The 71,697-nt window shown below is 36.2% G+C and overlaps 8 protein-coding genes across 12 annotated transcripts; 5 read left to right on the top strand and 3 right to left on the bottom strand.

Moving 5' to 3' along the window:
• Positions 1-7,710: 7,710 nt before the first annotated feature.
• Positions 7,711-9,237, top strand: LOC121770668 (protein CRABS CLAW-like). The gene is made up of 7 exons (XM_042167433.1): positions 7,711-7,831; positions 7,979-8,113; positions 8,251-8,347; positions 8,494-8,542; positions 8,633-8,708; positions 8,848-8,904; positions 8,999-9,237. The coding sequence occupies exons 1-7, from the start codon at positions 7,760-7,762 to the stop codon at positions 9,002-9,004; spliced, it is 492 nt and encodes a 163-aa protein (XP_042023367.1). The 5' UTR covers positions 7,711-7,759; the 3' UTR covers positions 9,005-9,237.
• Positions 9,238-11,466: 2,229 nt separating this feature from the next.
• LOC121772176 (squamosa promoter-binding-like protein 6) lies at positions 11,467-14,042 on the bottom strand. The gene is made up of 4 exons (XM_042169176.1): positions 13,886-14,042; positions 12,930-13,472; positions 12,364-12,467; positions 11,467-12,287 (listed from the first exon to the last, which is right to left on the bottom strand). The coding sequence occupies exons 2-4, from the start codon at positions 13,424-13,426 to the stop codon at positions 11,719-11,721; spliced, it is 1,170 nt and encodes a 389-aa protein (XP_042025110.1). The 5' UTR covers positions 13,427-13,472; positions 13,886-14,042; the 3' UTR covers positions 11,467-11,718.
• A 13,245-nt stretch (positions 14,043-27,287) lies between these two features.
• Positions 27,288-28,632, bottom strand: LOC121770708 (protein BIG GRAIN 1-like E). The gene has a single exon (XM_042167475.1). It carries the CDS (start codon positions 28,496-28,498, stop codon positions 27,635-27,637), a length of 864 nt encoding a protein of 287 aa, XP_042023409.1. The 5' UTR covers positions 28,499-28,632; the 3' UTR covers positions 27,288-27,634.
• Positions 28,633-36,799: 8,167 nt separating this feature from the next.
• Positions 36,800-49,634, top strand: LOC121771230 (MADS-box protein 04g005320-like). Of its 5 annotated transcripts, none has more exons than XM_042168004.1 (8): positions 36,800-37,139; positions 37,965-38,043; positions 38,226-38,287; positions 39,630-39,729; positions 39,833-39,874; positions 46,878-46,919; positions 49,109-49,221; positions 49,327-49,634. In XM_042168004.1, the coding sequence occupies exons 1-8, from the start codon at positions 36,955-36,957 to the stop codon at positions 49,403-49,405; spliced, it is 702 nt and encodes a 233-aa protein (XP_042023938.1). In that variant the 5' UTR covers positions 36,800-36,954; the 3' UTR covers positions 49,406-49,634. The 5 variants fall into 5 exon arrangements, with proteins under 5 accessions (XP_042023938.1, XP_042023939.1, XP_042023940.1 ...); XM_042168005.1 differs by having other exon boundaries at positions 36,801-37,139; positions 49,112-49,221; XM_042168006.1 differs by having other exon boundaries at positions 36,801-37,139; positions 49,330-49,634.
• Positions 49,635-51,113: 1,479 nt separating this feature from the next.
• On the top strand, positions 51,114-51,500 carry LOC121770170. Its single transcript, XM_042166954.1, has one exon. The coding sequence runs from the start codon at positions 51,114-51,116 to the stop codon at positions 51,498-51,500; it is 387 nt and encodes a 128-aa protein (XP_042022888.1).
• Positions 51,501-63,223: 11,723 nt separating this feature from the next.
• LOC121770169 (piriformospora indica-insensitive protein 2-like) lies at positions 63,224-63,875 on the top strand. Its single transcript, XM_042166953.1, has 2 exons — positions 63,224-63,308; positions 63,496-63,875. Exons 1-2 carry the CDS (start codon positions 63,224-63,226, stop codon positions 63,873-63,875), a joined length of 465 nt encoding a protein of 154 aa, XP_042022887.1.
• Positions 63,876-65,097: 1,222 nt separating this feature from the next.
• On the top strand, positions 65,098-69,039 carry LOC121771229 (truncated transcription factor CAULIFLOWER A-like). Its single transcript, XM_042168003.1, has 8 exons — positions 65,098-65,500; positions 67,113-67,191; positions 67,632-67,696; positions 67,789-67,888; positions 67,977-68,018; positions 68,372-68,413; positions 68,478-68,620; positions 68,718-69,039. The coding sequence occupies exons 1-8, from the start codon at positions 65,316-65,318 to the stop codon at positions 68,815-68,817; spliced, it is 756 nt and encodes a 251-aa protein (XP_042023937.1). The 5' UTR covers positions 65,098-65,315; the 3' UTR covers positions 68,818-69,039.
• A 100-nt stretch (positions 69,040-69,139) lies between these two features.
• On the bottom strand, positions 69,140-71,133 carry LOC121771232 (E3 ubiquitin-protein ligase RLIM-like). Its single transcript, XM_042168009.1, has 5 exons — positions 71,094-71,133; positions 70,554-70,642; positions 70,048-70,375; positions 69,803-69,912; positions 69,140-69,312 (listed from the first exon to the last, which is right to left on the bottom strand). The coding sequence occupies exons 2-5, from the start codon at positions 70,635-70,637 to the stop codon at positions 69,292-69,294; spliced, it is 543 nt and encodes a 180-aa protein (XP_042023943.1). The 5' UTR covers positions 70,638-70,642; positions 71,094-71,133; the 3' UTR covers positions 69,140-69,291.
• Positions 71,134-71,697: the final 564 nt, after the last annotated feature.

Below are 71,697 nucleotides of genomic sequence, written 5' to 3'. Positions count from 1 at the left end.
ATTGTTCACATGCTTTTAAATTATAATGTATGACCATTCAAACTAAGAAAATGAGCACTTACTCAATATATCTATACACTATGGGGTGTGATCAAATGATAATTAGTTTAATGTGATAACTTTAATAACTAATCAATTTAGTGTATTAAAAAATATTAACACTGAGTATGTCTTTTTGTGATATTTGAATATAAATATACAAAGACATATAAATACATTTATATCATTGTGTTGACATTTTTAATATATTGAACTGATAGTTATTAAAATTATCATATTAAGTCAATTATCATCTAAAAGACTTTTTAGGGTAATGATACTTACTTAATATCCTGTGATGATTTCAATAATTTTCAGTCACCTAAGTTGCAATATGAGAAAATAATTATATACACATCATACGTGATGAGACACCAAATTGGTTGAAGGAGATTAAACGGAACGGTACCTTAAAGTTTGCAAGAAAAATCCTATTCACGCTGTACTAGTTTTGGCAGATGAAATGCAGATATTATTACCCTGTGTCATTGATGGTTTGGTTTCTTTTTAATAGGCATTGATGGTTGGGATGACTCGTGTCATCGCCCCTGTGACTAGTCTTGTCATCTGTCAACTCATTTAACACTTTCTCGTTGCCATTTACTCTTGTTCAAAATTCACTCTACCCCTTTTCTAGGGTTTAGCTGTTCCTTCACCCCGACCTACAAAATACTCTCTCTTTTCCCAATAATATTTAGATGTTTGTGCTGAGTTGTATTATTATCAAGTCAACTTGATAACTACCTAACTTTTTAGATCTAACTCGAATCAGACTTGCTAAGTAAATTCTCAACCTGAGCTTGATCCGGCTTGCTATAATTAAACTTGAATCTGATATGTACTCGACATGAATTCGTTAACGAAATGATATAATGTGGGTTGACATGACACGATAACAACCCAATTAAGATCTGAACCTAATTCAGTTGAATAAACCTGATATTACACGATAAAACCGAATATACAAGATTAAAACTCGATACACCCGATTTTTACACGATTACATGATAAAAACATGATTTACACGATAAAATCTAACTTTCACGAATCTTGAGAATAAAACAAATACTAGAGTATATTTTAAAAAGAACAAAAATAATTAAAATAATAATAAGGGCAACCGAGCTCAAACAAACCCAAAATTATCGAGTTTTTAATAGGTCAATCCAATAAGAGCACGGATTTAATAAGACTTGACTCGAATTCATTAATTTCGTTGTGTGGTCGAAAACCCCATTTGACAAATACTGAGAGCACAATGGTACTGCTGGCTAACTTTCTTACAAAGTACTACTCGCTAATCTGTCTGTACTCATGGTGCTCGCGGATAAGTGCTCGATATAGTCAGATTTATTTAAGGGAATATTGAGTTTGATTGCAGATGGGAGAGTTCCCCTGAGTTGAGGCACTAAACCGGTATCTCATATATAAGAGTGATGAAGCTTTATCCAATCTCACAAGTTTGGGCTTAATTGTATGAAAATTAGCTTCTGCTTCGGGTTGATCACGCATACAGTTTTTGAATTACTCCTATATTTTAGCAAAACTACTAATTTCATACTAGTATATGACTATATGTGGTTATTGACTTATTGGTATGGTGCTTATATATTTAATAATTTGAAATTTATTTGTTAGAATTATTTAACTAGGACCCTGCAGTATGCTATATCAATTACAGTATACTTTTTACTTGATCCTCAGTCTTACATTACTACTATGATTTATGTGTCTTCATCGTATCCCCACATCAAATTCAATACTTTAGTAAATTTTATTTTAACAAAATGAGTTCTAATATTTTCGACCACTACTAGAGATTATAGCTTAAATATCACGCTTAAATAAGTGATATATATACCCTAATTACGAAACGATAACTCCTAGTAATAATCAATTTTCAGCAAATCATTAAAAATTAAATATACCAAATTAAAATACTTACTTGGATATAATAAATCCAAATTAGTAATTAAAATTGATTAAAGCACGAAATTAGTAAATTAATAGTGATTCACGTAATGAAACACCAGAAAATGGAGTAAAAATTTGTTGGACTAGACATACCAAGTTGACATGATGATGTGGTATGTCATACTAAAAATTAATTGACAAATTAGCATTATAAAGAATCTTATTTCCAACTAGATATGCATATTAAACACATTACACATCACTTTTTTATGAAAAAATTATATACTTAAATATGGAAACTATCCAAAATTTGGATCTCCTTAACATAATTATAAACTCGTAATGTATTATATTCCTATAATTTATCTAAGTATATTTGTAATCATCTTTTTAATTTAATGGCATTGCTTATATTTTTCTTATCATATACAAATATGCTGAAAATGAGATATACAATACTAAATATGATCTTAACTTAAATTTGTCACCTTCATTTTCATTATACAGATTTTATGTATACGATAAATCATCGAACATAATAATGACATAAATTGTTAGCATATTTTATTATGAATTAATTATATGAATAATTCTATAGTTTAGCTCTTATTTTATTTTATTATTGCACATCATTAACTATATAGATTATTATATGTTATATTAAAAAAAAGTAGCTGCTATGCGTAATATAAATAAAAGTTCATATATTATACAGGAGGTCATCTTCTATTACTTATAGCATCATAATCTAAATCAAGACCAAATCTCTACCTTAGATTTTAAAATGAGTGGATGAGATTAAATCTTACGAATTTCAATGAATAGTAGACAAAATATCAACAAAAGGGTAAGATCGTCATTCTGTTATCATATCATAATTTTCGTGTTTTTTTTTTTAATTTCAACATTGTGTATTATAAATATCAACATTATGACATGAGAATCTCAACACAAGTAACAGAAAATATCAACACAGTTTTATTATATTGTACATACATTATATTGAGATTTTCTGATATACGAAAGCTGAAATAAAAATCATCAAATTTCATCATCCAAACGTCGTCGGAACGTATGCAATTGAGATCTCGTTAGAATCCCTTATAAATTACCTTAATTTGATATATTTTTGCGAAAAAATAATTTAAATCAAGAGAATTACGTAATTTAAAGATTTAGGATAATTTTAATAAGAGAGAATTGACATTAATACCCTTTAATTTTATTTAATAATTATTTAAATTTAAAATATAATCCACTTGACGTTATATCACCACTAGATCTCATAATCTAATGGTTAAGAATTACTCTTAATTTTAGATTGCTAATTTAGCTAGCAATTGATCACCTTCCTTATACAAGAAGTCTAAAACATACTCCATCCATTCCATAGTAATAGAGTCATTTCATTTTGTGCACTCATTTTGAAAAAATAATTTAAATAGTTAAAGTGAAGAAAAAGTAAAGTAAGAGAGATAATATTGTAGATAAGACTATTCTCTACATTATTCTCTCTCTTACTTTACTCCCTCTTCACTTTAACTATTTATTATCATTTTTAAAAACGAATGTAGAAAATGAAATGACTCTATTACTGTGGTATGAAGGGAGTACCATATTTTCGAAGTATTTATTTCATTTCATAAAAAAGAGAATTTCTCATTAGGTAATATGGTGTGGACCTTCCATTTGTTAATTAATTATTAATATGACATACCAACATTATCATGCCAACTTGGTACGCCCTAGTTCACTAAATTTTTAGTCCAGAGAATGAGGCAGATGATCTCATGATCCATGTCTAGCTAGCAAGCTACTGTATATAATTTGCGGAAAGTACAATCCAAAGTGTATATGGGCTTTGAGATTAAGTATGAAACTAATGGGTATTGTTGCTTATAAATTTAAACAAAGGCCCGGTAAAAGCCCATTGCATACAGTTTTGATAGGACTTGTTCATTAAAACTCAACTAGATGGGCCAAGGCTCAACGCAGCATCGAATTTATATAAGGAAGGAAGTTGTGAAATTAAACAGGAAATCAGGGATGAAGGTCGCATCAAATTAGAATTTGTCATATCCTTAAATTTCATTCTATTTTGGTAAGATTTACTGAAGGACTAAATATTAGCTAGGTTACCAATTTGAACGGATATTTATCACATGTACCCATTAATTAAAGTGCGACTATTACAGATTATTTCAATTATCAAAAGATTACACATGAACTAGGATTATGGTATTTGTCGTGACTCGTGAACATAAAAAAGGTCATTGAAGTTTATGCTTATTTTATTCTAGTTAATTCAGCTTGTATTAACAAAAAATAAAAATAAAAATCATAAAGTAGTTAATTTAAAACTTGTTGACATAGGCTTATTATCATAAGTAGTTAATTTAAAAGTAGTTGAGATAGGCTTAGGCCATCTGCAATGCTGTCTCTTATTCGTCTGTTAACCGTCTCATCTCTTAACTATTCATGGGCCCTACTGTACTTTTCACCCCATCTCTTAGTTAAGAGACAACACCTACAACCTTCTATCTCTTAACCATCTCATCCCTTCACTATTCATGTCAATTTCATTTTTATTTTTATTTCCAACAAATTCAATTAATAAAAACACACTTCATTAAATAAAATAAAATTACAACTTAAAATTCTAAAAAAATAAAAAACCACATTAATAAAATCCTAAAAAATAAAAAATACATAATTTAAAATCTTCCGCTCACTTTATCTAAATTCAAAATCTCAAATCTCAAAGAAGCAGAAGAAGATATCATCAGTTGCGACGTCTTATTCCGTGGGATCAAAGCTCGAGGCAACAAAAAATTCGCAGCAATAGACTTGGGGAAGTGAAAGATTTTATTTCGAATTTGGGAGAGAGCTCCGACGAACTTTTATTCTGTGGATTTCCAACGATACTTGAAAATTCAGGGTGTTTGATTTTTTTTATTCGACACATTTGCTCAAATGGATCCATGAATGAATTAAATTTGGGAGAAGAATAATGTTTTGAGATGAAGAATGTAGAGTGTTTGAGTGAGAATAGAGAGTTTTTTATGGTGGATTAATTTGTGGAAATGATTTGATATTTATAGAAGTGATTGGAGGCTTAAAATAAATAAAATTTTGCAAAAATGACTATAAACGGCTAGTATATTTTTTGGGATTTTTTTTTTTAATTTTCGAATTTTTCCTGAATTTAAAAAAAAACAAAAAAAAAACATTTTTTTGGATAAAAACGAGGCGAGTGGGCGTCACGGACGAACCGGAGCTCGCCACGTGGCGCTGGCGCGTGGCGAGCTGTCTCGCCAGTCGTCCCTCCGGGACGAGCCGCTCTCCGAGACGGAAGGCTGCAACGCTGTCTCTTATCCGTCTCGTCTTGCCGAGACGAGACCGAGACGGATAAGAGATGCTTTGCGGATTAGAAGACAAGGACAGAACAACAGAAGCAAAAGCTTAGGTTTCTCACTCTGGTTGTGTATGCGAAGCAAATGCCATGCGGGGAATACCTGAAAGTATACTAGTATGGATGGGTCTAATCGGAGATTCCGAAAATAGATAAGAAACAGGGCAGCCATAGACCAAATAATTATGCCCTAAATCTATATAAAACATCAAAAGCATAACCGGAAAAAGAAGTCATCAACTGTCTTTGTAATTGCATGCATGGCATCCCTCCCGGAACCAGCTCACCAATCTTTTATTTTCCCATCAATATATATCAAAACACTACTCTCTTCAATATCATTTACTTATCATTACTAATATATATATGGATCATTACTCAATTAGTACTTCATAATCTTCAACTTTTTTTTCCTTTCTGTTTTTGAGTTGGAGAGAATTAGAAATTGAATTTTAATTAACAATGTTTATGCATAGCCAAACACTTACTCCGCACATAATATATAGGGAGCGTGGTGGTAAAAAAAAAAGTACTATTGGAGAGAGGGGAAATCGGTTTACACGAGCAGAGATATATGGGAAAATAAGTTGAGAACAGGCTGATAATTGCGTTTATGGCAATGAAAAGATAAGTCCCATCAAGCAAATGACACTAACACCCTCCTCCACTTTGAAATTATCATCACGATTGTGACATATGATCTTGGCTTGTGTCAATTTCATCTTTCTCCTTTTGTGCTTGCACCCACTATTTCACTTTGCTTTACATGGAATCACTCAATTCAGGTCAAATGCATCTCCTTTCCACTTGATTTTATTTGCAAATGGAGTAAACAATGTAGATGGTCTTGCATTTCTTGTGGGCTTATTTTAATACGGAATATTAGGTAGTTTATTTAGGAGACCTTTTTCTGGGAATTATGGAACTTAATTGTTTAGTTAATACTAACTAGCACCATTTTTGAAGAAGGAAACTGCAAATCTCTCCGTGTTTTTTCTCTTTCTTGGAAGCAATGCACAAACAATTTGAATAAATGCTTTGAAAATAATGAATGCTTTCACCTTTGTTGATCAGGTAAAAGCATGGCTTTTGGGCTATGAATAGCTGTAGACTATACCATTCACACACACAGAGACACACACAATGTGTGTGTGTGGACAGGAGAGACAAAATGTTTGATCCTAAGCATCTTGTCATTCATGATATGATTCCTCTTTGGTCTGTTAAAGATATAAGAGATTCCTTCAAAAATAAGATCAAGCATTAATTCCTAAAACTTCTGTTTTCTATGCCATGTAACAGGCTATGATTGAAAATTTTGATGGTAATGTGTATACTTCATAAAAAGGATCCGTTAAAAGTGGCCTGCTTCCTGATTTATGTTAAATTTAGTTAAATATAGCCGATGTGATACATAAAACTTGTTAAGATTCAAATAGTAAATAAGATACTCACAATGACTTGGAACTCTGAATTTTCACTCAGTTGAGTTGAGCATCTGTCAATTGTGCCTTTTGAAAGATCACACCGATAATAATTTCAAGGAAGAAGAAACGAATTTTTCTTTTCATTTTATTTTGTAGATGAAACCATTCTTATTCTCTAGTATCATGGTAATCATTCACTGTCTAAGTTAGGTAGTTGTTTGATATAAGCTTGAAATCTCTATATATTTCAATTTCATTGTATATAAAACATGCTGCCAATTAATGCACGAAGTTAATTCATTACTAAAATTTAACACAAAATTTTAAACTTATCATTGGTAATATTATCAGCATTCAGTTTCTTGTAAAATAAACATCCTTAAATTCTGGTCTTTACGAAGGAGTTTGTGTTATATTACACTTGACATGTTAACTATTGAATTACCAAAAAAGAGGTAGATTTTCATTGAACAAATTGAAATGCGGTGATATTATTGCAACATCTCAATAATCGTATTGGAAAATAAGATAAAATTCGTGTATATATTGAGAATTTTGTGAGTTGGTGCATTAAATTGGCATCTAACACTTAACTTTACCTTGCATATACACCATGGCGTGTCAAGCTCAAGATCAATATGGTTTTTTACCATCCATACCAAAACAAAATATCCTTATATTGAATTGATCCAGATCCATTGAATTGGATGAAATACATTTGACAGATTAAATATAGTTATTACCAGGTTGTTGAGTGGGCATGCCACCCCTATAATTTGTTTGATAGTCTAAAATGTTAGTATCATATGAGAAGCTTAGTAACCCTAGAATTTCCTCTTTGGTGCTATCACCACCTCAAGCCCTAATTTTCACTTTATACATAGCATCTTTCTCTATAAATATGCTTATTCATTTTCTCTTCCCTTTCCTCTTCATCTCTCACATTATACCTTCAACATTCATCACCATGGATTTGGCTCAACCTGCCTCCGAGCACGTTTGCTACGTCCGCTGCACCTTCTGCAACACCGTTCTCGCGGTACATACACTACTTAATTACTCTCAAATTACATGCAAAACAATTAGTACAATGTCATGTGTGTTTATTATAGATATATTATCCAAGTTTGATTATACTACTATATGCTATAATTAATTTTTTGTTTTTTGGTTTACAAAATAATAGGTTGGGATCCCATGCAAGAGACTGTTGGACACTCTGACAGTGAAATGTGGGCATTGCAGCAATCTCTCGTTTCTTAGCACAAAACCTCAATCCCAAGGACACTGCTATGATCATCAAACAAGTCTTCATTATCAGGTAACATAATATTTTTATATAAGTGTGTCTTTACTATTAGGGGTTTTCATACTAGTTCTCTATGTAATTTAATAAGAAATTATTTTAATTTGTTACTCTAGGTAGTGTAAAATTAATTAACTTTGTGGCTGGAACAGGCTTTCTGCAATGAATTCAAGAAGGGGCAGTCTGCATCATCGTCTTCATCCACTTCCAGCGAGCCCTCCTCGCCTAAAGCTCCATTTGTGGTCAAACGTACGTACAATTAATTAATGATCTCGTGATACTTTATTTCTATATATTTCAGTTTACCCTAAACCCTAAATCTTTGGTTTCTACTGTGAGAAGAAAGAAATTGAAATTTAAAACTGAAAAAATGTAATTACTGAGTTTTTTTGCAGCTCCTGAGAAGAAGCATAGGCTTCCATCTGCCTACAACCGGTTCATGAAGTAGGGAGACTTTTATTCTTTTTACAAATTTCTACTTCCTTAAATGAGAAAAAAAAAGAGAAATAAATTGATTTTTTGATTAATCTCCAGAGAAGAGATACAGCGCATCAAAGCGGCAAATCCAGAGATACCACATAGAGAGGCTTTCAGTGCAGCTGCAAAAAATGTGAGTTTGAATTTAAATGATTTAATTATTTAATCGTGGATGAAAACCCTAAAAGGGGAACCTCGGATCTATATGTTTTTTGGTTAAAGGCAGCAATGAATTTCGAATCTAATTGATTGGTTACAAATAATTGTGACAGTGGGCTAGGTACATTCCGAACACTCCACAGATGAATGCTTCCACCAGCACTAACAAGGTAAAATTGCAATCTTAATTCAGTCATGTTTCTTGCAAATGGAGTGAGCCTTTCTTTTTGTGTTACTCTCATGTGATATATATCTCTCACTCAGGCTTGATAAACATGGAGGGAGGCTGAGGCTGATCTAGAGAAAATTGGGTTGTTTTAAGACAATTTAGGGGATGGAAATATGTTGAATTCAGTTTAGCTTTCATTCAGACTTGAGCTTTGAAGCTTTGTATTCCATGTAACTTGTTACGTTCGTAGCTAAATATTGGAGTGATCAGTACTGCTGCTTTTGTTTATTTCTAATGAAGGTTAAATTATAAATGATTACTATATCTTACTCGAGATGTGGTGTAATATCTAGAAGCTATTTAGGGAAGATCTCTATAAGATAGCAATTTTTACAAATCAACAATAGCTACAAATTTACTGGAATTTATACTATCATATAGTCGAGATTTAATTAGCAACCAATAACAAACCAGTTTGTTATGTTTCAAGATTTGTACGTGCAGTTTAATTTGATGCAGATCTGAGTTTTCAACCCAACAAACCACCCATTCAAACCGAGATCACATTTGGAACGCAGTCAATGCATTGAGTTTTTGTGGTTCGACTCAGCCATTCAATTATGGGTCGTTCTGACTTTGGCCCCTGGATCATCCTGGGCTTGACTCTATCCCAAGCCATTCCGGGCCCGACCCTAAACGGAATCATTCCAAGCTCAATCTAAACTAATTGAGATTGGACAACACTTATATATTTATTTCCAATATTTCTCCTTCTTAAATGTGATATGAGTTTATAACCTAACACGTCACACTATAGTTTCTAAAATTGAAGCAATCAATCATAGGTTAAGAGGTTGTAAAAATTAATTAAAGACAAAATAAATTAAGCCCTATACCGTTCATCTTGGGTTGGGATCCATGCAAAAATATTTTGGAAAAGAAATCTAAAATAACCAAAACTAATACGTTAATTATTAATTTAAAATAATCAACTTTGAGAAATAGTCATATATTTCCAATAATATGACTATGTAATGTTTTTTCATTCTTTTCCTGTCATCAAATTTTATTCATTGTACTGGTTGCCTCATAAATGTTTACCTTAGCTTCTTGTGCAATACTTTAATTAATGAATTATCTATTTTAATACTAATAAATTAGTGGTCCCTAATCAACAGTTATTATGTTTGCAAACAAACCAACTAGGTCCTCCACACGTGGTTCTGTATCTTAACATGATTTCATACATAACGAAACCAAGAGTTCGGTCAAATAAAATAAATAAATGAACAAACATGCTTCTCCACTCATTAAAGCTAAGTATGCAAATGATTTGAGTTGGATACAAAATCCAATTACTTTACTTACGTAGTATTTAATTAGTTAGTTTTTTTAGCTTGATAACCGTGAAACTCTATGTCTCTATCGTCTCAGAAAAAGGTCAATATATTTTCTAATTTACCAAAAGATACTGAATTAAAAGGTAAAATAAGTAGCTACAAAATTTCTTAAATAGCGCGAGTAAAGCTTGCTCAATTCAAATAAATGAAATTCAAACACAATTCTGAAATTGGTTATATACTCAAATAAAATAAACTTGGAGAACAGTATTCATGGATATGTTTCATTGGGTATCGAATGATGTAATTACCAAAAAGGAACTTACAATTATATCACTAAAAACCAAACAATTACTAGTGATTAATAAAGGGGTGCATTATTGTTGTTACAAAGGTTGTATCGCCAACCCCAGGCGCCCCCCACCCCCGGCCCGACATCAGTGAGGGGTGGTAAATCACGGTACTCAGCAGCCCACTAGAGGGGAGAGTTCAACCCACTGTCCCACCGGAGACCCACCTCCACAGAGGCCTCACGCTTGTGTCCGAGAGATGGTAGCCTCCTAACGGTGCTAGTGGGATTCGAACACCCGCTCATTGTTACCGATCTCCACCCCTTGAGCCAACTGAGCTAGCCCGTGCGGGCAAAGGGGTGCATTATTGTAATTGGGATTAGGCAGGCGTACAACTTTATTACAAAGTTAAAGACTTACCGTATGTGGGCACACACGTGCACACACATGCATGAAATTGCAGCAGAGAATTATTTATTTATACCACTCACTTTTTTTTATCTATTGTAGTATTTCATTATTCATTCATCAGTCCTAATTGAATTTATTTTACCAAGATCAGTTTAGCTAAATTACAATCTAGCAAAAGCCACCAAAGTGAAAAGTAAATGATGAAGAAACGTGGAAAATAAATGTCAAATCAAATTCGACTGGACTGAATCAAAGTTAACTAATAGTAATACTCCTATAAATCAAGAACAATTTTTAGCACTTATTTATATCATCAAATTCTATACGGATTCGCCGCTTTACGAAACTAATTCATGAATCATGATGATGTGCTGGAATTCCATGAGATGCGCATATTCCAAATATTTAATTCATTAATCGCAATGCAAATTTGATATTCACAATATTTTTTTCTTACTCAAACTGACTGAAACCAATAGCAAGTCCCCTCTTATAACAAAGGTGAAATTTGGGGAAAACATGAAAACTTACAAAATAATTACATATTCACAGAGGTAAGATTACTAGCAGGATTAACCATCCAAGCATAATACTACTTAAAACTGTTCAAGAACAGCCACTGCCACATATCATTTACTGCTGATTGGCACACATCTTTCAAAAACTTGAATTTTCCTAACATAACAACATTCACACATCCACTAACACTAATCACCACACGTTGGAGTCCTGGTTTGGGCTCCTGTGCAGAAATCCATGCATCTTCTTTGATCTTCATGCAATCGTGGAGTCGCAGAAGATATCGTTTTCCATCTTGATCTGGCCATAATACTTTTGCTGTTCCACTCTCTGCAGATGCAAAGACAGTTCAAGCAAACTGACCGTGTTTGCCCCTTGATGAGACAGAGGGTTCGTTGGCTTTAGGTCGTAAGGCTCTGGTTGAATCTCTGTACCAATGGCGACTCTGTCTCCGTTAGAGCTATAAATGAAGTTCTTGGAAGAACTTTCTCCGAGAGATGTGGTAGAATTCTGAGCCATTGGCGTGCTTAAGGTGTGTTCTCGAGCTGACAGAAGAGAGAGAGCAAAGCCTGAATCTGAGCTCGAATTCATCTCTGGGAGTGGTGAGGGCGCGTTGAGACAGTTCTTAGGATACTGTTTCCCCATGCCATGGAAACACAGGACTGATTGACTGAGTTTTACATCTAATGCTAATTGAGATGTTTGTCTTGGCTCATCTTGCACCTTAAGGCGCCTGTCGTTGCATTGCACACCGAAGAGACCACCTGGAAGAATTCTCGAGAAAATGAAGGAGTTCGATGCATCTCCTGTGTAATATGTGGAACCTGTAAAAGAAAAAAAAAACATATTTATCACCCAACTTTTGACTCATTTGTACATGAGTTAGGATTGCCGCCTTACCCAAGTGAGCGTTGAATTGAGGCTTTCGTCTCCGCTCATTGTGACCAGCAAGGCGCTTGCGACAACTACGCTTGCCTTCATCAAACTCAGCTAGCAAATGGAACCTACAATTCGAGCCAGCAACTTCATGAGGAAAACCAATAAAAGGGCTAACTTGATAACTCATAAAAAAATTATGTAAAAGCAGAGGCACCACTGCTTAAAACGACTTCAAATATATCAAGATTCCGACACCATATACCACAAATAGAAGTACTGCAATAAACCAACAGAGGCTATCCACAATCATTTCAATTTGAAAATAAACAGCTGTTTTTGTTCATGCCAGAGTGTAATCTGAATCTTTAGCTACATAATCAAGATTTTTGCTTGTGCATGATTTCAGTTATAGAGAGTTCGTCTACATCAGCTTAAATAAGTAGATATGCAGGTCAGCCTACACTCAATAGTTATTGATTCAAAACTATGAACAGGTGTAAAAGCTCTCTGCTTTGAGGAATTGAAAAAGCAGTCTCAAAAATAGTCTATCCAGGTACTCGAACAAGTATAAAGAGAGGATCCGCTACCTGCTGCATTGCTGACAGAATCTTTGCCGGATGCCATTAACAATAACCACAGCAGTCTTGGAATGGAGATCACACACTCTATGCCTTTTATGGTAATCCTTTGAGGAGCTCAAGTCTTTGTTGCAACCAAAAACTTGACAAGTTGGAACCAGAGACTGCAAATTCGTTAGCTTTGCTCGTTTTGCTGACACTGAAGGCTCTGGAGAAGACTTCTCATCTTTGGCTTTATTTGCAGTACTTGGAATTCTCATGCCAAATTCCATTAACGCGTTTACTGTGATCTCCTGAACAGGTTTGCCACAATGAGGATCAGCAATAAAGGGCTTGCTCGTTGTTTCGGGCGAAAGATGCTTTATAATTCCTATGCTGTCTACTTCATCTTCTCCATCCCACTTTTGCAACAGATTCCTACTACTAGTGAGACCATCAATCCCAAAATCTGTGCCATCACTACACAGCAGAGCTTTACCCTCAAAAGCACAGCTCATACACTCCATATGTTGGACTACACTCAAATTGCTTATGCACTAACTGTTCTTGATCCTTCAAGCCAAATCCCCAACAAAAAAATTAATTATCAAATAAAATCAGAATCATCATTAGTAGGCTGTCTTATTATAGCTCTAAAGATTTATTGGAAGTATTAACAAAACTAACTAAGCAATTTGATCAAAACACACATAAAAAGTTACTCAAACAAATCCAAAATCATCACAAATGAGCTGCAAAAAAAAAATCCCCACAGTTCAATAATCATTCACAAGAATCACAATATAGCAAAGTGAACTCGATAAATTTCAGAGCCTACAAACATACTTGGACAAGAAGAGTAGAAAACAGGATCCTTATAGCCAGACCCAATTGAGAAATTGATCTAGAAACATTAAAACTTGCCCCTAAATTTTGAAAAAAATGGAAAAAAGATTCAACCTTTAGGAGAAGTTTTCAACGCTTACCTCTGTGAACAGTGAAGAGAGATATATTGTGGTTTTGCAGAAGCTGTGTTGCGAGTAATAGACTATAGAGTGTATTTTATTGAAAGAAAGATGCAGCATTGAAGGTTAAGAAGCGAAAGCACTTAACAGTGAAGAGAGTCAAATCATTTCCACTACCCCACACAAAAGGCCAAACTCCAGCTCTTTTTATAGCTTTTAGATTGATATGTGCGTGGATTTTTGTGTGTGTGACTGTGTGTATGCGTGTGTGAAACACAGAAAAAAAGATGAAGAAATCTTTTGGGGAAAAGGGAAGATTTTTTTTTATAAATTGCATATTATTGTAGGGATTTGCAAAACTTTATAAAATTCATTTTTAAGGGTAACTTTAATTTCAATTGAACGTTAAATGTATCAAAGTTCAATTAATAGTAGTAGTAGTAGTAAAGTTTATATTGATTAACGAAAAATATGATGCACATTCTCTGTGAGGATGCGACAATATGTATTTAAATTTTTTAATATCAACTATATAATATTTTTATTGTAATTAATTAGTGGCTTAATTTTTTTAAATTCTCATATTTGATACCATAACTTTGATCATTATTCCGGACGGACCCACAAGCTCGCATTAATATATGAACCAACTCCTGAATATTTAAAAAAATTCTTTACCAATTACAATGACATTATCAAACTCCAATTATAACCTTTGTAATTTAAATATATTTCTGTATATTTTAAAATGGGAGATTTTGTAAGAAATTGTTTTCCTTTGCAAAAGAAACTTTACAGACTAGTGATAATAAGAACAGAAATATACTACTCCACATGGGAGAGAACTCACAAGACCAGACTCAAAACAAAGAATTTCTTTTAATAGCAAACTATGGAATCATTTTATAAAAAGAAATCTCGGAAAAAAAGATCTAACTTATTAGTTAAGAATTGCCATTGCAGGTAAGTAGGTATGTCTACTGACGAACTTTAGTTCTGATTTAGGTATCAAATTATGCTTTATTCCCACATTAAGGCTGTCCTAATTTTGGTAATTATAAATTCTCCGCCAATGGTTACTTGTAAGCAATGGCGATGGGGTCCTTAGTTAATTAAAGTGATAGATACTAATAACATTCTTAATTAATCTGTTAAATTGATTGTGTCCATGGATCAACTTTTGTTGCCGCTGATCTTTCGACAACAACTTATTCGATATAGCAAGTTTTAGTAAGTGGGAAATTTAGATCCTATACCTATATTTATAGAATTATAATTTATAGATAGCTAGGGATTGCTATAACTATTTGTTTTGCGTCTGATTTCTCATTGCGGTTGTTATTGTTGATCATGACTGCAAAATTGAACTAGTAGTAATTTAACTTTCTAGTCTAGTGGTCGAATTTATTGTTAATTTAGTCAATTTTGTAATGATCCTTGAAATTAAATGGTAACATAGTTATTGGGAGTTGGGACGTTTTGATTTGATGAATCACTAACATTCTGATAAAACTTTTCTCATGAGCTGAAAATGCAATAAAGCTACGAAAAAAAAAGAAAAGAAAGGATGTATAAATGCTTATCTTACTTTATTAAAAACACCAAAATAATTAATCACGTGGTGCGAATAAAAATATTTGTACGTATAATATAATGAAGATAAAATAATAAAAAACTCCAACTTATCTAATTAATATGCATTTTTTTCTTGCAAGATTTATAAGTCAAATTCTTGTACGTATATTATAATGAAGATAAAATAATAAAAACTGTGTTAGATGAGAATGAATGCAATAGGAAGTAATAATTTTATGGAGCTATAAATATAATTATGATAGGATGTAACTCAAGACTTGGCAAATCGAATCGGATTACATTTGAATTCCACTATTACACTATTTCTTATTAACAATATTGTTTGCATAAATAAGTATGTTAACACATTTGTTTGTTCGGTAGATTCTGTTGGGTTTAAAGTTTCCGATTTGGATTATCCGAACCAAACTTAATTTCGTCGATTCAACTTCATTTTCACAAATCGGCCGATCTTAAAAAGTCACTAAATGAGTAAATTCATTGCAATGAATACATTAAAAATGTTAAGTACTCCCTCCGTCCGCGAATAGGAGTCTCATTTATACCCGGCACGGGTTTTAAGAAATGTTAACAAAAGTGGGTGGAAAAAAAGTTAGTGGAATATGAGTCTCACTTGTATATATTAGTTTTAAATGATATTTGAGTGAAATGAGTTGGTGGAATGTGAGGCCATTTTACCATTTATGGTAATTATGAACCGGGACTCCTATTCGCAGACGGACAAAAATGAAAAAGCGGGACTCCTATTCGCGGACGGAGGGAGTAACATATACTGCATATCAACACCTCCGAATATACGATCAAACGAATGCAATATTAACTTTAATATCATAGGCACCTTCTAAATACGTCGTGTAATCACTACAATAACTTATTCTTATTTCTTTATTATCGTACATTCATTATGATTTCCCAAGTCAATTTTGAGTTTATTCCTTTATATTTTATACATTCCAATAGTATTGCATTTATAGGATAGTACTGAAATAGCAGTAGTAAAATAGTACTCCAATTATCAAGGCGGCACGTCAGGCTTTTCTTAATGGGCCTCAACAAGGCCGCCCATTTTAAGTGTATACTAACATTTCAGCCTTCTTGATGTTTTTAATATGAGGCCCACTAATCAACAATGATTAATTGAACATTACAAGCAACCAAATGGACACAAAGAAATGAACATTTGTTAAGGGCTCTATTTTGCAAGTAAACAAAAAATAGCATTTGTTAAGGTCTCTAATTTGTAGTTTACCCTATATATTGTCTTGCATGGAATAATTTTCATTTTTTTAATACATGAAAATAGTTATTTCCTATTATTGTTATTTATACACGCATATGTTGACAATGGTGTGCGGTTTGCTCGTACTTTTGTAATTAGGATTTTTTTATTTTTTAAAAATATGTGGATCTGAATTCTAGTATTAATCATTATTTTTTTAAATATATTCGATAAATATGGAAATTATAACCGATAATAATTCTAAACTACAATAGTTTTATGTTTGCTATCAACTAACATATGGTCTTTAATTGTACAAAAATTTAGTTATTATTTTTAATAATTTGAGTTATTTATTTTAATATGAATATTAAACATTAATAATGGCTGTATATATTTTCGATATAATCAGTTCTTTGTAATCACATTTTTGTAGTCTTAATTAGGAGTACATGTTAGACGACAACACAAAAAATTTGTAAACGACCTCTTTAATATTCCAGCTGGAGTAATTATTTCACATTCCTCTAAAGTCTAAACCCCAATGTAAGAAAAAATATTCGGACGCTCTAGAAGTCGAGATTTTTTTTAATGCCAAACTATAACTTTATGCCTGTCAATCACATTTCTATTCTAATCATTCACAGTGTGAAAAAATCTTGGGCGAAGATGTGGCTTTGATTTTCCCTATTATTTTTATAGGTGGGGTGGTTCTTAGATAATGAATAATTAGGCTTTATAATATTAATTAATTAAAAAAGTTTAGAATTGTTTTCCATACTGATCATCCTATGATTCAATTATAGTAATAAAAAATTATGTGTTTCATGAGATCATCCCCAACGGTGCTCTTGGGGAAGGACGTCGGGCACCCTGTTGTCCGCCGCTGCGCTCTTGCCGTTGGCACGGACGTGCTCTATGCATAGAGCACGTCCGTGCCGACGGCAAGAACACGAGCAGCCGACGTGACATGCTCTGATTGGTAGTTGGTTTATCATTTAAAAAAAATCAAAAAAATCTGATAAATTATAAAAAAAATATTTTCCCACTTCCTAATAAAATATATCCATTTTTTTCACACTTTTAATTTATTTTTTTCATTATTTGAACCCTAAAATTCATACTTTCATCTATAAATACTCTCATTTCAAACACAAAAAATAACACTATACCAAACAACTCTCTCAATCTCAATTTTTAGGATTTTAATTATGTAATTTTTAATTTTTAAGATTTTAATTATGTAATTTTTAATTTTTTAGTAATTTGTAATGATATCGGGTATTTTTAATACATTTTAATATAATGGAAATGTGTTTAGTAATTGAAGTATTTAAATTGAATAATAGAATGGTGGGACCCTTGAGCATGCTTTTGCGGAAGAGCATTGATGCAGGTGTTGTGCTCTTACGGAAGAGGAGAGAATAAAAAATTAATAAATATGAATCCGGACCAAAATTCATGCTCTTTGACAAGAGCATGGATAAGGATGCTATTAAGCAGGTATCTAGCTACAACTTTGGCAATCAACCTTAAAAGAAGCGTTGAAAATAGGGGATACACACATGGAATCTTAATCCGCGGACCCGCAATTATAATTTTATAAAGCTAAATTAAAATTAGAATAATATAATATTTTTAATTTAGGTTTATATTTTTTTGGGTACTTATTTGGCTGTGAATAGTCTTATTAATAACTATGTCAAATAATCTATAATTTGATGTTATTGTATTGGCGGGGACAGTATTAATACACTTGTCAAACTCAATGCCACTCCACGTCACCAACTTCCAAATAAAATTCCCATTGGCGGCACACGAAACAAAGGAAAAGGGGAAAGATGGTTGTTGATGCGTGATGATGCCATCTTTAATTCTTCTCGCCATTTATCGCAAAATGTATGATTTCTAATCATTGATTAACAGTTTTAATGCTTTGCACTTTAATCATATTTTGGTGCACAACATCTTAAAAAGCAAACAACAAACGAATTCTCTCCAAATAAAGATAAAATTAATTAAAAGCAAAAGCAAACCAAGAAACTCGGCTAACTATATGTGTAATACACCGCAATGTTCCATTCTTTCTACGCGGAATAATTTTATTTTAACAATGTGGACTATATATGATAGCAAAGGAGTTTTAGTTGCATGGGCAAAACACGTCGGTACAAGCAAACTCTTAATAGGTCGTCATATCATTCAAAGCAGTCGACACTGACGGAACCAGCGGGGGCTTGGCCGGCGATCGACCATTATTAGTACCCATTAGCAGGGCTGGTTTAAAGAGGCGATGGGACTTTGAAGATTTATTTTTCTACTTCTATTTTTATTAAAATTTCGATAATAATCTGAAATTATTACCGATTACCAATTTACCACTACCTTTGAAGACTGTAGGGATCAGACGAATTCCGGATTCACTATTTACCGAGACCTCTTTGGTCTTGTTACAAGATGGCTCAGTCAAACCATCAACCAAGCGACTGATATGTACAAAAGATCTAGCTATTACAGTCAAGATACACAATAGCTATTACAGACTAAGTCCTTGTGCTTAATCAATTCAAGACAAGCATCAATAACCCTGCACACTCAACAAAACCTTGTTAGTATCACAAGGTAATAGATCCAAACGGATCTGGTACAATAAAGGCAGAATACCGAACGAAATCACAAAGAAAACAACAATCAACGGCTCAGCCACCCGCCGATGATACAAGCCTATTCTCCAGAACACAGATCCAAAGGAGCACAGCTGAATCTGCCGGTGATTGACCTCACACTCCAGATTCCAGGCCTAACCGACTCCTACACTTCAGATCTACACCGTTCGAGAACAACCTCGCACAGAAACACTCCAAACAGAAACCCTAGTTCCCACCCAACTCCAGCAACCGAAATAGTTGCTTCCTCTATTACTGTAGCAAGATCTGAAGCACTTTCAACCGTGCAAGATCACACAGAATCACCAGAGAATCGTCGGAGAAGAAGGGAAGAAGAAGAAGAGTCAAAGAACTCTGAGAGAGAGAGAGAGATATCCGAAGAGAGAGAGTGAGAGTATTGAATGAGATAGAGAATCAGGAGACTCACACACATAACAAGCACACCCTACAATCCGACGGCTGAGAGCCATGATCCGAGTGGGAGAACACGTGGCTGAATCTGGAGTGGAAGTCATGAGTCTTGGGCCAGGCCCAAATCAGCAATGCATGGGCCAGTAACTAAAATCAGCCCAAATGAGAGTCCACCAAATATTCAACATGCTCCACCTTGGACTTCATTATGGGAAACCAGCTTGCACCACACGGCTAAGGTGTAAATTCATCACTGCCTACATGGTAGCCCCCTCAGCCCCAAAGAACAAAGTTCACTGGCATTTTTGGGAACCACCAAGTTGCCTCTAGACACCAGAGGGTTGAAAACCCATTAGTCTAAGAGGACTTGTTGCCTCAAGTCACCCATCACCCTTACCACAGTGGATTAGGTAACTGAGGTCTTTTTTTTCCCCGGGACATGCACTTATCCAAAATCAAAATGCAAAAACTTAATGCAGAAAATTAGTTTTTCAAGAGGTAAGCATTTAGTACCCATATCAGCTGGGTTCTTATCTGTGTGTACTTTAGAAAGAAAAACTTCACCTTTTTCTACAATATCCCTAATGTAATGAAATCTTACATCAATATGCTTAGTTCTATCATGGAAAACAGGATTCTTGCACAGTTGAATAGCAGATTGAGAGTCAGAGAATACCACAGGAGGAGTTTTCACAAAGTTAAGTTCAGAAAGTACTCCCTTTAGCCACACAGCTTCTTTCATAGCTTCAGTGATAGCAATGTACTCAGACTCAGTAGTAGACAAGGCAACAATATGTTGCAGTTGTGACTTCCAACTAATGCAGGACCTACACACAGTAAAAACATAGGAAGTGGTGGACTTCCTCTTATCCCTGTCATTAGCATAGTTAGAATCAACATATCCAGCAAGTTTAACACCTTCTTCACACTTAGAATAGCATAAACCATACTTTGCAGTATGCTTCAAGTATCTCAACAACCACTTCAAAGCTTCCCAATGCACAGGACCAGGATTAGACATATATCTACTCAAGCATGAAACAGCATAAGCAATATCAGGTCTAGTACTGACCATTAAGTACATAACATATCCAATAGCATTAGCATAGGGAACTTTCTTCATGGAATTGATTTCAAGATCAGTTTGAGGGCAAAGGTCTTTACTCAACACAAAATGAGCAGCTAAGGGCACTGAAGCAGGCTTAGCATCATACATGTTAAATTTTTTCAGAATTTTGTACACATAGGGTTCTTGATGCAAAACAAGAGTATAATTCTTTCTATCCCTGAAAATATTAATTCCCAGAATTTTCTGAGCATCCCCTAAGTCTTTCATGTCAAAATTCTTGCTCAAAGCAGCTTGCACAGCACTTATGGTGTTCAAACAAGGACCCATGATCAGCATGTCATCAACATACAACAATAGAAACACAGGAACAGTACCAAGGTTCTTCACATACAAGCAAGCATCAAAAGTGCTTCTCACAAAGCCCAAATTGTGCATACAAGTATTAAACTTAATGTTCCACTGCCTAGGAGACTGCTTTAGACCATATAGAGCCTTTTTCAGCAAACACACATGATTAGGAAACTTTGGATCTACAAAACCTTCAGGCTGTCTCATGTATATGGGTTTATCAAGATCACCATGCAAGAAGGCAGTTTTAACATCCATTTGCTTTAATTCCCAATCAAAATGAGCACACAATGCAAGCATTAACCTCACAGTAGTAAACTTAACAACAGGAGCAAATATTTCAGTATAATCTACCCCCTCTTGTTGAGTAAATCCTTTAGCCACCAATCTGGCCTTATACCTCAGCCCCTCCACCTCATTCTTTAGCTTATACAACCATCTACAGTCAACAACAGAGGCACCAAGAGGCAGGGGTACAAGGATCCAGGTCATATTAACTTTCAGAGAATTCATCTCTTCAATCATAGCATCATGCCACTTAGCCCAGAATTTAGATTTTGTAGCCTGCTTAAAGGTTTGAGGCTCATCCCCATCAGATTCATGCACATTGAAAGCCAAGTTTATGAGAGCAATTAGCCCTACATATCTAGCAGGTTTATTCACATTCACCCTTCTGGATCTATCCCTAGCAAGCACATAGTCATTCAAATTTGGTGCATCAATGACATTTTGAACTCCAGGAGGACTGTTTAACACATTCTGAGCAGGCACAGGAGCATTACTCCTAATAGGACTAGCATGCACATTGTCATCAGGTAAAGCCACATTGTTAACATTATCCTCAGGTAGATTTCCCTCATTAGGTGTGTCACTAGGACTATAGGCTGGCACTGAGTTCCAAAAAGGTTGCTCCACCTCACTTGAAGCATCCACTGGATGCTCCACATCAGTGGGTAAAATTGTGGACTCCTCCTCACTTGGAGGGTCACTGTCCACACTCTCTAGAGCTGAAGGATCAGTCAACCTCAGACAAGGAAAGTCATGCTCATTGAACGCAACATCCCTGCTGATAATGACCTTAAATCCAGGCTCATCTCTCAGCCAGATCCTATACCCTTTAACACCCTCAGGATAACCCAAGAGAACACCTTTTCTAGACCTAGGTTCAAGTTTGTCAGACTTGGTATGCACAAAAGCAGAGCAGCCAAACACTCTTAGGTGAGAAAGGTTCAAAGGTTTTCCATAAAACACATATTCAGGGCACTGCCCCAATAAAGGCACAGAGGGAGACCTATTTACCAGATAAGTAGCAGTCAACAAAGCTTCACCCCAAAATTTTTTTGACAAACCAGATTTAGAAAGCATGCATCTAACCTTTTCAAGTAAAGTCCTATTCATTCTTTCAGCTACTCCATTTTGTTGAGGAGTATAAGGAACAGTTTTATGCCTTTTAATACCATGCCCAGCACATAAGTCATCAAATTGGTTATTACAAAATTCAAGACCATTATCAGTTCTGATTCCTTTGATTTTCTTTCCAGTTTGGTTTTCAATCAAGGTTTTCCAAGTAGTAAATTTTCCAAACACATCAGTTTATGTTTCATCAGAAAACACCACACTTTCCTTGAAAAATCATCAATCACAGAGAGAAAGTAGACAGAACCAGAGTGAGATGACACAGGAGCAGGTCCCCAAACATCCATATGCAAATATTCAAGCACATTCTTACTCACATTAGCAGGGACAGGTGTAGGAAAAGATACTCTATGTTGTTTACCAAGCACACAAGTATCACAGAAAGGTAATTCACCACAGACATCAGAATCAGCTAGAATGTCATGTTTTTTCAGAATATTCATACCCTTCTCACTCATGTGGCCTAGCCTATTATGCCATAGCAAAATTTTGTCAGACTTTACAACATTAGCAGATGCTTTTTCACAAGTAAGAGGCACAGCATTGCAGACATACAAACCACACCTTTTTTGAGCTTTAAATAAGCACATAGAACCTTTACAGATTTTCATACAGCCATCCGCCCACTTCCCACTCAGACCAGAACCTTCAAGAGCATTACATGACATCAAGTTATAACACAGATCTGGAACATATCTAACACCCTTCAAATTAAGCACATAGCCATTACTAAATTTTAAACACACTGTGCCAATACCAAGAATTTCACATTTCTTGTCATCAGCCATTGACACATAAGTGCTAGAAACAGGCTTCATGTCAGAAAACACCTGCTTGAAGGGACTTACATGGAAAGTGCAACCAGAATCACATAACCAGTCATTTAATGTATAAGGACACATAGGGGAAGCATTGATATTCAACAAATCATGCACCATAAACACAGATTCATTGTCAGTTGTTTCATACTTAACCATACTGGCAATGTTTTCAATCTGAGAGCTGTTATTATTATGGTGAGGAGGCTTATTCTTCTTAGGCTTGGTACATTCCTTTTTATAATGTCCAGTTTCTCCACAATTGTAACATTTTCTGAAGGATTTAGGGTCCCTACTACTGGATCTGGACCTAAATTTCTTCCTTGAGTTGGATCTGTTATTAGAACCACCATTTGATTCATATCCCCCTCTAGAATTAGACCTACCCCTAACATTAAACACTTTATTGGCAGTAGATTTGTCAGAACCCCTTTCCCTCAGATCAAGTTCCTTAGATTTAAGGGAGCTAATTATTAAATCAAGAGGAGCAGAGTCTCTGCCATATTTAATGGCAGCCTTTACATCACTATAGGAATCAGGTATGGCATTCATTAGGGCAATACTTGTATATTCATCAATTGTTTTATCACCTGATCTCTTAATGTCTTGCACAAGTTTTTGAAATCTATCCACATTATCATCTATATCCTTAGACAAATCAAGTTTGAATTTAAACAGCTTTTCAAGCAAATACATTCTTGAGGACATAGAAGTTTCTGTAAACAGAGTATCAAGGAGTTTCCACATTTCAGAGGCAGATTCAACATGATCAACTTTCCTAATCACAGAGTCAGATAAATTGAGAATAATAGTGGCTCTAGCCAACTCATTCATTTCATCTTGCTTTTCAGGAGAAACATCATCAGACAAAGTACCATCAACAGACTTGAAAACCTTTTGCTGAATCAAAATACACTTCAATTTTTGTTTCCAAATCATAAAGTCATTTTTTCCATTAAAAGGAACCAAACCAATGGGCTGAGACATTTTGGACATCAATTCAGCCAAAACACAGTGAGCAAGGTAAGAACACACAACTCTGCACACAATAGGGAAAAGAGACATGCAGGCTAGGGCCTAACACAGATTTTCACAGAAGGAGCACAAAAGAACACGAAGTCAAGTACCCAGAGGGCAGTAACAGCTATTTGAACAGAAAATTTTCTCAAGAACAAAAAGAAAAAAACACCATACACACAGGTCAAGCCCAAATCCCTGACTGTCACGAGCAGCACTGGCTAAGGCTATCCCAGATCGCAAGCACTCACTCTTGGAGGGCGCAGGGGGTCACTTAGGCAGTATATGTGCTTGGTGGCCAGGTAATAAGGGGTCAGAGAGACAGATAAAACAACAATCAAACACGGAAGCAGGTAAACACAGAGAAAACAACACAGATAAGCCTAAAACCTTGCCAAGGTTTACTACCAGCAGCAAAAGCCCAAACCTAGGGTGGCTTTAAACAGGAAAAACAAGAAAACAGAGAGAGTCACAGCCAATTTACCAGAGCAAACCCCCTACTCGAGGGAGGGTTCCACTTGCCCACCTCCTTAATGCGACTCGGCGTGCCGGAATCGTCCCCCCGTGGCTCTGATACCACTGTAGGGATCAGACGAATTCCAGATTCACTATTTACCGAGACCTCTTTGGTCTTGTTACAAGATGGCTCAGTCAAACCATCAACCAAGCGACTGATATGTACAAAAGATCTAGCTATTACAGTCAAGATACACAATAGCTATTACAGACTAAGTCCTTGTGCTTAATCAATTCAAGACAAGCATCAATAACCCTGCACACTCAACAAAACCTTGTTAGTATCACAAGGTAATAGATCCAAACGGATCTGGTACAATAAAGGCAGAATACCGAACGAAATCACAAAGAAAACAACAATCAACGGCTCAGCCACCCGCCGATGATACAAGCCTATTCTCCAGAACACAGATCCAAAGGAGCACAGCTGAATCTGCCGGTGATTGACCTCACACTCCAGATTCCAGGCCTAACCGACTCCTACACTTCAGATCTACACCGTTCGAGAACAACCTCGCACAGAAACACTCCAAACAGAAACCCTAGTTCCCACCCAACTCCAGCAACCGAAATAGTTGCTTCCTCTATTACTGTAGCAAGATCTGAAGCACTTCCAACCGTGCAAGATCACACAGAATCACCAGAGAATCGTCGGAGAAGAAGGGAAGAAGAAGAAGAGTCAAAGAACTCTGAGAGAGAGAGAGAGAGATATCCGAAGAGAGAGAGTGAGAGTATTGAATGAGATAGAGAATCAGGAGACTCACACACATAACAAGCACACCCTACAATCCGACGGCTGAGAGCCATGATCCGAGTGGGAGAACACGTGGCTGAATCTGGAGTGGAAGTCATGAGTCTTGGGCCAGGCCCAAATCAGCAATGCATGGGCCAGTAACTAAAATCAGCCCAAATGAGAGTCCACCAAATATTCAACAAAGACCAACTTAACATTTTTCATATAATAAGGAGACAAATCGCCGATTTTTGAATAATAGGGAAAGACTTAAATTTGGGAATCGAATTTTGCAGGTAAAATAGCAAAAAAATGGCTGTTTTAAGAGGAAGAAGACGACGTCATAAAAATAATAATTTTATATTAAAAAGGCTAAATTATAAAGGTGGAGTACTAGTTTTCCAAGAAGTGGCGTGTTTAATATTAGTTGTACTAAAATAAGGTGAACCTCGTTTTTAAATTGAATCTAATTCATAGTTTTATTAAATAAATTTAGAATGTTAAAGGAAATAAAAATTTAGAATATTAAAATTACTATTTAGAAGGAATAAATTTTAAGAAGTTAACAAATAGAATAGTCAAATTAAGAAAGTTAATAAAACTTACATTGTAATATTATTAATTTTTTGGGACTTGTCGAAAAAGTTACAAATTTTGGTCAAATATTGGTGTCTCATAATTTTAAAATTAGCCATAAACTAAATTTTCTCAAAATTCAATGATCATAAATTATGATGTTAAGCGTATAAATTCAATGGTGGTATCGTCCTTTGAATTTCGAATGCACCTTAGATAGTATGGTATGTACTACAATTTTACTAAAATCTTCGGGAAAAATTGAGATAAATATTAAAATTCATAGCTTGTATGACTAATATTCAAAATTACGGGACATATAACTGAATATAACCAAAGTTCATACTCCCTCTGTCCCATAATAAGAGTCCTATTTTGACATTTAGTTCGTTCCACAATAAGAGTCATATTTCACTTTTATCATAAATGGTAAGTAGACCCCACATTCCACCAATTTATTACACTCACAATTTATTACTGTATAAGTGAGACACAAATTCCACTAACTTATTCAACCAACTTTTCTTTACATTTCTTAAAACCCGTGTCATAACCAAATAGGACTTCTATTGTAGGACGGAGAGACTAATTTTTACTACTATTACTTTCTTAAACTTCAGCACCGGCTTATGTAATTTTCTGGTTCCGTCACTAGTAGTCGAGATGATACATGGTGTACACCGAGAAAGAAGCTGCGATGGAAACTATAGCACGAACAAGGGTTGTGTATTTACTATTTAGGGACGATAATGGCTTGCTAGGATTCAACATAAGCATAGACAGTTGCAAATTTGCAATGTGCTTAATGCCGAACGTTGGTCATAACTAAAGGTGACCAAAAAATGAGGGTTTGATCAACTTATTATTGAAACAGACATCCTATCTACTTTTGCTACCTCCTTAACACTGATGTAGATTGTGAAATTGTGTAAAATCTGGTATACACCGTCAAGCTTCAAATCCATAAAGTTCGGAATGTGAAAGTTGTTCATTGCTTTAGTTAATTGAATCGGTTGACAGACTTTATGGCCAGAGTTGTAGATGTGAAGAACAAGATTTGTCATATTATTCCCACTCAAGTCGAAGACCTGATTGAGGATGATAGGGTGAAGCATGGATCCTCTGCATCACTATAATTTCCTCTAATTTTTCCTTTGCGACGTAACGTTACCCTCCTTTTTTGTATTGAGAAAATGGTATTTTCTAATTTTACACGTAGCTACTATTTAATAATACAATGTGAAATCCCGCGTGGATTACCGACTGGCTTTGGCACGATTAATAGATACTCCAATAACATAAAAATAAATGTTATGTTATCTAAAATAGAAACATGCATGGTTCACATTTGGGGTTCCAATTCCAATATATCCCAAAAAAATTATTTATGTTGCGCTGGATATAGGCGTTCCAATTCTAATACTTTCCATATGAGTAGTCTCATAAACAGGCAAGCTACTCGAAAAGAAATCCAATTCATGATTAGGCAAATCAAATAGATCCGAACTCGAATCACTCTCCGCCCCATCCTCCTCTTCGCTCATTTTTTTCAAATTCATCTTCTCAGAAACCCTCAATTTCTCCAAACTCTGCTTTAAACTCGTCCCTTTCATCGGCACGGAAGCTACTTGATGATGCTGATCTGCGAATCTCGCCAGCTCCTTGTGCGATTTCGTCGGAGTGATCACGTAAGGCGGCGGAGTTCTAAATCCAGATCCGATCTCCGCGGCGGCGGCGTTTTTGGCGGTGCTCGTGATTCTGAAGTGGCTGATGCTGCTCCTCCTCTTCCTCCTCCCGCCGGGGCTCTCCTCTTCCAAATCCTTGGCGGAGGATTTGGACGATTTCTTCTTCTTCTTCAGCGATGATTGGCTGAAGAGAGAGTTTAGGAAGCTGGCGAGGCGGCCGCCGGGAGAGCTCGGCTGCTTGAATTTTTTACTCTGATCTTTGATCGGTTGCTTTTGGTCGGTGATTTGGTGATGGTAGTCAGGAGGAATTGGATTAGATCGCATGATCGTGACGTCCAGGCTTCGGCGAGGGATGTGGTTGCGGTTTGGATCTCTGACGAAGTTGACGCCGTTGATGTAGGGCTGGAGATGGTCGTTGGCGGCGGAGAAGTAGCGCGCCGCCTCGAAAACGTCGAGCTCGCTGGAGTCGCTCCGCCAGTGGAAGGAGTTTTTGCGTACCTTGCTGGGATCAGATGATGAAGAATTTGACTTTGTTTGGTGACGATTTTGTGTGTGGAGAATCATGGTGTGTGTTGTGTGTTGCAGTTTATGGCATTAGTGTTTGTAATCACCAAATCTGCATGAGAGAGAGAGTGTGTGTAGTGAGTTAATTGAGTGTATTGGTGTTCTAGGGTCCTTTATATACTGATATAATCCTATTCTTAATTATGTTATTAATGACAAGTTACAACAATCTTATGCAATTTTAAGTTTTTAACTCCTTCTCTAGCCATACCTTTTCCTTTTCTCTTTTGATTTTGATTTTGATTTGCACTCTTTTGTATTTTAATCATTTGAGTTACTCCCGTGGATTGAGATAATCATACTCACTTTAATGTGACACGAGACCTTTAATATTTTATTGAAGTATTTTTTAGCTACTTTAATAGTGGGATGTGCTCCATTTATATATATTTTTAAGATCAAATTGAACTCCACTCTTCTCTTTTCTCGAGTTAGCCATACTTAAATTTTTAAGTGCAATCCACGAAAATTCAAATATAGAAAAAAAAAGAACTCAAGATGATGGCTTGCTACTTGAATTTGTCATGTGTAATTTGTAGATTATGGTAAATAACTAAAATTTAGAGTGTAAATAATGGATCCGGATTTCACGGTGTCGATTTATGCGTGTGTAGAATTATAATCTTCCTTTTTCTTTGCTTTAGTTTCTTCTAGTGTAAAATATATTGGTAGGAAACATATGACTGAATTTTGATAAACTCGTCGTCCTTTGTGGCAATAAGTGTTAAAAATGGGTAGTTATGTTTTAGTGGGAGAGCCCACTGGATGTGTGGGGGCAAGAAGCCTTTATCCTTTTATTATGTTGGAAAATCAAAAGGTGGTTGTGCTAGGTGGGGGGCAAACATGTCATCTTTCTTGGATTCTCATAACCTTATGGTGTTTCAACTGGTGTTTCATTTTTTATCATCATATGTTTTCTCTGCAACATTATCTTCTGGAGGACAAACAAGATTGGGGCATCAATTTTTACTTTACTAATTTAGCCTTCCGACTGAATTTGTTTTTTTATTGGAGGGGACAAATTGGTATCAACCACTGGGTTAATTTACAACTGGAGTTGTTGGAATGTCATCACATTGTTGGGCTGCATAGCTCTTATTATTTCTATTTCTACAATTATATTTTCTTGCAGAATGGTACTAACACATATAAATCCAATTTTTGATATGTCATACACTCCCTCTACATATAGGGTTCGTCGATTCTCAGTTAAGGTGTACTGATCTTTGATCCCATAATTTGTTGACCCTAATCATGAGGTAAAGACAAAATTATTACTGTATTAATTTATCAAGTAAGAGTAAGTGGAGTAGTAATTTTTAAAAATTGTTATACTGTATTAGGAAGGAATATAGGTTGTGGCAAGGGGGGATTGGGTTGTCATTTGTCAAACTCAAATTGGACTAAGCAAGAAATCGTTTTTATCATCTCAAAATCAAATGGCACTTTCAAACATTGCTATCGGATAGATAGGTCTGCATGGCAATCTGAGCCGAAGTGTCAGTTTTGAAGTGTGGTCCGACCCATTTGGAACTTTTTTTTTTATTATTAAAAATAAATTAGATGTTATGTATATATGAACAAAACATTATGGTAGGTTATATATTTTATGTTACTTATATATAATATATTTTATGTATTACTTTCGTGTACATGTATAATGCTAGCTAGGACTGAGTATTTGATCGGTTCTTAACCAAACCGAAAATGTCAATTCACCGACAAAGAAAAATTTCAAAAACTAGAACCTGAACCGAGACCGAATCAGTCTGATCATTCATCAATTAATATCTTCAAACTTGAATCTTATGCCTAGATATCTTATTCTCATTTTTACATTCTTTATAGTCTATACATTTACATATGGGCCCCAGCATATATAAGAGCCACATAATTAGATAGATTTTTAGATCAGATAATGCCACAGATATCTTGTAATCATGTAACATCGCATATGTACATGCACCAAAGTTTAGAAACCACCAACTGCAGCTTGTCAGCAATTAGACAGCCAGATAACCACATGCATATATACACACTTATACCTTGTCTTATCAATCTTCTGCTTCTGTCTATTTAATTTAGTTTTAGAATAAGAGACAAGATTTATTACAATCACATTAATTCACAAACATGATTAGATAATCTTGATTGATTTCAACCTACCAAGACTTATCATACAAAGTCCTAGCTAAATGTCAATCGATTAGCCCACATGCATGCAATTATAACTTAACAGTAATATATTACTAACATCTTTTGAATCACATACCATATGATCACATCTAACCAAATTAACAATTATCCTTATTTGATAGTCCAAAAACCAGCCTTGATGTATTATAATCAACCAAAGGCTATTTGACACGTGTTATGGCCATATGCAGTACTCTTGTTTGGATGCATATAACATGTTTGGTTGCTTTCTTTTGTTATCCACCATGGGTTTAAAAGTTAAATTCCATGGCTACTATCTTCTCATCAGTCCTATCTTGTTGCCCTTAAGAAAAAAATAATGAATAAATAATTTAAGATAATAATACTTTCGGGATTTTTTATTGAACAGAAATGGAGAATCCTAAACTAACACTGTTTTTAATCAAGATTCTGTGATCCCAAATGAAACACCAATGTTGGTACACCTTGGTTAACTGTAAATGGGCCAAACATGTCTTTAATAATGTATACCTCTCTAACTCAATTCAATAAAATAATGTCGTTACGGATCTCAGATTTTTGTAGCGTCAATTACAATTATCTACGACTTCAATGCATGGTGATTTTTTTGCATAAAAAATAATGTCAAAATAATGGAAACTCTCAATTTGCAATAATTATAAAAATGGTATTATTTGCAATAATTTGAAAACTTGATCGAAATTACTACTACATGTGTATAGGTTTGTGATTTAGTTTTGCGATTACCCTTTTAATTACTAGTCCAATTATTTGTCCCGAACGAAAACCATAATTTGTTATGATAAATTTCCGAGTTGATCGGGGCAAAGATATCAACTACACTGATTTTGTTTGGAAAAGTCGAGCTTTCCAGAGGTCCAAATTAGGCAGAAATTGGCCTTTTGATATGTTAATATATGAACGAAATATATGTACGCAGGTCCAATATAAATATTCTAAATACCTCATCTTTTGTGTAAATAGTCTATGTACCAATTTATTTAGGAAAAGGAATAATAAAGAGTGGTTACATAAATTAAATTATTTTAATCAAATTTTGTGTTTATAAGTTTTATTTTTCTCTTGATCAAATCGTAAAAGAAAAAAAAATCCTAAAATTAATATACCTAAAAGTTATAGTGCGATTCCAGAACAACAAGCATAGCATATGGTATAGTTGGTAAAACCCTGATTTGACATACGTGCATAAAGCAACCGTGCACTCTTCAATACAAAGTTTGTTTTTACACTAATAAATTTATTCAAGAAATTTTTGTCATAAATAAAGTAGTGTGAGTAACGTTCATGTGCATTCGGATGTTCGTTCTAAATTTATAACAATACTTACTCCTATTACATTTGATAAAAATAAAATTTTAACTATAAATTAATGACAAGATTGGCCTTATTTCACATTTCATAAATCCTTTGCATTTCATTATGTGGCTTCATCACCATTTCTGCATGTATATACGTACTACCTCCATTTCATACCTTCACCTTCACGAGCATGCTACTGTCGGGTTATATCTAATTTACAACATGTCGATCGAATTGCTTCGTAGTTAATCATCGTCATGTTCACGAGGCTGTCGAGTTTGAGTTGTTATAAATATGATAGTATCATGTCAATATGAATATGACCGTATTGATAATAGGTGTGGGCATACTTGTGGATAGATGACATACTCGGGGAATGATACGAGATTTTAGGAGATAGTATTGTTTTGTGTGTTAGGTGGAGAGCTAGGGAAAATAGTATATTTATATTAGAGTGAACTACATAAATGATACCTGGTCTTTCACTTTCGCACGTAAATGGTACATGATCTTTATTTTTATATCGTTTTTGATACCCAGTGACAAAAATAACCATATGTACCAAACATGTGATTTTTTTGTTATGGAGGACATTTTTGGAAATTTCAATCGAATAGTAACCAAACATGTGATTTTTTTCTTTCTTTCTTATTTCTTTTTTTCTTCTTCTTTCTTTTTTCTTCATTTTCTCCTTTCTTTTTACTATTTTATTTTCCCTTCTTCTTTCTTTTTTCTCCTTAGTTTATGTTTCCTCTTTTTTCTTTTCTCTTCTTTTTCTTTTTAGTGTTTTATACATACATCTAATTGCATTTATAATATAAATTAAGAACAAAACATATAATTAAATTAATTATTTAAAGTAATTAAATCAATTGAATATTTTTTATTAAATTATTTTATTTTCATTTTAGGGTTGAAACACCTAACTAAAAATATTAAAACTCTTTATATCATTATGAATACAATTCACAATTTTAATTTTTTACTAATACTATATTGATTAGTTATTAATTTAATATAAAATAATAATAATTATTATTATTATATAATATTATATGATTCATAATTTAAATAATTATACCATAATTATTTATTAATTACTACTAGTAGTTTTTAGTACTTATAATAATAATATTATTATAATAATTAAATAAAATTATAACTATAAGTATAATTAAGTATATTTGAATGATATTAAAAAATAAATTAATTATTAATTTATAATATAAAAATAATAATATTAACATTGATTAATAATAATATAAAGAGTAGGGAGAATGTGACAAGATATTATAATAAAACTTTTGGTACTAATTTTGTGTATGCCCAAAATATCCTTCATGACATAAATGAGAAATGTATTTGTTTAGAGGGTATTTTGGGGTGAAAAATGTATCAGGTACCAAAAATGTGATTTATAGGTACCAAAAACGATATAAAATAAAGATCAGGTATCATTTATGTGCGAAAGTGAAAGATCATGTATCATTTATGTAGTTCACTCTTTATATTAATATGAGAAAGAGTTTTTTCTAAAAAAATGAAATATAACATCTTTTGTGGAACCAACCAAAAGGAAAAATGTAACATTTATATTAGAACAGAGAAAATACAAATCTCAAATTTAAGAGTACATTTTAAATAAAATTTACAACTCATTAATCCTTATTATGTGCCCAAGAAATAGTTATATATTTAGGGACCGTTTGGTAGCTATGTTTCGCCTAGATAAGAGAGTAATCTGAGTTTATTTGTGTGTTTGGTAGTTATGTTACCAAACATAGTAGCCCGTGTTTTGTATCTGGCCCGCACAAAACCCATACAAAATCCTATGTTTTAATCATATTTGTAACTACCCAAAATCCTATGTTATTTATCGTGGAAGCCTAGTTAATTTAGCAAAATACAATTATACCCATCAAAATTTCTAACCTTAAACCAAAAAGAACGCAGACACAATTCTCTTCTTCACAACAATAGCGATAGAGAACTCTTCCTAAATTCTCTCAATCTGCCTTCCTCCGTTTCTTCCGGCGACTCGAAACCTTCTGGCGACTACATCTCTCCCGACGACTTTGTTTCTGAATCAAGGTTAGGATTTTAGCTATGAAGGGAATTCACCCAGTGAACCAAGACGGGCAGATTCTGTTTCCAAGCCCCCAACCCAATCTCATCGGTCTCAACTGGAAATGCAACTCCTTTTTACATTTATGGCAAGAACAAGGGCAAGGCGAAGGCGACATCCTCACAGGCCACGGCCCCGGACCCGACCCGACCCCGACCTCAGCCCCAACTTCTGCTGCGGGACATGCCTACGCGGAGTTGGTGGTGGCCGCCAACCGGAGGACGTTGTTGGACACGCACCACGCCCACATGCAATGCGAGGACCTGGACAAAGCCGAATACCTCAAGTGGATGATTGATGATCTGCGCCGCAAGCTGGGAATGAAGGATTAGTAATGTAGGATTTAGTGAACTTGTTTTTTATTTCTAAATCTTGTAAAAAAAATTTAATTAGTAATGTAGGATTTGCCTTTAATCGTAGTGTTTTTTTTATAATTTTGCATGACATATTTGAAAACATAAAAAATTAATTAACAAAATAATAGTGAAATCTATAGGGCGGACTTTAAGGCGTCTCACTGCAAGTGGAAGGGTAAGAAGATAGAATGCATATGTGGCAGAGCATAGGACGCCCTATAGGACGGACTTTATGACGCCACGATTTCGTGATTAATGGGTTGATTTAATTTGTCTTTAAAAAAGTATATTTAAATTTGAAGGAGCAGGGAGGAAACCAATGAGCAGTTGACAACGTAGTGACTTTATGTCTCAGTCTCTGTTTATGAGTAGTTGAAAGAGTGGGCTCGGTTTCCAATTGTCTATGAGTGTATACTTTTTTTCTTTTCAAGTTACATTAAAAGTACTCCTACAAATTAATTTGCAGCTAAAATAATCATATACATAAATTTTGTTATTTAAGCGATTCACATAGTAATACTCCGTAAAACATAATTATAGTTTACGGAAGACAATATAAATCATATGAGGGGGGTATTAACGTAAAATTTGCATCAGCAAATACATTTTTCGGATTAGAATTGTTATTTTATCTTTCAAAAAATATTGTAAATAGCTAGGGTTAACGCATTGTAATTAAAGCCTGCAACTCTATTACATCCTTTAAAAAATAAAGATTTCCTCTAATGATTACATAACTGGTAACCATAATGATGAGAAAAACAAAAATGAAAATAAAACATAGTACGTCCCAAACTCCGAAATTCGAGGACTCGGACAAGTTGCTATTAAACAAATTAATGGAATATAATCAATCAATTTGTGAGAGAAGAGAAAGTAAGAGCGTCAGAAAACTATCTGAGTAAAGTATGAAGAAGAAGAGAAACATGGAGAAAAAAGAAGGAGAATAAACGGCGCTCAAATGTGTTTTGTGTTAGGGTTTAAAAAAGAATTTATATTTATTTATTTAATGGGTTAAAATGGACTTTAATAATTTGGTTTAATTGGGCTAATTAGGCGGGTGGTTTGGTTACGATTATTGGGTTTAAACTTCAGTTAATTTCGTGGGTTTTTGAGTTGGTTATTGCACTCTCGAGATACTAAGTATGAGTACATTATATACTTTAATATTTTGGTGTTTATTTTGCTGGAGTACTTCTTTCTTTATGATTCAAATAATATTAGCAGCAAAATTAATTACTCCTAGGCACCAAGCATTTTAATTATTGTTTATATTCTCAAGATGATATGTATAAAAATGTAATGGATATTTTTAAAAAAACAAACCAGACATTTGGTGAGAGTGTATATACTAAACTGTCCAAAAGACTATTTTTAGTTGATTAAAAATGCTAACTTATGCTTCTAAGTATAACAAGTATGCTTTTAAAAAGTCTTTAATCTTAGTCTCCCAACCAAAATTAAAGACGCTGGCAATTTAAGGACGTTTTTCTCTGCGTCCTCAATTTTGGTTATTTTTAAAAAAAGTTTTAACACAGGGAATTGCATCGGTAATTTTGTGTTATTATAAGATAAGTTTGTTTTGTTGCCGCGTACTGAATTCCTCTTTAACAGGAACTCACAAATTTTAGAAGCTAATGAATACTACTAGGAGTACTTTGTTACTAACTCTGCTTTAACGTTAATGAAGAATTATCTTCACAATTTTACAAACAAAAATACACAGACTTTAGAAGAAACCTGCATATAAATTGATAATGCATGTCACTAATTTCACCCTTTCCTTCTTTCATAATTTTTATTTAGACTAAGTAATTGCGTTGTTAAACGGAGCAGTAGTGCAGTACATGTACAGTGTGCATAATTAGGAGTAGTTATTAGTAGTAGTAATTTATATTCACTAATAAGTTATACTTTTACACAGACACCTGCACGGATCTTCTCGAGCACCATTGTGTTTAGTTATATAAATTAGGGTTTATACACTGTTTGATTCATGAATAATGATATAATTTTATAACCACTCAAATCTTAAGAAATAACCGCTCACTTAAAAGCGAAATTTATCCAAAAGAAAATCACATGGTACTACAAAAGTAGAGCAAGTCTTAAAAAAAACAGATAAAATGTGAGCACTAGTACTCTGATTAACCTACAAAATGGAACCAAAAAAGAAAGAAAGATAACATACCTGAATAAATGGATGAAAATGAGACTATATTATATAAGCCATGAATGCCGGCACATGTAGATGAAAAAAATGAAGGAGGTGGCCCCCACGGAAGGAGTACAATAACTGTGAACTCATAAAGAGAAACACTACTATAATTGTTCATCATCTATTTCTCTCGTACAAAAGCATAGCATCTCTCCTAGCCTAATCTCTCCATTTTAGTTCAAAATCAAACATCTCCTGTTAAAAAAAAAAGAGAAAGAAAAGAGGGTTGGAAGTAGGTACAGCAAAAATCCAAATATATATGGGGAGAGGGAAAGTGGAGTTGAAGAGGATCGAGAACAAGATAAATAGGCAGGTGACTTTCGCCAAGAGAAGAAATGGGCTTCTCAAAAAGGCCTATGAACTCTCTGTCCTCTGCGATGCCGAGGTGGCTCTCATCATCTTCTCCAGCAAAGGCAAACTCTATGAGTTCTGCAGCACTTCTAGGTCTCTCCCCCCCCCTCTCCACTCACTGTGTGTGTGTGTATGTGTGTGTGTTTTAGTTAATTTTTATTTAGCCCTTGGTGATTGTTACAAAATTTTTAGGTTAAATACTTATCATTTGTTTGGGGGGATTTATCATAAGAAAAAACTCAGAATATGTACTTCAGAAAATTGCTTCTCACCTTTTTTTTTTTACTTTCCTCATCACTAAATTTTGGTTGGATTTGAAGTACTCAAGAAAAAATATTTTCTGTTTTTAAATTCTTGCTCTCTTTTTATTTATATTTTAGATAGTAGTACTAGTATTATTCTTTTCTCTGCCTATGGTTCTCATAAAAGCTAAAGATGCCCAAAGTCTTGTAAGAGAAGACATTTGGTTTTATAATTAGGGTTTCATTACTTTTTTTTTTCTCAAGCTATTTAGTTTGATGGGGATCAACTTAATTATATACACTATGTCTATAAACATATCCCAAAGCTTTAGTTAATTAATTTCATGGGTTTTTGTGTTGATTATTGTTCTCTCCAGTTTTCTAATTGTACTTTTTTTGGTCATAAAATCCTTCAGTTGTCGTGGTAGTATGGCAATTCTACTTCTTAAATGTGTAGGTTTCTAGGTGCTTTTATTTCTTCGATTAATTAATTTTGTTAAATTGAGTTTAAAATGTATGTATTTCTAATTAAAGATGTTATTTTCGGAGTGAACCACTTAGCAAATGATACGTCTTGACTGAATCTCTAAATTATGAAAATGATAGCCTCTAAATAGGGTGATGTGGATATGTTTAATTTGGTGTTTGATTTTGCTACTTGTTTCTTTGATGTTAGTATGTCCAAGGCAGTGGAGAAATACCACCAGTCTAACTACGCTCAGAATGAAACAAATCAATCTCCTAATAATGACCAGGTAATATTAATATCAATGCTGCATTCTTATTGTTTGCCAAATCATATCTTGCTCGATCATATGAAATATGATATCTAATTAAACCGTAGGTACAATTAGTTAGGTTTGTCTACGATATCTGTATTAATTAATGTTGAAATATGGTTAGTTGAAAAATCAACATGATCCCTTCATGATTGTAGGACACCTACGAAGAGTATCTGAAGCTAAAGGAAAGAGCTGAGGCTCTACAACAATCTCAGAGGTAATTATCCTTTATTAATATATTTCGCAAGATGATAAAAATAAAAAGATCAATTAATTTTTTTAGAAAATAAATCAATATTTTGATTAGAGTGTATAGTGAATTCCTCCTTAGCAGGAAATCACAAACTGTAGGACTTAATCAGTTACTTTGATATTAACTCTACTTTAACATGAGCACAAATGTACAATAGATTTGTCTGTATATATGATTTTAAAATATATGTAGTACTCCTAATAAACGTTCATAAAATATACTCTATTTGTTCCATAAAAATATATGCACTTTCCATTTTCGTCTGTCCCACAAAAATAAAATGCACTCCATTTTTGGAAAGTTATAGTATCATTTAAATAATGTAGGCCCCACTATCTACTAATTTTATTTTAACTATCATTCACCTCATCTCTCTTACTTTACCATACCATTCCCATCTTTCTCTCTTACTTTACCAATTTTGTCTTAATTCCCGTGCCACACCCAATGCCCATATTTTTATGGGACGGATGGAGTATATGTAGTACTCCTAATAAACGTTCATGACGAACAATGACATTGGACTTTCAATTTTTATTTTAATTCTGAATAGTCCAAATCCAGTGTGACCCATTCTCTGGCTTGGGATTCTCCTTCATTAAAACAAATTAAACATTCAAGATTCCAAAATGCCAGCGGCTATTACGGTACTAGCTAGTGAACTAATTTATTTTTGAAACTAATTAGTATCAAATGGTGTTAATATCAACTGACAAATAAAATCAAAAGACTCGAGATATTCATAATAATCATGAATTTGTTGAAATTTGTGGTTCTTAAGTGGTAGTTGAGTGTGGAAATTTGTTGTAAAACGAGGTTTTGAGCCCTTACAGTTCCACTCAATATCAATGTAATATACTCCTACTTAGCGTACAATCAATATAATTGCATCTCTATTTTTGTGTTCTTACAAGTTTTTTTTAGTAAATTCGAAAGAAATAGAGCTGTTGGAGTTATTTATTCATGTAGGAGTATTTTATTTGTTTGTAAGTTTATCATGAAGAAATGCGGAGTAAAAAATTTATTTCCCTTTAATCCATCATATTCGTAAACAGAAATTTCACCATTTATTCCTGTACATATTGGATTGAAAATCATGAATAAGATAGAAAAAGATGGAAAAGAAATGATCGATTTAGAGAAGAGAAATTTTGTATTCCGCCTCTTTGTATCATGATAACTTTTAAATCAAAGAGATTTGTTGCTATACACATATACAAGTATAAGAAGGTATTGGAAGTTAAATTCTACACATAACCTCTAATTTAGTTTATTTTATATTTTGGAACTGTACGTTTCATACCAGGCATGTTCTAGGGGAAGATTTGGCTAAGTTGGGCATAAAGGAGCTTGATCAACTTGAACATGCCTTAGATGGAACGTTAAAACAAATACGGTACAAGAAGGTTGTCACACTTTCTTTTTTCTTCTATTTTTCAAAATTGACATTACTTCATATTCTATTTTTACTAAATTTAATTTCATACCTTCAATTATGTATATATGCAGAATCATAGCTTGTGCGTTCAGCTCTCTGATCTTCAGCAAAAGGTATGCTCTCCGTGGGGAAATAATTTATTGTTGGAAATTTTGCAGCCTTATACGGGCAACCCTTGCTATTACAAAGAACACAAAAACTGGAAGGTAAATGAAACAAAGTAAATACAATAAAAGGAACAAGATGCAAACTATAGTCTTCTTAAGTCGAGTCGAGGTGACCCTCTCTCCACAAGATGAAATACGCCCCGGCTAGTGCTCACGGATTGGCGTAATGTCCCCAAAGATGAAACGACTTTCCTCCTATCGAGTTGAAGCACCTCAAACTCGTAGGCTCCGGCGAACTTGAATTGGAGGCGAGAACCGAGCAATGCGATGCTCCTAAGATGCGAACTAGCATGCTTGAGCTAGAGAGAAGAGAGAATGATTATTGGTTGTGTCTACTCTTCTCCTAAAACTCCATCTATTTATAGGATATGTGAGCCTACATGAAGAGTCATGGCATTAAGGCATCACATAATGCATTTGGAGAAGAAAGGCCAAAGGCCTAGCCTTTTCAAATTTTACACGTTTTCAACAATCCCCCACATTGGATATGTGACACAAATGCATGTATGCAGACTCTTTTGCTCAGTTCTCAGGAAACGATACTGTATTTGGAGAGGTAACTTGTGGTTTGAACCTTCCATAGTCAACACTATCGGACATACCGGCGGACTAGTGGACGCGATGCCTTGAACTATTCCTCCTTGGTGTATGCCTAGTCAATAGCATCAACACAATATTGTCTCAACTCCATCAGTTCTCACGTTTGTGTTCGTTTCGGCCATGGAACACCTCTTTGGAATTCATAAGTGACTCACACACACGAAGCGGCCCCACTTCTCACTTACATAGGTGATTCTTTCATGAGTATCCTGCTATACTGCATCTCCTTGAGATTTCAAGAATCATTAAAAGTCAAAAGACTTAACCTCTTACCACGTGCAGGTTACCACACTCAATGCTTTCTAAAGAATGGGCGAAGATTAAAATCTTCTGAGTGTTACAGCTAGATTTGTATAGCTTCGTTTTCTCATTGAACCAATCCCATGGGATCTCCAATCGTATGGTTGGGTTACCACTATACTCATCTTTTAAGATGTGGTTTTCAGTCTCATTCCTTGTAGCAATTTATGCATTTGATCACGGTTTAAACCTTTCGTTAACGGATCCGCTAAGTTATCCACTGACTTTACATAGTCAACTGAGATAATGCCACTCGTGATCAACTGCCTTACGGTATTATGTCACCGACGAATATGTCGAGACTTACCATTATAAAAGCCACTTTGTGCTCTACCTATAGCTGCTTTACTATCACAGTGTATCAATACTGCGGGCACTAGCTTCTTCCAACATGGAATACATTCTAGGAAATTTCTGAGCCACTCGGCTTCTTCCCCTGCTTTATCGAAAGCGATAAACTCAGATTCCATGGTGGAACGAGCAATACACGTCTGTTTCGTTGATTTCCACGAAACAACACCACCCCCACAGTGAACACATACCCACTTATCGAAAATGAGTCTTTTGAATCAGAGATCCAATTTGCATCACAGTACCCTTCAAGTATTTGGGGGTATCTTGTGTAATGCAACCCAAAGTTAATAGTATACTTCAAGTATCTCAAAACTCTACACAGAGCTTTCCAATGTTCCTTACTTGGGTTGCTCGTAAATCGGCTCAACTTGTTTACAAGACAAGCAAGATCAGGTCGAGTACAGTTTGTGGTAAACATCAAACTTCCTATGACCTTTGCATACTCTTCTTGAGCAACAGAATCACCCATATTCTTGCTCAGATGGACATTGAGCTCCAAAGGAGTCTTTGCTGGCTTACAATCAAACGAGTTGAATTTCTTAAGCATTTTCTCAACATAATGAGATTGCGTTAGGGCAATTCCCTCATTAGTCCTCAATATTTTGATTCCGAGAATCACATCAGCTAGACCCATATCTTTCATATCGAAATTTCTTTTCAACATTTTTTTTGTCTCGTTAATAATGGCACTATCGCTGCCCATTATCAACATATCATCAACATACAGACACACAATAACAAACCCGTTATCTGTGTTCTTAATGTAAACACACTTATCACACTCATTGAAAATGAATCCATTTGCCAACATCACGTTGTCAAATTTCAAATGCCATTGTAATGGTGCTTGCTTCAACCCATATAATGACTTTACCAGTTTGCATACTTTACGCTCTTGCCAAGGCACAACAAACCCTTCGGGTTGTTCCATATATATTTCTTCTTCCAGATCACCTTTCAGAAATGCAGTTTTCACATCCATTTGGTGAATCTCAAGATTGTGCAAAGCAGCAATCGCTAGAAGCACCCGAATGGAAGTGATTCTCGTAACAGGTGAATAGGTATCAAAAAAGTTATACCATTCTTTCTGCTTAAAGCCTTGGACAACTATGCGAGCTTTGTACTTATCTATAGTACCATCAGGCTTATATTTCCTTTTCATAATCCACTTGCACCCTAAAGGCTTACAGCCTTCAGGCAAGTCTACCAACACCCAAGTGTTATTTCTCATGATGGATTCAATTTCACTGTTGATAGCTTCTTGCCACCACGCCGCGTCTGGGCCAGACAGAGCTTCTGCTAATGACTTTGGTTCGTCATCCAACGTAAAAGTTATGAAGTCAGGATCAAATGTTTTAGCAACTTTAACTCTTTTACCACGTCTTGGTTCAACATCCTCAGGACTTGACCTCGTCCTTTTTGGAGGATTAGAACTAGTGGATTCATCCATCATTCTTTCACTAGAACGATCCTCTTGCCTCTTGCAAGGGTATACATTCTCAAAGAATATAGCATTCCTTGACTCAATCGTTGTTCCTTCAGCCACGCCAGGCACAGCTGACCTATGGACTAGTAAACGATAGGCACTACTACTAAGTGCATGGCCAATAAAGATGCAATTGACTGTTTTAGGGCCTATTGCAACTTGTTTCGGAGGTGGCACTTCTACCTTCGCTAAACACCCCCACACTTTGAGGTATGAATATGAAGGTTTCTTCCCTTTCCACAACTCATAAGGAGTCACATCCCTATTTTTTAGTAGAATTTTATTCAGGATATGATTCGCTGTTAACACAGCCTCCCCCCATATGTTCTGGGATAAACCTGTGACACCTCAACCCCTCTGACGTATACTCCTTTAATAAATAAATCCCTTATCATAAAAGCAATTAATACACGTGCCTAATTCATAGAACACTCATATAATATAAGTTCAAACCAACACTTATCCGATACATATTTCAAAATATCATGTAAAGTAGTGGAACCCTCTCACCACTCTATATACTATACATTTATCTACATGCAAAATGATGAGGAGGAGAAGGTTGCCAATATGCGTCAGCCGCCGAACCTGATAACACGTGGAGTTCCTATGACCCACACTCAAAACTCTACTGCTATCTTATTCCTGAAAAATTTAGTGATTTATATGAGCCACAACTCAGTATATATAAATTTCCACCTTTAATCTCACATGATACAAACATCAAGCATATTCTTTTATCAATACATATAATCAAAAACAATATATAACATAATTTAAAAACAAACCAATTCATATTCATATGCATATGCCACTCTATGCAGTTTATTATTCTGTAACAGTCAAGCCTGGTATCTGCCCGGGATTCCTCTATGATTGACCCGTAGGTCCCATTATGATTTGACCAGAAGGTCCCACTGTGATTTGACCCGAAGGTCCCAATATGTTTGACCCGAAGGTCCCAATATGTTTTGACCCGAAGGTCCCAATATGATCCACTGTGATTTCAGATCCAGGGCAAAACCGTCACAGATCCTCTTTAATCCAATGATTCACATAATCAGTATCATAAACATATCCTTTGCACCAATAACATATCCATATCATATTCCATCAATTTATCCAATATATCTAAACAAACACGTCCATTTCAGCAATCAAATATTCATATCATATTCGACCATCAAAATCAAACAATTCATAATCATATCAATTTCACACCATATAATCAAATAATTCACTCCAATTCAACATATAACAAGCAACCACATAACACATGTAAAACTAAAAGTGTGATTTATACACACCTTCACTACGATAATAGCTGTCTGAACTTTTAAATCCATCTTTCCATCTACGGCCCTTGTTCCTTCAAAATTTCCTTCTACTGGAATAATATTTCCCTTCCCCCTTTCTTTTTCCTTCACTAATTTCCCTTTTTCTAATCCTCTGTTTCTCTTCTCCCCTCTTGCCTAATAAAGAATTGTTAATGAAATATATGTGTGTCTTAAGTCGGTTTGGCCGACGTGGGGAAACTAAATAACTATTGCTCCACGACCCTTGTAAATAGTTTAATATAAAGAAAACACTGCAATTTATTGCTTTTGTGTATGAAAGTTTAATAAATGGCCACATATATTACATAACCTTTTATTTACATTATTTAGTTTAATTACAAATGGCACTCCTGTATATATACTTATGCATGGAAACCTTAAAAATTTGACACTTGTATACTATCTTCAAAACTATATGCTCCTTATTTAATTGATAATATAAGCCACATCCTTATTAATGATATATATGTACTATAATTATGATACTATATCATATAAGAACCACGTATGACACATAGCTTAGTAATTAGAAAAATACTCCCAGTCTAACACGTACATATGCATAAACATCTAACACATAAATTCATTATTCTAATTTAAAACTTAATTACACGTAATTATGTGACACATAATTGCTAATATTATGAAATATCATGAAAGTATATTTCTAGATATAAAAAGTTATAATTAACTTAATCTCTCATAGTTTACTAAACACCATAAAATATAGCAACCCACTTAAAACTCTAAAATTCTAATAAAAATGTATATCGTGTAATTATAATAAAATATGTAATTATGAAATATGATGTATGATTTGGGTCACGGGTGTCACAAAACCAGAATTAATCAACAGAGCATTCATCATCTCTTTAAGTGTTCTATTTTTTCGTTCAGTAACTCCATTTGACTGGGGAAAATATGGAGCCGTTGTTCGGTGAATTATACCACTTGCATGACATAATTCTGCAAACGGGGCTACATACTCACCACCTCTATCACTTTGAACACACTTAATTCGACAATTAAGTTAATTTTCGGCTTCATTTTTGAAGTCTTTAAACGCTTCAATTGTCTCATCTTTACTTCTTAATAAGTAAAGGTAACAATACCTTGTGCAATCATCTATAAATGTGATGAAGTACTTTTTACCACCTCTAGTTTGCACAAATTTTAAATCACATACGTCTGTATGTATTAACTCTAGAGGTTTTGTGCTCCGTTCTACCGAGCGAAACGGTAGCTTGGTCATTTTTGCTTCAACACAGACTTCACATTTTTCTTGTAAGTTAAACTTATCTACTTTTAGTAAATTAAGATTTACTAACATTTTTATAGCATTTAGATTTACATGTCCCAATCTTTTATGCCATAAATCAGAGCACTCAAGCAAATAAGAGGATGTGTCATCTTCCTTATTTCTTAATCCTTTTCCACGGTGAATGACCGTAACATTCAGCTCAAAAAACCCATTCACTAGGTGACCTTCACCTATGAACTTTTCATACTTGGTCAATATAACCTTTTCACACTCAAATTCTAGTGAAAATCCATGATTTACTAGAAGTGAGCCTGACACCAAATTATTTCGGATGTCTGGGACATGCAGCACATCCTTGAGGGTAAGAACTTTTCCAGATCCTAATTTTAGGAACACATTACCTACACCAACCACCTTAGAAGAGGCTTGGTTTCCCATGCGTACTTTTCTACCTTCAACAGATTTGTAAGTAGAAAAAACGCTTCTCTCGGAGCACACATGACATGTGGCACCCGTATCAACAAACCATTCATTTGGATTGTTACCATGGTTCACGTCGGAGACCATTGCGACCACCTTGTGATCTTTGTTGTTTATAACAACACGTTCAAATAATTTGCACAGTATTGTTTTCAACAATAAGTACACAATTATATTGAACCAAATGTGCATTGATATATTCATCAACTCATGAATCCCAATTACTACTGCCAACTCTAAATTGGTCTTGCTTGTCAAATGACAAACGATAAACATCATTCTCAAGAGAATAGATCTCAAGGAATTAACCACTCCATAGCGCATCGACATTGCGACCGTTCGTTGCTTTATTCCAGCTTTGAATTTCATGTTTCCTCCAGCTTCGGTCGACATGATTTCAACAAGAATACAATATTTCGTCTTGCGATTGTTGGAAATATTGCAGCCTTTACACGGGCAACCCTTGCTATTACAAAGAACACAAAAACTAGAAGGTAAATGAAACAAAGTAAATACAATAAAAGGAACAAGATGCAAACTATAGTCTTCTTAAGTCGAGTGGAGGTGACCCTCTCTCCGCAAGACGAAATACGCCCCGGCTAGTGCTCACGGATTGTCGTAATGTCCCCAAAGATGAAACGACTTTCCTCCTATCGAGTTGAAGCACCTCAAACTCGTAGGCTCCGGCGAACTTGAATTGGAGGTGAGAACCGAGCAATGCGATACTCCTAAGATGCGAACTAGAATGCTTGAGCTAGAGAGAAGAGAGAATGATTGTTGGTTGTGTCTACTCTTCTCCTAAAATTCCATCTATTTATAGGATATGTGAGCCTACATGAAGAGTCATGGCATTAAGGCATCACATAATGCATTTGGAGAAGAAAGGCCAAAGGCCTAGCCATTTCAAATTTTACACGTTTTCAACATTTATTTCCGAGTTACACTCTAATGCATCCGAATATATGGTGCATTCATCCTAATTAAATTGTGTAGTAGTATGATAAATCTAAAATGAGATTGTTAAAATTTAATTAGGATGGATACATTGTACTAATAGATATAGAGGAATGATTGCTTTTCTTATTTGTGCATGTACTAATAATGACATTAACTATTGCTACTGATGCTCAGGAAAGAAGTTTATTGGAACTTAATGCAGCTTTGATGAGTAAGGTACAGTTTCCAACTCATAGTTCTTAAATGACTAAAGTCCCAATTGGGTTCTTAACATATTGTGTTTTTTTTATTTTGGTCCAAAACATTATCTTTTGAATTATTCGGTCCCTCACATTTGAAATCGGATCACATTTGGTCCATTTTGGATGGTTCCGTCAAATTTTTGACGGTTTTAATTACCGGGTCACAAATCCGTCACTAATCCGTCACTAACTGAGAGAAACAAATCCGTCACTAATCCGTCACTAATCCATCACTAATCCGTCACAAATTCGTCACTAATCCGTCACTAATCCCATTATTTACATTAAAAAGAAAGAGGAGTAAAAAACATTTCTTCTTCCCTTCGTCTTCTTTAATTCCTATCTCCTTAATCTCTCTCTCTCTCTCTCTCTCTCACACACACAGAGAGTCACCGATGAAGAAAGCTTCACATTGCGGAGCGCAATGTTGTTAATTGGCGGGGACACATGCTTCCAACGGTTATGAATCAGCCCAGTTTCGTAGACCCAACAGCGCCGCTGCCGCCGCCGTCGCAGCCACCGCGATCCTCCTTCAGCTGCGACCGCCACCCCGCCGAGAACTTCACCGGCTTCTGCCCCATCTGCCTCTGCGAGCGCCTCACCACTCTCGACAGCAACTCCTCCGCCAACACCCCCTCCTCCTCCCGCCGCCCCTCCTCCGCCTCCGCCGCCATCAAAGCCCTCTTCTCCTCCTCCTTCGCCGCTGCGAAACCCGCCGCCACCAGCAGCAGCAGCAGCTTCTTCCCGCCTCAGAAGCCCTCGAAGACTTCCTTTTTCCCCGAGCTCCGCCGCACAAAGTCATTCTCGGCGTCCAAGAATGAAGCTTTGAGCCAATTCTTCGAGCCCCAGAGGAAATCTTGCGATGTTAGAGGGAGAAACACTATCTGGTCCCTCTTCTCCCTCGACGACGGCGACACCTCCTCCAGCCAAGAAAATGCAAGAAATTGATGAAATTGAAGAATCCCATTTGGAGAATTCAAGAAACGAAGTTGAATTCGAGGTAAATGAAGGCGAAATAGTTGAAGAAGAGAGTAATGTGAAGAAGATAAAGAAGCACATTGATCTCCACAGCCAATAGAAGAAGAGCTCCGGCGGAGGCGGGTTTTGGGCGGCGGATTAGTGACGGGTCAGTTTCTCCCAGTTAGTGACGGATTAATGACAGATTTGTGACTCGGTAATTAAAACCGTCAAAAATTTGACGGAACCGTCCAAAATGGACCAAATGTGAACCGATTTCAAATGTGAGGGATCGAATAATTCAAAAGATAAAGTTTTGGACGAAAATAAAAAAAACGCAATATGTTAAGGACCATTTTGGGACTTTAGCCTTCTTAAATTCCTGATTCAATATACGTTCAAATGTTGAAAGATAGGTTAGATGTATCCTATGAGAAGTCCCATCCATTTATTTTATCCCAGCAGGCTGCACCTGTTATATTTATTCCATTAAAAAATTCATCAATAGTTGCACCTAACTTGAAACTAGTTTTGATGCTCTATTTTCATGCTGGTGCATATTATAAATTACTCATATTTAGTTATATGTTGAAATTGATGAGGCATTTTAAGAAATCCCCTAATCAATTGTTTCCATCTTTCAGTATAAACAATGAAACAAGTATGTATACAACGCAATATTGTATTATTATGAAAGTCATCTCACTCTTTGTCAGTTGAGGTATCATCATGATAATAATGTTTGTGAGCTAATTAATTCATAATATGTTATTGGAATTAAATATTTAATGTTTGTGAGCTAATTAATTCATAATATGTTATTGGAATTAAATATTTTACGATTATATATATAGGGAGATGATCAAAACAAGTATATGTTTAAATCCAGAAATGCAGCCCAAATCTTGGCCCTAGGATTAGATGATCTAATGGTCAATAATTAACAAAAAACACGGAGGGTCATAATTAAGCAGTTTTAGGTTATATTATAAGATTCGGGTTTGATGTCATGATAAGATCATTTTTAGGTCATACTTTGTTAGAATGACCTAAAAATAAGTTAACAATGACCTAAAAATGTACTATGCATGATATTGTTATGTGTTTCTGTATTTAAATATAGTTTTGCATATATATAAATAAATAAGTATGTTCCTCTTTTATAGAGAAAATGCATGAATATATTGTTGTTGATGATATACATAGCAGCTTGAAGGAAGTGGTTCACCAGAATCAACTTGGCATTTACAATATGAGGTTAACGCACGATACCAGCACACTCACTTTCTTGATCCCAACAACAACACACCAGAAATCGGGTAATTTGTTTTCTTCTATTATCACTTGATAGTAGATTGCTTTTGGAATATCAGAAATATAATGGAGAGCAGTTTTTTTTATTAATACTATATTTTATTGTTTAGCAGTTATGACTCGATTGTAACAGCGGATAATGTGAGAGAGAATGCAAATGGGATGATGATTTCGGAATGGATGCATTGACTCTATACATAACTATGAGAGAACTGCATCTAATATGTGCTTATAAAATTAATATGGTACAATATTTTCGAAAGACTTCTAAATTATATAAATCCATATGCCGTAAAGGACTGTAATAAATCCCAGGTCCTAATGGGTTGATAAGTATCTCTTAACATGCGTTGGTTTGATGTGTTGAAAAAGATCTTAAGAGTGAATTGTTTGTTGTATTTCTTTCAGTTTTTTCCCATCGTTTGGATTACTCCTTAAAAGCGGAGGAGAATATGGAGTGTTATTTACAAGGAAATAGGTCATTATTAGAATTTTAGTGTTTTTCTAGGAAGACTATATATCATTGATTCTTTCCTTCATGTGTATTCACTGAAAAGTTTTTGGAGTTGGCCACAACGCAGTATATTGACTATAGCTGGTTTTCTAAATGCATAGAGGAAAACTCCACAATCTCAGCCTTAATCTTCTTCTTGATAAAGTGTCTGCCAACTTTAATGTCATTGATCGTCATGTTGAACCGGGTTTTTTGATAAACTAATTGCCACATTATTGTTGCAAATGACTTGGCAAGTTCGTGTCGAATGAACCCACCCTAGGGTGTGAAGGAAAAGTTGTGTCGAATGACAACTCAGATCGGCCATTAACTTCTTCAGCCAAAGAACTTATGTCACCTTACTTTTGTTTCGTCTGAAACGCCTCTTTGACACTTAGTAAGTCAAAATCTTTCTACTTCTTGCTTCTTCAAATAATTAGATTTCCATCGTTCAGTCTGAACCCATATAACAATGAATCTCCAAATTATCTTCTCTATGAACATAATCCTCTGACTAAATGTCTCCTTCAAATGTCTCGTGGTTCTCGGTGCTATTTCGAGATGATCTGTCAAAGCTTGGAGACCAAGAATACACCACACAAGGAAAAATAATATATTTGGGAAGATTTGTAATTAATTGGTAATTGATACACTAGAATAGAATATTGTCTACCTAAAATAGTTTGTATCACTCCTATATCAAGGAGAATTACCGATGAATACGACATACAAGAATTACCTCAATCTCTCTTTCAATATGGTATCAGAGCGGGTCGACGACTGTGGGTCATATTTAACTGACCCAGCAGTATATCTGGGCTGAAACCGAAAAAAATGACTGACCCAGCAGTATAACTGGGCTGAAAATTTGGGTTAGTGATCCAACCGATCGAAAAAAAATTGGGCCGATTGTCCAATCGATCATAAAAAAGTCCAACCCCTCCAAGATTCACCTTGAAGGGTTTGAGGGAGGGTGTTGGCAATTGAAACATAAAAATAAATATAATAATATCCCACATCGGTGTACAAAAAGAGCTTAATCCACTATATAAGCCTCATGAGTCTCTCCTCTTATCACCAATTGGTTTTAAGATGGAACCCATGGATTTCTATCATCGTCCATAAAACCTTTCCCAACCTTTCGTACCTGCAAACAACCCCAAAACCATGTCAGAAACCAACCATTCTGACACCGAAACACCAAAACTTGAGACATCAGGCCAAAGAACGCCTGTTTTCACCCCTGAACTCGCCGCTCAATTTGCAAAGTTCTTAAGACAAAGCCTTGAATCTGTACCAAGCAAATCAAATCCATCAGACAAGACTCATCAGCCCGAGTCTTTAGGCGAAATCATCGTCAAATCGAAATTGGATGGGGAGAATTAATCCCTTTGGGCCAACCTTATGGAGAGGGCGATCAAAGGGAATGGACTCACGTCCCATATTGACAGAGTAACCGAACCTCCCCCTCGATCGGACCCATCCTACCACAAGTGGCAACAACGAGACCACACTGTCTTCAACTGGATTATCAATAACATTGAAGCCGACCTGGTCAATGAAGTGTCGCAATACGCAACGGCGAATGACCTATGGGAGGGCCTTGCCGTCACGTATGGCAGCGGCGCGGACCCTTTCCAGGTCTATGACCTGCACAGACAAACTGATGCCATCAAGCAAGAAGGAATGTCATTAGAAGCATTATGGCAAAAACTACAAGGATTGTGGATCTCGATTGATCGACGGGAACCCAATCCCATGGAGGGAGAGGTCGCATCGGCAATCCAATAGTATAGCAAGATAATTCAGAAACAGAGGCTCTACCAATTTATCACGGCGCTAAATGATAAATACGAAGCTGTTAAAAAGGAAATTATGAGACGAGATCCATTACCAACCGTACGAATAGCTTACGGGATAGTTCGACGGGAGTCGAACAATGACCAAATTCTGGGCACCGGAGGAGGCAGTCACTCGCAGCATCTCGGAATTGGCACCGGTCTATCTGCTGTTGACCGCGGCCGTTCCGGCCAGCCACCACCCGCCACCAATCGCCCCTGGACCAAACGCCAAGATGAGGACAGAAATAAATTGGCATGCTCACACTACGGCGGCCGGAAGCACACGTAGGAAGGGTGCCTTCTCCTTATTGGGTATCCCGAATGGTGGGATGACATGAAGAAATCGAGGGCAGCAAGAGCGTCGAACATGAACCATGGGCGGGCAGCAATCGCGGTGGCTGACCGCGCTACTGATGCTGGGAAACCAGCGGGCAACCCCGGCGCGGAGCAGGTCCGGGAGCACACCGACGGTGCCGATCGAAAATAAAAGGAGACGGTGCGGGCTTCGGCTGCTCGTATTCGGGAGAATGCGCCGTCGACTAGACCTTGGGAGGATGAAGGTATCAATTTTGGTATTAAGTGCCCCACCTTTAGTCTTATTGCAAACAGCCCCCGAAACATAAACCCATTACAATTCCGCCCCAACACTTGTCTATCTCTAATCTGGAAAATTACAGAAAAGACCCCATTCGAAAACTCTCTATCTAAAACAGCCCCATCATTCCGCCATAAATGGAAAAAAAAAACAGAAACTCAGAAATTAGATTTTGACCCCAATATTGTGTGTAAAAATCAATTTCAGGCCCTAGCTCTTATTGGTGCATCCGAAACACAAGAAAAAGACAGTGATTGGATATTTGATTGTTGTGCTACTAATACTATGTCGTTTGATATATCTAATTTTACTAACATATCTGCTCCTCGAAAGAAGTTTGTGGAGACAGCAAACGGACATCGAATTCCAGTTCAAGGAGCAGGAACTATCAGGATTTCTCCCACACTAAAGATTTCAAACTGTCTATATGTCCCATCATTGGCACATAAATTACTGTCAGTCAGTCATGTTACTAAGGAGTTACAGTGCAAACTACTGATGCAGCCAAATTTCTGTGTTTTACAGGAACTCAAGACGGGCTTGACAGTTGGGCATGGCACTGAACAAGAAGGATTGTATTATGTGGACAAGGTGACCCAACACGGTACTGCGATGCTGACTCACGGATCGACTACATTACAGGGTTGGCTTTGGCATCGCCGTTTAGGACACCCATCCATAGGATATTTGCGTTTGCTTTTTCCTAATTTTTCTAGTACTCAATTTTCCTTTCACTGCGACACTTGTTTTCTGGCAAAGAGCCACAAACACTCATATAAGCTTAATAACTCTCGTATGAACACAACCTTTTCTTTGATACACTCTGATGTCTGGGGTCCTGCCCCTGTTTTAGGTAGTTATGGATTTAAGTATTTTTTGTTATTCATTGATGATTGTACGCGTATGACTTGGGTTTATTTTCTGAAATCAAAATCTGAGGTTTTCGACAAATTTACTCAATTCTATGCTCTTGTACACACAGTATAATAGGAAAATTCAAATACTTAGATCCGATAATGGGGGGAAGTTTGTAAATTCTCGCATGCATCAGTTTTTTTACAGAAAAGGGTTAGTGCATCAAACCACATGTCCCCATACTCCGGACCAAAACGGGGTAGCAGAACGTAAAAATAGAAAAATCTTAGAAATGACTCGGGCACTTCTTCTAGACTCTCATGTTCCAAAATCCTTTTGGCCAGAAGCCATAGCTACTTCAGTATACCTACTAAATCGTCTACCTACTTATATCTTGAAGTTTAAAACACCTCTTGACGTTTTTCTACACAAAACCAAATTCCTCCACCACTCACTCTCGAACCAAAAAATTTTGGGTGTTCAGTATTTGTTCACATACCCAAAACTGACCGTTCTAAATTTTCTCCATGTTCTATTAAGTGTGTTTTTTTAGGATATGGGAAGGATCAGAAAGGGTATAGGTGTTTTGATCCTCACAATAGACGTCTCTACATTACTATGAACTGCGACTTTGTTGAGGATGAATATTTCTATAACCAACTTTGCGGTCCGGGGGAGAAACCAGTGCCTAAAACACCAACTAGTGACCCGCTAAGTTGGTCACCAACCCCAGAAACCCAAATATCTACCCCAATCCAGCCTGTCTCAATCCTGTCTGTCTCACTCCAGCCTGTTTCAGAAACTCCTAATCCTGTGACAGAAGTTGATCCAACAGACGAGGCGAACAGCAGTACTACCGGGTCGTCAAATCTGCATGATCCACCTTCGGACTCAGTTGACATCGCCTCACCATCGACTCCATCCAGAGATCCCGAGGTTAGTAGTAATGAATACAGTGATACTTACCATGTGAGACAGGAAAGTGAGAATCCTACAGTGAGTGGGGGGATCTTTGAGCTTCCGCCGAGGAGTACGAGAGGCATACCCCCAAAGAGGTATTCACCAGACTTGAAGGGACGCAAAGCTCGGTATTCAGTTGCCAATCTCATGCAAGGGAATCTTAGTGAAATGGCTTGAGCATTTGAAACAGCAATGTATGAAGAAGAAGAAGAAGAAGAAGAAGAAGAAGAAGAAATACCTCAATCAGCTGAGGAAGCAATGAAACAGAAACACTGGTGAGAGGCTATGAGGAAGGAGATGGATGCTTTGATCAGAAGCAAAACTTGAGAGAAATGTCCCTTACCAGAAGGCAAGAAACCAGTAGGATGTCGCTGGATATTTACTATCAAAAGAAGGGCGGACGGATCCATTGAAAGGTACAAGGCGCGGTTAGTAGCCAAGGGATATACTCAAGTCTATGGGATTGACTACGAGGAAACATTCTCCCCTGTGGCGAAGATGAACACGGTCCGAACATTGCTATCAGTCGCTGCCTGCAAAAATTAGGAGTTACATCAATTTGATATGACCAACGTTTTTTTGCACGGAGAGCTGAAGGAGAAAGAAGAAGTGTATATGGATGTACCACCAGGATATGCAGAAGAATTTGGAGGACAAGTATGCAGATTACGGAAAACACTCTATGGACTAAAACAGTCGCCCAGGGTGTGGTTTGAAAGATTCGCGCAGGCCATGAAGAAGAGTGGCTACACCCAAAGCAACCCTGACCACACACTATTCCTAAAGAGAAGGGACGACCGAGTAGCTTGTTTGATTATATATGTGGATGACATGATAATCACAGGAGATGATGAAGAGGAGATACAGAAACTGAAGGAGAATTTATTCCAAGAATTTGAGATGAAAGATCTTGGTCCACTCAAATACTTTCTGGGAATAGAAGTACTAAGGTCTAAGGAAGGTGTTTTTTTGAGACAGAGAAAGTACGTTCTAGATCTTCTAGCTGAAACAGGACTGTTAGATTGCAAGCCTGCAGACATCCCAATGATGGTAAATCATGGGTTGAAGTTTGAAGATGGAGCTAAACTAGCCAACAGAGAAGAGTACCAATGACTAGTAGGGAAGCTGATCTACTTATCACACACTAGGCCAGTTATCGCATATGCAGTTGGCGTGATAGGTCAGTTCATGCACCGACCTCAAGAGGATCACATGAATGCGGCGCTAAGGATAGTTCGCTACCTAAAGGGCACCACTGGCCATGGAGTACTATTGAGAAAAAATAGTGATCTTGAAGTCGATGGATACACTGATGCAGATTGGGCAAGCAATCTTATAGATCGAAGGTCAACTGGAGGATACTTCACCTTTGTTGGTAGGAATTTGGTCACATGGAGAAGTAAGAAGCAAAAGGTGATTGCCTTATCTAGCGCCGAAGCCGAGTTTAGAGGAATCAGAAGTGGCATTACTGAGATTTTGTGGTTGCGAAGGTTGCTTACAAAAATTGAGTTTCCGCCAAGCCAGAAGAGTTAGTTGTTCTGTGACAACAAAGCAGCCATCGGTATTTCAGAAAATCCAGTCCAACATGATAGGACGAAACACGTGGAAGTCGACCGTCATTTCATCAAAGAGAAGCTGGAGGGAGGTGTGATAGAACTTCCATATGTTCGATCAGAAGATCAACTTGCTGATATTCTTACAAAAGCAGTCAGTCCAAAGATGTTCAAAGAAGCATTGGGCAAGCTGAGTATTGGAGATGCCACTGCTCAGCTTGAGGGGGAGTGTCAAAGCTTGGAGACCAAGAATACACCACACAAGGAAAAATAATATCTTTGGAAAGATTTGTAATTAATTGGTAATTGATACACACTAGAATAGAATATTGTCTACCTAAAATAGTTTGTATCACTCCTATACCAAGGAGAATTATCGATGAATACGACATACAAGAATTACCCCAATCTCTCTTTCAATATGATCAACTTGTGGTTGATGCATGAATGGATTGACTACTCAGTTATCATGAATGGCATGTAGTGTCTAGCCTAGACCATTGTCATTGATTATATACAACATTGACTTATCAATAGGTAATACGTGAGTTTAAAACCCAAAAAAATCAAGATATCTCATGTAATAGAAGTACTATATTTATGGCTTGGTGCGAATCTGGCCGCTCAATGTTGAGGGAAAAGCCAAATTCCAAGAGCCTTGGATCCATTGGAGTCTAGAGGCTAGAATCGGGCGGAAGCGAGTGGCAAAGGTAGTCAAAGGGTGTCACCTTGTCGGGTGCCACCAGACCAGGTGAACCAACCAACCGGCTATAGGCCATGGAACGTGTGAGATGATCAGACCTAACCGGGTGAAAATATGGTCACTTATCACCTGACTGGGTAATGCTTGATGGCAGAGAGGTAGAAGGTTTCACCCAATTGGGTTGCACGGTGGCATGAAGTCTAACTGGTCAGGTGGCACCAGGGACGAATCTAATGTAGCTACACAAGGGGCAAATACCCACCTCAAAAAAATTCATATATGCTATTTTATCATTTATTTCTAATTTTTTTGAAATATCCTTATATATGCTCCATCTAAAATCCTTAAAATACTTTTTATATATTTTTGCCCCACTCATATAGAATTCCTGGCTCCGTCCATGGGTGGAACATGAGGGGGAGTCGGAGACTTTTACCCGCGCGATTGGGCAGTTGCGCAATAATTTGTTTAGACAAAATAACACAAATAAAATTATACACCAAAGAAATAAATTGAATTGTATAAAAGAGTTATAAAGTCAATAACCAGAAAACATGCTCTTTTGCTTATCCTACTAAACATAGGGGATCATCTGAAAAATTAATTAGCCGCATTACAAAACTAGGTTTTATAAATACTCTTTATATATTTTTTTTCTCTCCGGATGTCTCGCTTTGCTACTCTCTTTTATAGCCTCAAGTGATTCACCCTTTTGCCAAAAAAACAAATCTGGCCTCCATCCTTATTCTTTAAGGATAGGAGATCTCATACTATTATTATTCATTATATAGTTTCTTCATCCTTATCCCAAAATTAGAAAAGAAAATCTTGAACAGAATCCTCACGAGAAGAAAAATACTTTGTGGGCTTTAGCTATTATATTTCCTTAATCAAGTAGGCCCAAACAAATTGGTCTTGCTGCCAAGAAAAGAGTGCGAATTGAGCTTTCATATTTAAACTCCATGCACCTCACCGCAACATGTAACTATATTAAAATTGCAACTAACATGAGATATTTGAAGTTGTAACTCAAAGATCAATTTGATAAGTTAGTAATTAAATGAAAAAGCAACACACCTTTTATTAAAAAAATTTACATCATTGCCCACATAATATTCAAAGTAAATACTGAGAATAAAATAGAAGCTCACAGATCGAAAAAAATAAAGAAGGAATCAACTCCTGAATTAAGGAGGAGCAAGTAATATTTTAAAAGTATTTTCTGCAATCTTTAGCAAGCATGATTTATGATTTATCCTTTTATCTTTTGCATGCAATTTGTGTTCTAGCAGATTGTAGAAATTTAATGGCGGTCATTGAAATGTTATCCCATATTTATATTAATTAATTCTTCATTTTCTTCAAGTATTTCTAGATAATGGCACACATAAATTTGGGCGAGATGGACTAACTCTTTCGACAAAAGCAACCCAATGATGGAGACCATAGTAAATGCCCCGAAAGGGACGAGACGAAAATAAACATATTTTCCAGCTCAAAATTGGGTATTTGAAACAATATGTATTTTGGGAAATTATGACACCAACTTTCCGGAATATTCAGGGAGATTTCATATCTTTTGGGTATTCATAAATACGTAAATAGATACGACAATTATTCAATCAATGACAACCATTTGCCTCTCAATAATTCATATTGTGAAGGCTGTTCATGTAATAAGTTGGCATACATATAGTACTTAGTAAGTTGTAAATCACTTTGATGAAGTTGATACAGGCATACAGCATGAAATGCTCAATTCAAATAGGGAATACTTTAATTAAGTATTTATCTTTCACGTGATGTCCTTGTCGCATCTACCCTTTCAATTTTTAAGGCTAAAGCATTTTATGGTCCCTAAAATTTATGTTATACTCCCTCCTTCCCATAATAATTGTTACTCTTTTTCATTTCGGTTCGTACTACAATAATTGTCACACTTCATTTTTACCTTAAATGGTAAGTAGGTCTCACATTCTACTAACTCACTTCACTCACATTTTATTATAAAACCAATATAAAAGTGCGTTTCACATTCCACTAACTTTTCCAACTAACTTTTCTTTACATTTCTTAAAACCCGTGCCCACAATAAGAGTGACAATTATTGTGGGACGGAGGGAATATTTTATGCGTTTTTCAGAGTTAATTGTACTACATCCGTCCTTGAAAAATAGATACTTTTGAAATGGTACGAGTTTTAAGAGCATCCACATCCTTGGCCTGAGCTAGGCCCAAAGTCCCTTTCCACCTCATCATTCCCCTCATTTTATGCACCAGCCCACAACTTCCACAACCTTGCGCCCCCAAGTCAGACCACAAACATTAAAATGCATTTTTCACGACTACTACCTCCGTCCCTTAAAATAAAAATCAATTCATCTATTTTATTTTACCAAATGTGCATTAGAGCATCCACATTGCAAGGCCGGGAGGAGGGCCGGATCGCACCTGGGTCCGGTTGGAGCTCGGCGCGTTGGAGGTGAGCTACGCCCTGTCTGAGCCGTGTTCGGTGAACCTGCTGCGGCCGAAGGCCGTGCCTCGTTGCAGCTTGGCCTGGAGGTCCGTCGGCGTTGTAGGCACACAAGTCGGGCAGAATGTCTTAATTTTTTTTAATTCAAATTTTACACTATAAGTATCATTCCACAATATTTTCATTTTTATTCAACATTATTCCTAGCCTTATAATTTTTATTTTCCCGAATAAATAATAAATTTTTTGTATTATAATTATTCAACGTTTCAATTTTACAACTAAAATAATTAATAAACCTCAATTAGGGATGGGTCAAACTAGCAGGTTGAATCAGTACACAAAATTCTGCCATAACTTAGTCCGTATGATATAGTCACAATTAATTTTATTTCAATTTAATTGTAGTAGTTTTCGGTTAGACTTTATTGTACAATTTTATTATTGATTTATGGATCTCTAAATTAGGGTTTACTACTTAATAATCCCTATGTTCCTCACTTAATGAGACATTTCTATATGACACGTGCTTTAAGAAAATGAGGTTCTGGTAGTTAAGTGAATGAAAATAAAGTAAGAGAGAAAATAAAATAGAGCAAAAAGTAAGAGAGTGAATGTCAAAAACGAAATGACTCATTCATCTTGGGACATCTCAAAAGAAAATACTATGAATCACTTAAGAAGGGATAGAGGGGTAAGATCCGTTAACCCTCAATCAAGGCAATTTGTATTGCTTCTTCATTCCTGCTTTGAGCTATGCTGCAGCTGATCCATCAAATATTACATGTATTATGAAGGGAAGGTTTTTTCACGAACTTTAAAAATGATCTAAAATATCCTAAATTTTACATTTCGCGAAATGAATAAGACATTCCATGAGAACTAGGAAATGTTTGTGATATTTTAGGAAACTTTTAAAGTTCGTCGCAAGTAGGATAAAAAGTTACGTTGATTTAGTTGTGTCAGGATAAAAAAAAGACACATACGTTAGCCGGATATAGTGATTGATCCGCCATGAAAAATATCAAAATTAATTGTAAAGTTTGTGATATATAAAACTAAATTAAATGTAAAGTTTGTGATATATTAGACTATTTTTAGAATTCATGGAAAATACTAGAATTTGACCAATGTTTATGATATTAGATATCCCTGCTCGCAGGGGCAGCGCAGTTGGTTCATTTCCCACTATTGTTGTGTAGTTTCAACATCTCTCAGGTACAAGTGTGAGCCTTGGGGGTGGGCTTCTGGCAGGACAACGGGTTAATGGCTCTCCCCTTAGTCGGCCACTACGTATCCTAAATGAACACACCTAACAACACTGTCGGTCGGGATGTGAAGCCCCTTAGGTTAGGGTTGGGATTTCAACCTTTTGCAAAAATTCCAAGAAACCAGTATCCATAATCCCTAATCCGTAATAAACTTAAGAGTAAAGGTCAATTTTGGTCCTAAACATATGATCGATATACGAATTTGGTCCAAAACATTCACTTTTTGAAAAACGGGTCCATACCAAATGAAATTCGTGTCAATCCGGTCCATTTAAACGGTTTTATTAATTTTTGACGGTCAACCGTCGATTAGCAAAATTTTGACCTGATTAGGCTTAATCTTTGATTATTAGTCATCTAATTATTGCAAATATTCATGACGTATTTGATTTTGATAATGAATATGTTGGACTAGTTTGACAGTATTTTGTTCTATTTTTCTGCTTCATCTTCGACGACATTGTAGTCCATAATGTTTTGTGGATGTTTCAAATCCAGTTTCAAAACTTAATATGCATTTCAACATTGTCGAAATTCAGGAACATAGATTCAGAGGCTTACATTCAAGATTCAAAAGAGTAAAGGCCAAAACTGGTCCTGAACATATATTTAATTTTATGATTTTGGTCCTAGACATTATCTTTTGAATTTTTGCATCCCAAACATTTCAACTCGGATCACAATCGGTCCAAAATTAACTGTTCCATCAAATTTTAATGGTCAACGTTTTTAATCCAGATTTTGACCAAATTAAGCTATTAAATATGATTAATAACTCCTTAATTATAACATTAATTATTTTAATAAATTATCATTTAAAATACAAAATAAATAATATTAAAAAGAAAATGGCTTCCACACACACCGTCCTCCTCGCCCTCTTCTCCATTCTCACCGCCTCCGTCCTCGCCCAGCCGCTGCTCAACTGTTAAGGGTAGCCTTCCTTAACGTTCGAATTCCACACAATCAAGAAACGGAAGCCGTGGTCGTAGAGCGCCCAAGAGATTTGGGTCGGCGAAGACATCCGACAGATGGGTGCTAGGCGCGAGAGAGGTTCTCGTCGGCAGCGATAGAGAATTAGAGTTTTGTAATTCAAGCCAAGTTGGGCGAGATACTGATTTCATTAATTGGTTGAATGAATAAAATGATAACAACCTATCCCTATCTATAATCCTAGAATACTAGCTTACGGAACAAGAAAACAATATATGAAAAGATACTATGAATCCAAAGATAACTAAATAAAAGATATGGAAGATATGGCATTAATGTCTCGTATCAACTCCCCCACGGTTAAAATCCACCTTGTCCTCAAGGTGGGAACCACGAAGCAACGAAGAGTCGAACGCAGAAGCTTCGGCGAGGTATCTCCTCCTGGAACAAACGGACACGATCGTTGTTTCAATCTCCAATAACCTACTATTGCATATTCGATGTAAACATCCTCAGTGAACTTCCTCATGATCGTAACATGAAATGGCTTGTTATCAAGTTCCCCCATCATCTTCACACCCATACGAGAGTAATTGATAACCCATTAACCGTATCTTCGCGAGCATCATGTAGCTCATCTTTATACCGGTTATGGAGCTTCTCTGGTATTGAAGGAGACACGAGGGACCATGTATCTGCATTCACTCCCTTCACAGATGTCTTTGGGAGACAACCATCGAAATTAAATGCTGCAATTTTACTTGAATCATGAAGACCATCATCCTCATTAATTTTATCCACCTCTATAGCTCGTACTTCTTCATCTACTAATTTCTTCTCATTGAGCCGCAAGTCAACTTGATTCAACACTTTTGAATCACCCTCAATTCCCAAGTATTTCTCTTCACAAGAAACAAGCTTCGTAGCGGAGTGGAGGCTCGGTGGATGCAGGCAGGAGGGCGGGCGTTGGAGCAGGGGCTGCTTCATAGTGGGCAATTCGAGGCAGGCCTCAGCTTGACGGAGGTGAGTCGTAGGATGGCAGCAGGATGGTGATCGTTGCTGATCCATGTGCAGTGGTGGGGGCAGTGCAACAGCAGGGGCAGGTGGCGCTGCTGCGTGGCGGTGACTTGGCTGTGGTTGTTGGTCGAGCACGTGCTGCAGCGGTGGCTTCTGGTCGAGAACGAGCTGTGGATGTGTGGGGGTACGGGAGCTTTGGAATGTGGGGTGCAGGTGCCAGTTCCGGTTTTGGGGCTGCTCTCGCTGCTGGTCAGTATACGCACTAGGTAGGAATCGTGACGGCACGGCTGAATCAGCGTGAAGAAAGCCCCGGGGCCCGAAAGAGGGGCGCGTCGTGTGTTTTGATGCGGGAGTGTCCGATGTTTCACAAGGCGGCAGACCATAGAACAGTTCTGGTACCGGCTGTGGCGGTGGTTCCGGCAACGGAGGAGCGCGAATCTCTTCCACACGACAACCGGATGTTCGGGAGGGCGGATCCCACCAAGTCCGGCGACGCCTAGATCCAGAATAGAAGTCCACATAGTGTTGTTGTCCATATGCTGCTCTTGACGCCTGCAATTTTGTCACACAACGGTCGATTTCTTCACATCGTGATTCCAGCCTGAACTCCAATTTATCAAATCGGGCCATGATCTTCTCCAGCCCGGCGGAGGAAATCTCACTCGATCTCGGGAAGGCACGCGGCGGATTGCTGCCTTCCAGATTATCGCTCAGGGACAGCCCCGGTTGACCATCCCCGCGGCGGGTCATCGCCGACAAGCGACGCGATGGATCACCGATCAATTCCTGAGCGTTGCCTCCGATAAGGAGGAGATGGAGGATCAGCACGAGATGCGGCGGTGATGGTGGTGCTGCGGAGGGTGTACGGAATGATTCCGTCAAGCAGCGGTGTGGCTAGTTGCTGTGCGCGGGTCGATTCCCGTCGGGCAGCGACGTAGCTATGGTTTGATTTGTGTTGTGGAGTGTGAGCTCTCAATGAAAGCACCAGTTGTTAAGGGTAGCCTTCCTTAACGTTCGAATTCCACACAATCAATAAACCGAAGTCGTGGTCGTCAAGCGCCCAAGAGATTTGGGTTGGTGAAGACGTCCGGCAGAGGGGTGCTGGGCGCGAGAGAGGTTCTCGTCGGCAGCGATAGAGAATTAGAGTTTTGTGATTCAAGCCAAGTTGGGCGAAATACTAATTTCATTAATTGGTTGAATGAATAAAATGATAACAACCTATCTCTATTTATAATACTAGAATAGTAGCTTACGGAACAAGAAAACAATATATGAAAAGATACTATGAATCAAAAGATAACTAAATAAAAGATATGGAAGATATGACATTAATGTCTCGTATCATCAACCCGGTGGAGCAAGACGCGCTCTACCGCATCCTCGACTCCGTCAGCCCAGGCACCCCCTAGCGCCGCCTCTTCCCCGACGACCTCTGCTCCTCCGCCCCCACGGCGTCGCCTGCGACTTCATCTACACCCCCGCCATACCTCGCACGTCACCGAGCTCAGCTTCGGATATGTCTTCGACTGCACCCCAACCCCCCCTGCAACCCTAACTCCACCCTCACCCCTCAATTCCTCGTTAGAGGAGCTGATCTTCATCGAGAATCCCGCTCTAATCGGCTCCCTCAGCGGCAAAATCGGAAACCTAATACGACTGCGGCGACTGGTTCTCACCGAAAGCGGCGGCTCCGGCGGCGTCTCCAACTGGATCGGTGAGTTCGCCTATCTCGAGCAGCTCACGCTCTTGAGAAACAGATTCTCCGGCGAGATCCCAATGGATGCTTTTCGGAACATGAAGAAGCTAAAGATTCTATATCTGAGCGAGAATGCCTTCCAAGGAGCGATGCCGGAATCAATCGGATCCGCGACTGCGTTGGTGAAGCTCGATTTGAGCCACAACGGATTCTCTGGAAAAATTACAGAGAATCTCACGTGCTTGAAGAAGGTGGAGTTATTAAAATAATATTATTTGTTTATTAAAATAATTAATTAATGATATAATTAAGGAGTTATTAATCATATTTAATAGCATAATTTGGTCAAAATCGGGATTAAAAACGTTGACCGTTAAAATTTGACGGAAAAGTTAACTTTGGATTGTGATCCGAGTTGAAATGTTTGGCATGCAAAAATTCAAAAGATAATTAATGAACCAAAATCATAAAATGGGCACATGTTCAGGACCCAGTTTTGGCCTTTACTCAATTCAAAATTCAAAATTAAATGCAAAAGTCTAAATTTAAAATCTAAATTCAATTGCTTCGTCGGAAACGGCAACTGAGGTTAACGGTGACGGCTTTGTCTCGTCGATGGGCCGCCGCTGTCGCCGGAACTTCTGTAACAGTTCGACCTCTCCATATTCGACAAGTCCGACGGGTTTTGGACCAAGTTGTAGAGAAAGAAAATTAGGTTCTTAGTTGTGTGGGCTAGAAGAAATGAATGAGAGGGAGAATAAAAAAATGATTTTGATTCATGTTTTTCATGTTTTTATCTAAGGATTTTTTATTGTTCAAATATTTCAGAAATTTTTTAAAAAAATTAAATATTAGCTACAATATAAAAAATGTCTAATCCGGTCAACAAAACACTAATTAACAGTTGACCGTCGAAAATTGACAGAACCGTAAAAAAGGACCGGACGGACACGAATTTCATTTGTTATGGACCCGTTTTTTAAAAAGTGAATGTTTTAGATCAAATTCATATATCGGTCGTATGTTTAGAACCAAAATTAACCTTTTATTCTAAACTTAATGGAGTACTACAGTTCAATTCTACAAAGTAGAGTCATAAAACAGCTAATGAAATAGTGGTGAAAAGACAGCAAAAGAGAAATGCGCCGAATACATCATACAGTAAACACAGAGAGAGAGTAGGAAGGGCCGTACCCGTACGTATAACACCTCCAGCCAATGCTGTCAAAGTCGTACGGTTTGTGTCACAACGCCGTGTAATCTCATAAACCGGTGGACAAAGATCTCCAACCAATGAGCGCTTGACAGCAAATCCTTAAAAAACCGCCTGGTTTTCCTCATTGGCGGTATTTGTGATTTCACATCCCACCATTCCCACACTGTACCCGCTTTCACAGACAGCATGTTAAATTTGCCCCATTTACGATTACAATTATTCAACACGAACACCACCATTTCGTTTTTTCACCCAAAAAGAAGCCCGCATTGCAATTTTAAAAAAAGTGGGAGCAGAAACTGTAATAAGATAAACCCTGGGCTTCTCTCCACCTCACTTTTTTTACCAAGAGAGAAATGACTAAAACTCCAAAATAAAACACTTTCTCCTTCCGTGTGGGTTGAACTTATAATATCCTGAATCTCAGGGTTTCCATTTTTAGGCCTTGGGACCAAAGATCAAGAGAGAGAAAGAGAGTCTAGAGAGAGAAAGGATGGGTAGAGGGAAGGTACAGCTGAAGAGGATTGAAAACAAGATCAACAGACAGGTGACTTTCTCCAAGAGGAGGGCTGGCTTGCTGAAGAAAGCTCATGAGATCTCTGTGCTTTGCGATGCTGAGGTCGCTTTGATTGTTTTCTCTCACAAGGGGAAGCTCTTTGAGTACTCTACTGATTCTTGGTAACTCCTAACTCCTCTTTTTCAATTTTTTTTGTTAATTCTTCTTGTTTTTTTTATCTAGGTTTTCAAGATCTGCTACTTTCTTGAATTTAGGTTTTCATTTTTTTTAAAGTAGTGTTTTTTGTTATGCTGTTTGTTCAACTAAAAAGCTTAGATCTTGATTTTGTTTGCTTGGTTTTAGCATTAGATTTGTGTGAGAGGTTTAGGTTTAGGTCTGGTTTTTATTCTTTTTTGTTTGTATTTAGGTTTTAGGTCTTCCTTTTTTTGTCGTGTCTTGGCAATTAATCTCCCCTTGTATTGTTTAATTTTGTCCTGGAATAATTATGAGCTAGATTAAAAATTGAAGGAGGGAGTTTATTGGAGTAGTCCTGTATTTATGAAGATTGAAGGGTTGCGTGGATCTGTAGTTTTTTGTGTAGAGTTAGCCCTTCTTGTCATAGTGTTATGGTACTTCAAACACGTGTCGACTTCACGTTTTGACTTATGGGGTTTCACTGCATTTTAATCCATATACCATCATCTTTTCCTGACAATTTCTGCTTCGTTTTGCTTTGTTTCGAGGATGTAGGAAATTTCTAAACCTAGTTAGACGCGATATTTTGTGTATTGCTTGACATTCAACGATTTCCTCAAATTGCTAGAAAATGGACAGTTACCATTCTTTTGTTTGGAAATTAAAATGAGAAGGAGAATTTTGGTTTCCATTTACTCACCTAATTATGTTGAATTACTTATGATACACCGATCTTTTTCTCAAACGGAAAAACTGAATGTACATAAGTAATTCACGTTATTAAATTTTCGGATATTTGCAGCAACTAGAAGTAATGTGAGCAGATGGATCTTTATAGAGAGGAAGCTATGTAGCTAGGGTCATATAATAACTTATTTTCTGTCTTATTTGTGTAAACTTTTTTAAAAATACATCGGATTATTTTTTGGATTTGTGGATAATGGAGATTGGAGGTGAAGTAAAAGATTGATGGTTGAATTATATGTTACAGTTTCATGTTCAATATATTTTTCGCTTAACTTTGTAAGTTTCCCAAGTCACCCAATAAATATGACGTGGATAGGAGTGGTGATATGTCACTCAATAAATTTTTCTTTGACATCTTTACATGTATAAAGAAAAACAATATCATCATATGACTAAGCGGTTAAATATTTTAAGTTTATAAATCATCATATGAACTTATACTACTATTACCATGAAATTTATGTCTTAAATAAAATATGCTAGAAACTTTGTGTGAACCATACTCAATTTGAAATTCCTCATGTATTTATCTCTTTTTAAATGAGTAAATTATTTTTAGGGCACCAAACATAATGTTATACTTCCTGTGTCCTTTTTATTTGGGACATTTTCTATGAAATTTCTCTTTTTATTTTTACAATTTTTGATAAATAGATTTCACATTTATTAACTCATTTTACTTACATTTTAAAACTAATAGTAGTATATAAATGTGAGATACATAATGGGCATAAAGTACGCCATTTTATGTTTCCTTTGCTGGTGGATTAAAGATTGTTATACATCATGGGCATAATGGAGCACATGTTTATATTTAGTTGATTGATTTTAATTTGGTGAAATTTGAAACAGCATGGACAGGATTTTGGAGAAGTATGAAAGATACTCATTTGCAGAAAGACAGTTAATCGCTAATGAGCCTGAGTCGCCTGTAAGTGATATTTATAATCCAATGTCCTAATTAACTACAGTAGGTGTATCTAGTTATTTGATGGTGTTCAATTTTGCAATTAATGAGATCGAAATATATTCACGATAAATCCACAATGGAGTTCAATTTGTTAACTTGGGCTAGCTCAAGTGACCACGAAGATGGTGCACGGGTATGCATGTGCACGTTGTCTATCCTCGATCCTCACATTGGGTTGGGATGTGAACCATTGCATCCGAATTCAGCTAACCATTAAATTTACTGGTTTGATTAACCCTTGCTGAAAAAGGGTGCAACATGATCAGATATCCAAAGACCAACTCTAATCTAATAAATTAGTAATCTTTTTGTGCTAGTAACATTAAACTTATGTACGTTGTCACCTGATCTTAATAAATTTAACAAGGGTGGCCATATATAATTTTATGAGACATTTGCAGGTTAATTGGACTCTCGAACACAGCAAACTTAAGGCCAGAATTGAGCTCTTGCAAAGAAATCATAGGTAAAGTACTGGTCAAGTAGTGTACAATATTCACAGGCAAATTTGTGATTAGTGATTTGTTTGTGTGTTTTCAAATATCCCTAACTGGTCAGGCACTACATGGGCGAAGATCTGGACACGATGAGCGTGAAAGATCTGCAGAACTTGGAGCAACAACTTGACGGTGCTCTTAAGACCATCCGATCAAGAAAAGTATGGTTCATCGATTTATACATATGTATATGAACCTGTTACTTTGCAAACATCAACCGCTAATGAGATTGGTTTTTAATATCTGCAGAATCAGCTCTTGTTTGATTCAATCTCGGAGTTGCAGCGGAAGGTCTGTCCCTTCTCCGATCCACGTTACATATATTTTCTTATTCATATATGTGTGCACCTTAGTTGAATACCACCAATAGTTCTTTAAGAAGATCATCAGTAATTACATTTTGTAATATTCTTTTACAGCTTACAGTTAAGATGTTAATATAATTTGTTGGACTTCAAGTCATTGAATTAATGAGATGATGATAGTAGTGAATAAATCCAATTACAATATATATATAACTAAAATGTTTGGGGCGTTGTGCAAAATAAGATTCTTTTTCTCTTAGTTGATGCTTCTAAGTCCTAATTATGCAATGCCTAATCTCAACTTCTTCTGCTGCTTCTTTTTAATTAAAATTATTGCAGGAGAAGGCTATCCAAGAGGAAAACAGCATGCTAGCAAAGAAGGTGACCTCTCTCTCTCTCTCCTTTTGTGAGGAATAGCCATTAACTTTACTGTTTCATGAAATAGATCAAATACAAGGAAAAGGAATTGGGGCAGCAGACACAATGGGAGCAGCGAAACCCTACCACTAACACAGCGGCGCTGCCTCCGCTGCCGCCACCACAACCTCAATACCTCATGGCATCTCGACTTCCTTCCTTAAACATGGGGTAAGTTTCTCACACAATGTTTAGATGTTGTCAAAATCCAGCTCTACCTAGCTTTAGCATTAGAATTCCATCCTCTTCTCACATGTCGTTGATGCAGAGGAGGCACATACGACGAAGAATCAGAAGCGAGAAGGAATGAGCTCGACCTCACTCTTGATTCACTCTACTCATGCCATCTGGGATGCTTTGCTGCGTGAAATCCAACGTTCGTGGGGAATTAGTAGTTATCTGTGTGAGGATAATATGCTGTATTTTATGTATGTTGCTGTTGTTCTTACATTTTGAGTGTATACCATGAGTTATTCATGTGTGTAAATTTGTGGGCCTACATATGCTCTACAGCCCCACTGTAAACCGAGGAATAACTTGTTGGATTCTTGAGTTATATAAAATGTGTGTAATTTGTACCTGTGTGAAAATGGCACTTTCATTGTTGATCATCAGCTGTAGTGAAGTTACAAATGAAATTTAAATGTGACCGAAAATATGCACATACTGACATACTTAACATACGAAAAGTTATAAAGAATAGGAAGATCATCATCATCATCAAGAATACGATCCATTAACAAAATTTGGAGCGACGAAAACAAGAAATGTACTATGATATGAAGAGTATTCATGAACATGGTTGTGGGGATTCGTTGATGCGAATTGACTGTCGTTCAGCTTCATTCGTCAAAGAGCATCATCTAGACAAAACCAAGGGGAAAATTCAGTGGGGGGTATGATCATGGTATATTTCACTATATAGAGTTCAAATATACCATCTTATAAGGTTCCAAGTGAAAAAAGTTTATGTCGATATTTACAACTTATCATCATACTGTTTGCAATTATGTTTTTCCTTTGAGCCACTTTCATCTGGTGTTTCAGTTATGTATATTTCTTAATATTCTTAACCAATGATAATACTCTGAAGCCATTTTGCTCCTAATATTTGGTGTAACTGTGACTTCCATTGATAATATTTCATATAAGATGTCAACTATTCTTTGATAATAGAGCAAAAAGTGACTACATATTTCTCACTTAAGCAGCTGCTATTTCTGAGATTTGGGCAATACATTCATTTAATTTTGTTATTACATCAAAAGGAAATGCTGGTTACTCTGTTTGCAGTGTAGAGAAGCATGATGCAACAACAATTATATCTAGATGGATTGACAGAAGAAAGAATACCTTCCCACAAACCGGACAATTTTCGCTTCTCTCCATCCACTCGTAGATACAGCTGAGGTGATAATGATGATTACACTTTGTCGTTATCTTAGGATTTTCAGAGGTATATTCTGTTAACAAGGCAAAGGAGCAAGATGAAATCAAGTGACTGTAACAGTTTTGAATGTGCATTTCAATAACCTTGCTTTATCCATCCACTATGTGCACAAGAGAGAGGGATAAACTCATAAACCTACATATTATACCTTCAAGACATGTTGGACACTCATCCCGGTCATCTGGAAACACACATTTGAATCTGTCTGAATCAGATGGCAGAGCTTTTACATAGGATTTAATCTTCTGCAGTGGATCGGGGGTGACAAATATCCGCACCCCTTGTTCGGATTTTGTGACAACGTGCACATCACTTCGTGGAAATGGCTCGGGCTGAACCTGCAAACTTTCTCCATCATGTTGTCTGGAACTGGCAGTGCTACTAACAGCTATGTCGTTAGGCCTGCTAGCAGCCGGTGTTGTGGTCAAAGGAATCGTAGAAGTTGTGTGCTCATTAGGTATATATACATTCGCAGGCTGCATAATGGAGATAAGTTTAGCTTCCACTATAACCTCAAGAAACCAACTACTATGGCTACCAGGGGCAAGCTAAATTTCAACAGTTATACATCAAAAACACACCCTTCCTTTCATACTCTGCCATGAAAGAAGCACAGCAATATGGCCATTGCTCAAAGATTAGGTTTAACCATACCTTATTCTTAAGCTTATTGAATAAGCATCCAAGACAAAAACTATGGCTACCAGGGGCATGAAAACAACTACAAAAGCCACCCATGATCTCTGCATAAAAAAATTTAAACCTTTAAATCAGGGTAACTATCAATCACAATGTTTTAAAAAAAACAGATTAAACATTATAATTAGTTACAGCTCAACCAGCAGGTGATTGTAGACAACAACATTATGCTATAATTCAATGGAAGGTTCCTAAATTTTTATGCTTCGTTTAAATGATAGAAAGCAACACAAAAAAATCAGATGATTAGATAATATGACTACTTATGAATTGCGGATTTGATCATGGAAAAAATAAAATTCTTAGATAAGAAAAACGAAAAACAAGAAAAGAATTGAACTTTTTGGAACCATAGCAATGATGGTCATCACAAATTCAAATTACGAATAAAAAAATATACTGTTCACACGAATGCATGGACGATTCAAGAAACATTAAAAGAGAGAGGGCCAGGTATTTCATGCGAGTAAAAAACGCAACTACACGATGGTTTACCTTTTCTCGAAGAAGAATATACTGAACTGAACTGAGGTTTTATGGGGGTGCTGATTAGTGAAAACGATTGAATAAGAAATCATGGGATCTATTTTATTTATTTTTGTACTCTCATAAAGAAGATATTTTACCGGGAAAATAGGTATTTAGGATTCTTTTTTCATTGATATTTCTTTTAAGAGGAGTTTTATTACTCGCGTAGCTGTTTCCAAAATAATAGTAGTAGTATATTTATATAGTAAAATTTAATATTATACGTATGTGTGATATGATAAATACAGTTTATTTTTCATCGGATATTTAATTTAATTGACCCAATCCAACTTCAATTAGATTTCAACCTTCCTCCTCTGTCAATTTTTACTATTATCTTTGGCAACGATATGGTATGCAACTATCCAATTTTTACAATTATTACTCAACTACGTCTATTACATATTAATTTAACAGCTTTTTATTAGTATTTCATCTTCTTCCCAAACTCCATTTGCGGCAGTTGTTGTAAGCTTTCTTTTCGAGGAGTACAATTCTAAATTTCAGCCTCTCCTTTCCATCAAATCTCCAACAACTTAAACTTCAAAGACATTAAGATATTTTCTAAAAA

Source organism: Salvia splendens, chromosome 16 (genome assembly GCF_004379255.2).
Source record: "Salvia splendens isolate huo1 chromosome 16, SspV2, whole genome shotgun sequence".
NCBI lineage: Eukaryota > Viridiplantae > Streptophyta > Magnoliopsida > Lamiales > Lamiaceae > Salvia > Salvia splendens.
The sequence above is the reverse complement of the archived record's forward strand: the minus strand, read 5'-3'. Positions and strand labels throughout refer to the sequence as shown.

Coding starts and splice junctions, on each gene's coding strand:
- LOC121770668 (XM_042167433.1), top strand. CDS start 7,760: ATGGATTTGGCTCAACCTGCCTCCGAGCACGTTTGCTACGTCCGCTGC. Junction 7,832..7,978: donor TCTGCAACACCGTTCTCGCG/GTACATACACTA, acceptor ACAAAATAATAG/GTTGGGATCCCATGCAAGAG. Junction 8,114..8,250: donor AAACAAGTCTTCATTATCAG/GTAACATAATAT, acceptor TGGCTGGAACAG/GCTTTCTGCAATGAATTCAA.
- LOC121772176 (XM_042169176.1), bottom strand. CDS start 13,426: ATGGAGTGTATGAGCTGTGCTTTTGAGGGTAAAGCTCTGCTGTGTAGT. Junction 12,468..12,929: donor TTCTGTCAGCAATGCAGCAG/GTAGCGGATCCT, acceptor CTCGAATTGTAG/GTTCCATTTGCTAGCTGAGT. Junction 12,288..12,363: donor TCAATTCAACGCTCACTTGG/GTAAGGCGGCAA, acceptor TTTCTTTTACAG/GTTCCACATATTACACAGGA.
- LOC121770708 (XM_042167475.1), bottom strand. CDS start 28,498: ATGATTCTCCACACACAAAATCGTCACCAAACAAAGTCAAATTCTTCA.
- LOC121771230 (XM_042168004.1), top strand. CDS start 36,955: ATGGGGAGAGGGAAAGTGGAGTTGAAGAGGATCGAGAACAAGATAAAT. Junction 37,140..37,964: donor GAGTTCTGCAGCACTTCTAG/GTCTCTCCCCCC, acceptor CTTTGATGTTAG/TATGTCCAAGGCAGTGGAGA. Junction 38,044..38,225: donor AATCTCCTAATAATGACCAG/GTAATATTAATA, acceptor TCATGATTGTAG/GACACCTACGAAGAGTATCT.
- LOC121770170 (XM_042166954.1), top strand. CDS start 51,114: ATGGAGAGGGCGATCAAAGGGAATGGACTCACGTCCCATATTGACAGA.
- LOC121770169 (XM_042166953.1), top strand. CDS start 63,224: ATGGAAGATATGACATTAATGTCTCGTATCATCAACCCGGTGGAGCAA. Junction 63,309..63,495: donor CCTCGACTCCGTCAGCCCAG/GCACCCCCTAGC, acceptor ATTCCTCGTTAG/AGGAGCTGATCTTCATCGAG.
- LOC121771229 (XM_042168003.1), top strand. CDS start 65,316: ATGGGTAGAGGGAAGGTACAGCTGAAGAGGATTGAAAACAAGATCAAC. Junction 65,501..67,112: donor GAGTACTCTACTGATTCTTG/GTAACTCCTAAC, acceptor AATTTGAAACAG/CATGGACAGGATTTTGGAGA. Junction 67,889..67,976: donor AGACCATCCGATCAAGAAAA/GTATGGTTCATC, acceptor TAATATCTGCAG/AATCAGCTCTTGTTTGATTC.
- LOC121771232 (XM_042168009.1), bottom strand. CDS start 70,637: ATGGGTGGCTTTTGTAGTTGTTTTCATGCCCCTGGTAGCCATAGTTTT. Junction 69,913..70,047: donor GTGTCCAACATGTCTTGAAG/GTATAATATGTA, acceptor CCTTGTTAACAG/AATATACCTCTGAAAATCCT. Junction 69,313..69,802: donor ATTGTCCGGTTTGTGGGAAG/GTATTCTTTCTT, acceptor GGTTTTGTCTAG/ATGATGCTCTTTGACGAATG.